General features: G+C 38.2%; 1 protein-coding gene across 2 annotated transcripts; it reads left to right on the forward strand.

The window, feature by feature from the left end:
- The first annotated feature begins 4,709 nt into the window (after window positions 1–4,709).
- On the forward strand, window positions 4,710–57,761 carry ST8SIA4 (ST8 alpha-N-acetyl-neuraminide alpha-2,8-sialyltransferase 4). Of its 2 annotated transcripts, XM_058043570.1 has the most exons (6): window positions 4,710–5,162; window positions 9,594–9,725; window positions 11,925–11,957; window positions 18,662–18,919; window positions 31,082–31,375; window positions 53,007–57,761. In XM_058043570.1, the coding sequence occupies exons 1-6, from the start codon at window positions 5,050–5,052 to the stop codon at window positions 53,287–53,289; spliced, it is 1,113 nt and encodes a 370-aa protein (XP_057899553.1). In that variant the 5' UTR covers window positions 4,710–5,049; the 3' UTR covers window positions 53,290–57,761. The 2 variants fall into 2 exon arrangements, with proteins under 2 accessions (XP_057899553.1, XP_057899554.1); XM_058043571.1 differs by lacking the exon at window positions 11,925–11,957.
- The last annotated feature ends 14,328 nt before the right edge of the window (window positions 57,762–72,089 follow it).

Consider the following 72,089-nt stretch of genomic DNA (forward strand, 5'->3'; position numbering starts at 1 on the left):
ATCCGATGTCACAAAAGTAAGGAGGAGATCATAACAACTGACAACATCTTCTTTCCAAGTGGTCCCTATCTGCATGATCATTCTGCTTGGAATATGGACATGGTTTGCATTTTCCTACTGTAAAAAAGCATGCACTGATCAGGGAAGTAGTCAATGCAATAAACACAATAGTGTATGTCCCTAAATTAAACATCCTTCTTCGCTGTTGCACTGCAGCTTTATCTGGGGATCTCTACACTGGCTAAATACACTACTGCAGAAAAGAATGTAAAATACAGAGTACAGCTTCATTGGGATTTAGTTCTAACACTTCCTAAGGAATTTCTTCTAGAGAAAAGTATACTCTCTTGCTATCACCCACACAAAAGAAATGACTGAAAATTTTGGATAAGTTTATTCTGTCTCCTCACTATTGATCCTGTGATTGTTCTGCAAAGCAATTACAAAGACTAAGTCACCACTGCATGCTGGTCACAAAAGCTGCAGGGAAAGTGAATGAGAATATGGATTCTGACCTGGTTTTTGTGCCTCTGAATATCATGACAAATTTAACATTCACCAACCCAAACCTTGAGTCCTATATGGTAGAATAACTATGCAAAAATGCAGCTTAGTGCATTATCTTTTATTCTGCTGCCTATGGAAAGCTGTTGCATATAATTATGAAGTATTTTATGTGATGCTACTTGTAATGCCAGTAATGCTAAAAATGTAATACTGGACTTCTGCTACAAGAGGAAGAGATAATATTTCAAGAGGTGTAAATTTTGATGAAAGTATGATATATGATGATAATCAGAAGCATAGAAAATATTTAAATTTAGGCTGTATGAGCAATTCTGTAAGTTTAAGTGTTCTGTGCACATTAGACATAAGCAACTAGTAGTATGTCTGGTGCCTTTACTTGAACCATCAATGAAAATATTGAAGGATATTGAAGTCAGCTATGACAAAAGATTAAAGTAGCAGTAGTACTTATAAATTGACAAAGCACCATTCATTGTTTTAGCTGGGTTTTTTACAAAAAAAAAATTTTTTAAATTGTTAATACTATTAAATACATTCCATAGGATTAAATCAGAGTCAATGTTGTTAAACAAATGCAAGAATGCCGCACAGCATTGCCTGCTCCTGAAATAAAAGCATACACACATGACCTTTACATAATGTTGTGTATTTTGTTGAAAGTTACTATGTAGGAATCAGAAATCTGTATTCACTGTAATTTGATAGATTGACATTAAAATTATATAGTAAAAAAATAGTTTAAGGGTCCCTGACAAACTTACCTCATTCATCCTTCCACCTTGAGTTAAAAATCCAGATTTGTGTAACTTGGTCCTAAAGACAACAAGTGATTGAAATGCTACAGCTTCCCCAGGAAATCTCTTCTAGTGTTTCTTTATCCTCAGTGATAAAACAGCCTGAACTAATTCAGAAGAGATTTCTGGCCACCCATATAAAACATGAAATACTCTTAATGAAAAAGGGACTTTATATGATAGTATGCATTAACAAACATAAATGTTTCATGTTTCTAGGCACCATCTTCAGCATGAAATGCAGTTCTTCAAGAACTCTTTGCCGTAGAAACTAATTAGCGCTCTGAAATTTGAAATGCTTAAATGCAAGATTATTTGTATTCACATTTTTGTCCTCCAGTAGTCTTCGTGAAAGAAATTCTACTATTATCACCAGATGCCACAAAATAGGATTTATTGAACATGTTTCTGGTTCACAGAGCTAAACCATGCCTCTAATTAATGTAAAATAAATCATACTATTTGATATAAATGCTATTCAAATATTTAAATAGATTGATGATTTAAATATCATTAGGATGTATGAAAAAGAGGAAATAATTTCAAGGCATAATTTAGATAGCTTTTTAGAAGTATGAACTGCTGTAGATGGCACAAAGATAAAGGAATTGGTGAAATACTAAATATGAATATTTAAACTCTGCACCGTAAACTCATTTTCTGTAAAAAATTAATTCTATCACTGCAAATGAAATGTAACATCTGGCTGAATTATATTACATATGTGCTATACATATATGTATTATTTGTGTCTGCTGTTACTTGAGAATAAAACTATAGTAGTTTTAAGTAGAGAATTCAGTAGAGAATAAAACTATACCAGGAGGGAAACCCAAGGAATGGGAGAAGAGCTGAGAGGGGTCCTCCTCATTGGAGTCAGAGCTGTAAGTCTTTTTCTGAATGAAAGCTCAGGAGTGATTTGGAAGAGGAGTGAACAAATTGGGAACTTGCTCTGGATCCACTTCTAAGGAGCTTCTGAAACTCTGGGTCCCTGTTACATAGATAACATCAGAGCTTTGAATGGCATGGACAGAAGGTGAAGACAGTGAATCACTGTAGGGGATGAGCTGGTTTATGTCTCATGATACCACAGTCCCTTTCTAACCCAGAAGTATGTTTTCATGTTAGTAGAATGACAGGCATGGGAACAGCTGAAATTTTCAGGAAAATGCCACAGGTTGTTACGTGCATTGTGCTTTTTTTTTTGAGAAGTGGTTTCCTCCATGTTTTACTTAAGTATGAACTGACAGTTTTTCATTGTAGTAACTGGAAAAATCCTTTTGAGTCTTGATGGTTAGGAGCTTGAACTTTATTGATCAGTTTCAGTCAGACTGGTTGCAACCAGACCAGGCAGGGAAAGAAAAGTGCACTGCTGGGCACGGCAGGAATATCACTGTCAATTCTCAAGCGTCTTAGACACAGGCAGGGATTTCTTGTGTTGAGTTAGAATTAGTTCTCATGAAGCAGCATGGGAGCTGGGTTTTAACCTTCAGGGAGGAAGAAGTGCAGCAGTAGATAGAGGAGAAGAAGGTGATGGAGGCAACACTGTTTTCTTTTGAACCTACATGTGGTCTGGCATGAAACCAAGGAGCTGCTGTGGCTAATTGTATCGTAAGCTGACTTTGGCAGTTGAGGATGGAATCAAGTAAAATCAACTCCTGAAGATGGCTGAATTCGGGATCCTCTACATACATTTTCAATGCCTATTTTTAATTAGTCCATCTAAATACAAAAATAATCTAATATACAAAAATTATATAAGGTATAAAAAATATCAATGATATTCAACAGAATTGACATCCTTACTTTTAGGCTAAACATGTGATGTAGATTTTACAAAGATATTAAGTAGAGTTTTGCATTGAATAAACTTTTTTTTTTTTAAAGACTGTCAGGTATCATACAATGGGAAATTTGAAATTCATTCTCACAGATAGAATGGGTTTTTCTCCCTTTGCTGCTGATGCCTTAGAGAGATCACTTTCTGAGACTAAGTTATTAGAGCGACAGCAGAGAAGAGCACAGAAAATGCAGCTTGATCTGGCTTGCGTGGAAGGAAACTGCAATTTCCATTCAATTGCACTGAGACTGAATTAAAACTTTTTTACTACACACAACTGATTTTTCCAATGTAAAAATCAGTTGGAAATTCATTGAAATTGAAAGGCTATTAGTAGCCTTAAGATTTTCAACGACTTCTCTAACATTTCCTCACTCCTCATGCCTGTGAGGGAGTACTCTCCTAGAAAGGAAGAATGTGTACTTCCAAATTTCTTTGCATCCACCTGTGAAATGTCTGTTACGGATCAGTTCTGGACACAAGATAGCAGGCCAAATAGACCCAGGGAAGGTTCTGTCATCCCATGAGCTCTTGCTTGTAATTTAAGCTAGAAAAGAGAAGTCACATTAAATTTACCATCAAAGCCTTCCTGGATCCCTGTGGGAGGTGTGTCATATTGGCCTTACTTGTTCCGTAAGAGCAAACTTAAGGGCTGTGGGCAGATCCCTGTCACACAGAATCAGCATAGTTCCAGTTCACTCACTTTGAAAAAGGCAAAACAATACTGAGAAAAGCTGATTTAGCCAATAATTTAATCTTCATGTGATGTGGGATTATCCATCTCAAAGGTTTGGGGTTTTTTGTTTCGTTTACGGGTTTCGTGAGTGGGTTTTTTTTTTTTTTTTTTTTTTTTTTTTTTTTTTTTTTTTTTTTTTTTTTGGTGTGTGTGTGGGTTTTATTTTTTTCGGAGGTTTTTTTTTGGGTTTTTTTTTTGTTGGTTTTTTTTTTTTTTCCTCCTGCATTTCAGAGAAACTGCCACAGCAGAAATTAGGAAAATAACGGCCGTGTTGAGACGGTGTGGATGAAACAAGACCCTGGAGAGCGCGGCATAGGCGGTGGATTTGGCCGGACTCCAGGGGGTCTATGCGGGGGGCCACGTCGCTTCCCTTCTGCATTCCCGCCTTCTCCTGCGGCTTTGGAACAGCAAGACCGGGAAAAACCCCCAGTGCCTTGTTCGAGCCACAATCAACCATATCGGGAGCGAGGGGGGAAAAAATAACCATTGACGAAAATCCCTCATCTTTCTCTGAAGTGTGTTCCTTTTCTGCGGCACAGCAATGGGCAGTCCTTCGCTCTCACTTTCAGACACCCAGCTGGCAACACGGACACAATGGACATGACCCAGGCCAGGAGCGCAAGCCTTCCTCAAACCCGGGGGAGCCGCCCGCGCACCACTCCCACTTCCTCTCGTCCCCCCTGGCCCTGCCCGCGTCCTCCGCTCTCCTCCCCGCGCCAAGGCCCCACCCGCTCTGTCCGCATTGGCCACGCTTCGCCCGCCCCCACTCCCGCCCCGGCGAGGGCGGCAGTGGCCGCGCCTTCGACCGAGAGGCGCTGCAGCGGATCTGGGTGGGCCGGTGAGCCGCGAAGTGGTCCTCGGTTCGGCCCTGTTCTTCCAACGCCCGGGGACGCCGCGGACTCGTCTCCCCGGCCGAGGCGAGCTTGCAAGCCCAGCTGCCTGGCAAGGCGAAAGAGACAAACTAAACGCCAAAGAACCTCCAGCCTCTGCTTCTGCCTGGTTTTATTTTATCTCCTGTAATTATTTCGGAAAAAAATAACCAAAAAATACATCGCCGTGTTTTTAACAATTCGTGCCGCGTGTGCAGCTGTTTCCAGCACACCCCTGATAAACAAAGGAAAAGGGGGAGGGGGCCACGTTTCGCAGAAGACATGCGTTCTGTCAGGAAGAGGTGGACTGTGTGCACCATAAGTCTCCTCCTCATCTTCTATAAGACGAAGGAAATAACACGGACCGAGGAGCGCCAGGAGGCAGCTCTCGCCGGGTAACTGCGGGGCGCCGTGACGGGAGGGCGATCCGAGACGGCGGCTGGGCCGTGTGGGTTGTCAGGTGCTCCGGAGCTACTCAGGCTGTGACCCGCAGCTTGCGATACCAGCGCAGCTCGGCGCTCTCGCTGACGGACGCTGCCGGAGGGCCCGGATGCCGCTACGGGACGAGTGGCGAGTGGGGCTTGCTGCCGAGCCTCGGCGGCCGTGGGTGGGTGCGAGTGCACGGGAAAGGACAGGAGCTGCCCTGCTTCGAAATTGCCTCCCAGCCGCCGTAACGGGGCGCTCCTGGGAAGTTTCACCGATCCGCGGCTGCCCCGGGACGGCCCGAGGTGGCGGCGGCGGTCGCTGGAGCTTGTTGTGCCTCGGTTTCTTGCCTTTCGCAGCCAGGCGTGGTGGGATGCGGGTCTGCTTCCGTTTTTGGTGTTTGCCTGGAAGCTTTGCTTAACGTGGCTTTTTCTTAAGGATTCTTGCTCTGAGAAAAGTGTAGCTCTCTTAGCTCTCGAGCTTCCTCCACTGGAAAGTCTGGTCCCTCGCTGAGACCAATTGTTACATACTCTTTCCCTTTGCTGCCTGTGGTTGACTCAAAACGAAGCGCAAAGAGTTCCTTGCCATTTTTTTCTTTGCACCTCAGCTTTCTCTTTATGTATGTGAATTCATCCTGTATTCCTCATTTTTCTCCCATCTTGCAGCTGTTCTCTGGAGATGCTAGGTTTTCAGCCAAGTTGGTTTTTCCATGGTGATGTATAAGATTTTGGTTTCTCTGGAGCAATGCATGAATTTATTGGTCGTTCAATGTAATCGATAAAAGCTAAGTAGGAACTCACACTTTCTGTTTGTTAGTGCATGTCGACTGTGGGTCGAATTCTTTCACAGTAGATTTTTGTCCTCTTGTGTAAGCCCTTGCCTTAATTTAAGGAGGAGGCATAAGGGGGTTGTAAGTACCCGTACAGGCCTGGGGGAAGCTGAGGCAATTACAACCTACTTGGCCCCCGGAGTTAAAGACGAAGGACATCCCTCTTTCTCAGGCAGTCTTGTGAGGGAGGGGGACGCAGGCAGCTGAGCACGGCTGGGCAGCTGTCGCCCCGGCACATGCTGAGGGCAGGGACTGTCCGCACCTGTGTGTGCAATATTTGCTTCCTTTTTTATTCAAGATTTTTACAGCTTTCTGGTATTTCTTCCTCGTGTTCAGCCTGAGTGTAACCCGGTTTCTACCACAAACCTATCTTTATTCTTAGAAGATGATCAGAAGTTTAAAATTTCGGGTTACAGCTATGTGAAAACAGATGTGAAAATGAACGTATGAGGTAGAATTGTCATTGATACCCGTGTTTCTTAGTATGTGCTCCTTCCTCTCAGACTAGAAGGAACTGATGAAATTGTTCAGAAATCACTTTATATAAGTTTGCAATGAAAAATCTGCTTTCCGCTCACTGCACATTGTTTGACACAACTTAAAACCTTACTAAAATGAACTGTTGTTTTAATATTAAATGGAAGGAAACAAGTGTGTTTAGTTATAAATACACATGTTCCTAACAAACACTTTAAAATACAGCTATAATATACTTCTGACTAGTCATTGTGATATCTCTATTTCTTTATCAGGGAGACTTCTTGTGCTGTATGGTACTACTCACTTTCACTATGGAAATATTTTTTCTCTTCATAGCCCGTTGTCCCATTCATTACTGTATGAAGCAAAAAAAATAGCCTAAAAATGTATTGCTCATCACTGCTGCCTCTATTGATGTTACACTTTCCTTTCTCCTGAATTAGGGGTTTGAGATGTTGGGTTATTTTTGACTGGTCATGTGAGCAAGCAAAGTCAGTTTTCGATGGGTTATTTTACTTTCAGAAGTTATGGATGAACGAGGTGGCCCATTTTATGGTTATTAGTGGCAGCAGACAACTCAAAATGGACTGGCTATATACAATTCCAAGTTACATGAGAACTTCTAAACCAGCTGAGCACTTTCATAGGGAAGTGTGCTAGGACAATTACTGTGAAGTGCACCCTACTTCAAATAGACAGTAATGTTCCTTTCAAGGTTAAGCAGGTAATGAAACATGCATGCTATGCGCAGAGTAGTGTTGCTTAGACAGTGTCATCTTCTACTGAAATGGAATACACTTGAAGTCAGTTATTTTATTTGATGAACTATCTTAATGAGAAGAGAGTCTTGTTATATAGGTCTGATTGGTCACCAACGCAAGGTAATCCAAAGTGAAGGCTGACACTGTCAGTTGTAAGTTGCTGCTGCAGTATGGCAGTTCTTTCAAATATATCAGAGAGGATTTGCAATGATTCTAGAAGATACAAAATAATCCACATTTCTTTCATTTATTTACACAATGAAGAATTACCTGGAGAAAGTTTGGATTTTTATGTATTAGTTTGTTTAATATTGCTTGAAGTGAAAATTAATCTAATAAAGGGGAGAGGAGCATCTAAATGAGCCCAATTGTATTCATAGTAATAACTTTAACACAAAGTGCTTAGGATCTTCTTTCATAAGAACATAATTTAACATTGTTTCAGTGTACAATCTGTATAATTCACTGCAGTTGTAAATTGTGACTATGGAAATCAGCCACGTATTGAGTGCTATGGTTTAAGTGTTGACAGTGCATTTTGTTACTAAGTTTTGTCACTTGTTTCACTGTTCAAGTGTGTACTAAATAATATTTAATCTAGAATAAACTAGAGACATCTCTGAAGTATCCTTAGACTGAGAGCTTTACCTGGATGTAATTTGGTCATTTGCCTTTAGATGCATGCACTCAATGCATGTAGAAAATATATGCAGGAATATATATGTAATTAATATTATTACAACGATTTTGGAAAAGTTTTAGAGAATAAAAAATGTTAATATAGCAAAAGCTATTAATTGGATACTGGCTATTGGATTTAGGGACTTCTGCAGCATCTTCCCATGCATTCAGGTTCGCAGGATTTGGGTAATTTGCATACAGGTCATGAACCTAAAGTTGTAGGTTTTTGGTAGATGGCAGCCTTACCTCTGCACCAGTGTGATGTCTGGGCTGCAGGGTGTTGGCATGAGGGTGAGGGAGAAGGGGAGCTGCAAGTAATGCAGGATGGTTTTGGTGAGGAGTATGGTAATGGTTTGTTAGTTAATGGGGCTTTTCCAATGACAGCACGTTTTAGAAATTACTGCATATTACCAGTTTTGTTAATTTAGCTTAATTAATGTCCTATTATCCTTAATTAATTTTCTATTGCTTGTGTTTAGTCTGTTGTGTATTTTACTATGTATTATTGCTTTGTATACAGCCAGTAATGTTGCTGTGTTTCTTACTAAGGGCTCTGATACCATTGTCATCAAAGCTTACAGCCGCAGAAAAACAAGTGTCAGCAATTCTGGAAAGCTTTCAGACTCCCATCTTTACCGTTTTGTTCATTGAAGGGACTGGGTCAGATATTCTGTTTCCAAGTTATTGTTATTGGCAGTATTTCAGAGCATGCTTATTTAACAGAAAAACAGATTTCTATATATCATTGTCCTGTGCACACCTGAGTTACAAAACATTTTTTTGTGGTGGACTTTTGATGTATTTGTGGTGAACGGCCATGTTTAAACTCAACTGAACATTGCTCTGGCATCTAAAAGACTGTGGATGATACACTATAGATGATAATGGAAAGATGTGGAGCTAAAAATGAGTTTTAGTTGTAACACCTTAAATTGTGCTTGTAGTGTTTGGCTTCTTTGCCTCATTTATGTTATCCTGTTGGCTAATATCACTGCAGCTTGTTCTAGCTCACCAGGTGTTCAGTGGTCATCACTCAAAGCTTACTATATTTATTTCTTTTAAGGTTACCTTGCCAAAAAATTACAATCATATGACTGATGGACAGGATAAGACAATTGGAATGTTTTGGATGTGTGCAAGCAAAAGTTTCATGAAATGTTAGGAAAATTTTGTATTTTGTATGTCCTTAAGCTCCAGAATTCCATACTTAAAAATCTTTAGCGTTTTTAAGCAGAAGGCCAAAAATATCTGTTAAACCAGTATTGCAGATTATGAGCTGCGCAAAGGCTTACACAGGAATGTAATACTTGATTCTTAGTTTAGTACTAGAAATTTGGAACCTAGAAGTGCAGAATCTGCCTTACAATCATAATGAAGTTTTGTCCAGATTCACAATTTGGAGTTTATTGTAGTCTTGTTATGGCTATTCCATTACAAGTATAAACAAATTTAAGCTCCTAATTTGCGTATTCAACTATTACAGAAACTGTGTCATAGTTTTTTTCTGTTACAGTTTATTTTCTTTAGAAAGCTAAGAGATAGTTGCTTATTTTTTTGTGAATAAAAGGATATATTACTGGGGCTTGGGATGTAAATTACTTAAACTGGAGTTATCCTTGATGTAATTGTGTGCTTTCTATATTGCATTGCAGAGATGGTGTACTGAGTGTGAGTAGATCAATCATCAATAGCTCCGATAAGATAATTCTAAAGGGTGGCTCCTCAATTTTCCAACATGCTGCAGAAGGTTGGAAAATCAATTCTTCTTTGGTAATGGAAATAAGGTGAGTTTCCTAAATAAAAAAGCAATTCATTTCACCTTGCCTATGATTATTTTAATTTATTTTGCTTTATGATTCCTTTGGTCTATAAAACAGTAATTTGATTTACATTTGCAAGTGGGTGTTTTTAAAGTGTATCTATTTAGGTTTCAGTAGTGTATCTATTTAGGTTTTAGTGTTAAATGCAACTGTATGACATTAGGCTTCGAAGTAAAGTCATCCTTCATAAGAATTAATAAAATGTTTTCACCTGGCTGTGACTGTAAGACCTGTGTAATCAATCTCTATTATTCATGTCCATATTTAAGCTGGTTGTCTAGAACTCTTCCACAGTCAGTGGTGAGAAACTGGTGCTTTTAGGACATGATTTTCTCTTATCCTAAAGGTTTGATATAGAACAGGTGAAAGTATCTTAAGCATACCAGCTTTTCTCCCTTGAATACAGAGGGAGCTTAGGCAAACAGCTGGGGTGCAGGAGTCAGTAGCTGGGCCATCAAGTGTTGTGAGTCCACTTGTGGCTGTGGCTGGTCCACATCACAGGGTCAGACACTGACAATAGCTGTGTCTTAAGCCATTTCCTTTATTGATATGAGGCCAAAAAGAGCCTTAGGCTTATGCTGAGGGGGCAGCCCAGTAGCAGAGTTGAACTGTTTGATAGTTCTGATGTGTCTTTACAGTGGATCTCTGGACCTTGGGGCCTCAGAGAGTAGCAAGATGCCTCTGAATGTGTCGTGTTGTATCTTCCCCATCTTCATCAGGAAGATGGCCCATGAGAGAAGCACATGGAGCATGGATTGGCATTGTGGAGTTCTAGGAGTGCCACATGCTATGAAAAATGAGGGAAAGTAACTATTTTTAACAACAATTGCATAGTAGATTAGACTTGATTTCTGAATATTAAGATTTTAAATAGTAATGTGTTCCAATTAAAATGTAGTTGCTATTTCCCTTTCTACTTTTATTTTTTTTTTTCAAATTTTTTTAAATTAAAGGACGGTTTAGAAACCCCTAAATCATGCATTGTTTTCATGTATAAAAGCATGGCTTCTCTGAATGAGAAATATAAGAATTTTTTTAATGACTGCTGTTTTATGTCCCTAATTCTAAAACATGCAGAAGATAAAGGTAGCTCAGAAATGTATGTATCATAAGTTATGGGTCCAAAAGTTGGGAAAAAACAGTTTTTTCTACTTGTGAAGTATGCTGATTTGGAAATGATTGACTATAAGTAGAGAATTATTCTCAGTCATTTTACTGAAAATTTGAGTATCATATTTCAGAACCATTTAAAACCGATACGCTTTACTGCTCAAGCCAATCAATAAGCAAGAAAAGGTATTACAATAACCTTTTGGTTAAAATCAAGAGAGAAAATTAAGCTTGGGTTTTGCCAATTTTCCACCTGTTCCAAATGCAAAATATGTTATTCAGACAATGAAGTAAAACAGTGAATGCTTTAGTATGTTTTCATCCTGTTAATACATGTATATCATTTGATGTGTAATAATTTCAATCTACTAGGTTAATGAGATTCAAAATCTAATTTTTTTCTTAATCAAATCAAAATCTCCTTAATCAAATCAAAATCTCCTTAATCAAATCAAAATCTCTAATTTTTTCTTAATTGTTTCCAGAGAGGGAAATCTCTCTTATTTAATAAATCACTATTGTGTACTTAAGAACCACTTTTATATGTGGGGTTTTAAAATACCGTGCAGGGAAGGGGTCTTTTTTGTCTCATTAGTATATAGTGAAGAAAGCAGTGTATCTTGTACACTGGCTTAAGTACTAGAAGTAGAGGTTCCACTGTAATTCTTCCATTGTAAGAGTGTACCATAGAGGGCATAAAGCTGAGATTATTTAGAAGTCCACATTGCCAGTCTTGTTTTCAGAGGAAATGGCTACCTTAATGAACTCTGGGGCAGACAGAGTAGGTAGGTGTGAACCAGAAAATTATTTTAGATTAATGTGACTTAGGGTCAAAAGTTGACATGAACTCTATGAAAGGAGTCAGTGCTACCCACCAGGCATAATCTTTCCAGCAATCCTCTTTGCTGACATGTATAGCAAATTCAGTTATGGCTCTCAGTAGTGAAAAAGGGATATCAGGCATGCTTTTCACTGAGGAAGTTGTATGCAACCCCTTGTGATGTATTTCAGTCTGATGTTGACTAAATTATGTACATTCTCTCACTTTTTCAGGTGGTTTGCTATGCACCTTTCTTCCATGTTGCAGTAAGAAGCATTTTAGTTGTAGTTTTACACTTACACACCTTTCAGGACTAACTTTAAAAGTGTCTGGCAAAGTCGTACAGTATTCTTGTGGTTTAACTAACTGCTTTAGCCCTCCATAATATGTTGCACGCACTGTGTAGACTATGAAGATGATTCATTGTCTATAATTGCAGCTGTTAACATGATGAGTGGTTGGTGGTCTTGTGGTGTGATCATAGGAAGTAACAGTAAGAGATAAATAAAAAGCAAGTTAGTGCCTGTTGAGTAATGTATAAAATGTTATTAGTTCTAAGTAGTGGAGAAATAATTTGTGAAGCCATTCGTGTCCATCATAAAGATATTTCATAAAACTTAGAGTCATCCACGAATGACAGATGTTTTTGTGTCTTACTTTAGCTTGCCACTCACATTATCAGTTTTCAAATGTAGAAAGTATTTTTTTGCTTTGTTCAAGGACAAGTGGTCAGTGATGTGTCAAATCATGTTGATTGGCATCTAGAATATTGTACTTTGCTATTGCTTTCTTGACTTTGTGGTCATCGTCTCTCACCGTTTATTTTTGCTCAAGTTAGTGATGTGTCTGTCAGCCTCAAAGGCCTTAGGAATTCTTGGCAAAGCCAAGCTCAGATAGGAGTCAGTGAGTGGTAAATCTTCTTCATCAGCACCCCATGGAAGGATGGAAAGCTTTCAGTGGGTTTCTGGTGCTCTAGAACTTTACAGCCAGAAAAGGCATTCTGTGGAGTGTAGCAGCCTTCTTGGGAAGGCAGAAGCCTTTTGGAGATACTAAGCAGGCTTAAGAAGAAAGTGCTAGACTTTCTGTGATTGAGGTGAAAATTATGGGTATTACTAATTAGTATTACTATTTACTTGGGGCTGTGTGAAATGTTCTGCCTTTCCAGTGATTGATTTAGTAGGAGACTGGTTTTTGCAACTGATGTTACTTTCTCATTGCTGGCAACTTCTTTGAAGAAGAATTGATCATTCCTGTGACAAAGGGATGAAAGGGAAGAAGACTGCTTTCTTAGCTCCCTTTTCTATCTGTGTTATTTCAGTCATGAAGAGGAGTCCAACATCTGCTAAGGTTTTATGTCTTATGTCCTTTCTACTCTCTGTAGCAATGTGAAAGTTTTCCTCATGCTTATAGAAATAAGGAGACTTCATTTGTAATGAAGGCTATAGTTTCAGAAAGTAGGTATGTGTCTGCAATGGTACAAACCTCTTTGAGAAGGCCTTCCACACAGGACTGATGACAGCACATCTATGACCTGTGTGAAATGAACTACAATTTCCTGTCTGTGACTTTTTTCTACTTACTTTTAAGTAAATATGGTAGTTTATGCTGAAAGGAGCAAAATAAGGTTATGAATTGCAGGAAGGCAAATTTTTAAATAACTACATTGGGAATGTATTTATCTCTACAATGTAACAGGGACTATTTCCTGTCAGAAAAGTGTGAGAATTTGTAAGATGTCAGCAGCATCTAAAAAAAAAAAGCATCTTCCTCCTTCAAAAGGTTCCAATTATTATCAATTTTTGTCTTACAAGTTAGTGTGAAACAGCTCTGATAAGTCCCTGAAGTGCTAGCAGTAAATACAGAGCCAGCAAAGGAGCACTACAATTGCTAAGTAGTAAATGCAACTCAGCAATGGAGCACTACAATTGCTCGGAAGCTTTTGGAGCAATGTTCTAAAGCCATTTGCACTGTTTCTTTCTGATTGTTTTTGTGTCAAAGACATAGAATCCAGGGTTCTCTGGTCTGGTTTAGTCATATTAATCCTCAGGAGATTTTTGCTTGCCAATCTATCTTACTCTACCTTGCTTATCTTCTTCAAAAGCTGGTATATGGACGACCTTCCTTTTGCATGCCCACTCTCTTGTATTAAAGTGTTTCTGTTTGTGTGACCTCCATCAGCTGGGAACTCCTTGAAGCCCTTCCAGGGTTATTTGCAGCTAGGTATGTTTTTAACAAATCCAAATTAGTGGTTGAACTAGATGATCTTTCAAGTCCTCTTCCAACACAAACTATCCTATGATTCTAAAGACTGCTTTTCTTGAAGAGCTTTTCTTGAAACCCTTTTAGACTCAAGTAAAACCTAGCACAGGTGCTGTGGTCCTCACTGCTTCCTCAAGAAACTAGCAGGACCTGGAACTCTAGTCATGTAAAAGAGCAAGCTGTGACCTTCTGTAACCATAGAGTTTGTTCTTTCATATTGTTTTTAATTAAAATAATTTAGCTGGCAAAAAAATCATGTTTTATCTAGGTTGCAATCCCTGGTGATTGTAAAGGCTGAGGGCTACCTTCTACTTTCCAGCTGCGGAGTGCAAAGCAGAGTTAGGACTTGATAGATTGAAAAGTGGGGTTGTTTATGAAGGCCTGTCAGAGACAGTCTGCAGGAAATCAAGAGGAGGGATTAGAAATCTACAGCATAAAAGTTTTAAAAAAAATGTTGAGTGTTTTTTTATTCCCAGGTAAATGAAGGATATTGCTAAGAATAAGGTATAGGCCTAAGCAAGACATAAGGAACAAGAGCAGCCTAAGCTTCTGTGGAAAAGATCTAAGGAATACTATGCTTCCAGTAAGGCCAGGGAAGCACTGACAGAGGTGCCTGGGGAGGTTGCCAAGTCCCCACCACATGGGACTATTAGGAACATATTAGATAAACATGGGCTTGGGGACGTGTAGGTAAAGGCATATCTTCAGTGGGCACAGAGAGGATCAAGTCCATCTCTGTTCCATAATGTGATTGCTGGTGAAACTTCCTGGGCACTTAGGATGCACTCTAGAGGCTTCTCCTCACACCTGGAGGGGTCTACTCAAGTCCAGCCGCAATGAATTATGGCACTGCCTTCCTCTACAAAAGTGACTTTCCCCAGAAAAAGCATTGACAGTCATATTTCAGTTTTTTTAAGAATGTCTAAAAATATACATGGTTTTGTAATCTTCAAATCGTCTAGTGGTCTATTTTCTTTTGTTCATTCACACAGTTCTGAGGCAGGTGAAGAACAGTTTGAGATTGTATAATAGTTTTGTGGTACAAAAGACCACAGTACAAAATGAAACTAGAAAAATGTGTGATGAGAAAAATGCCATCATGCTGCCCCAGAGCAGTACATAGTCTTAACATTTGGGAAGCAGTTCAGAGACATTACTGTTGCATGAACTCATCAGACAACCTGGAGTTTCTGTTCGTACTTAAATGTTATTGAGACCTGTTTCTGCTTATCAAAGAAGAACCGTAGGTCAGTCACAGATTATGACATTGTTTTTTTTTGAGTCGTGTAAACATGTTCCAAGCAGCTGCTTTGCTGTAATTAAGGGTGAGTCACATCAGTGTCACCTGACCACAAAATGGCTCAGGTCACACCCTGACACAGTTTTATTTGTCATAAAAAAACTTGAAAACCACCTTAAATGAAACTGTTTACACAGTTTAGCTTAAGGCTGCAGAACATTGTTTCTTCAAGGTTTGCTAAAAGCACTGCTCTTTTTTCCCTTACAGTTGAGCTTACTTTTGAATTTAATATGCAGCTTGAAGTAGATTAGTGCTTACTTGTGAAAATCGGAAGTACTGTTTTTGCCATGGTATCAGTGAGTCAGTAGCACAGAGGAACTTAAAACAATAGCATGGACTCTGCATTATTTATCATATTACTGTCAGTATCAGAAGATACCTGGATACAGTCAGATGAATCAAGAAAAAATATTTTAATGTTAACATGATTTAATGTTAACATAATGACAGCCTCAGATAAGAAAATATTTTTGAATATGTGAGAAGATACTAAGATTAGACATTTCTGACTATCTCAGCATTTTATTGAAAAATAAATTCTGTAGACATTTTGGAAATTTTGGCCGTGTTAAGTGAGTGGTTGATTATCTGATTCTAATTCAGGTCTACATGAAAATCTTTGGAGGACTTTTATAAGCATATAGATAAATGAGTTTTGAATGTAAGCAACCAAATGAATAATGGAAGCCAATGTGCTTTTACTTTTTTGACACTGTTTGCATAACTTCACTGCCTTCCTCTTTCAAAAATAATACAGAAGATACTGCGTTCATGTACAAATGTTGGTTTTTTTTGCTAGCATGGGCAGTTTAAGGCCAATTTTTTATAGATGACAGGAACTAAAGCAAATCTTCTGATCATGTGACTTATTGTAGTTGGAAATCTAGTTCTTGTGAATTGCAGTTAATTTTTTGAGGTTTTGACATTCATCAGTGGTTATCCCTTCTCACATCAAAGTTGACGTGAAATGAGTTTCTTGATAGCTTGGCCGATGATGTTTGTAGGTTTTGATGGATTCATATTATCTTTTACAGCTGCAGCTGTAGTAGACCTCTTCCTATGTGATGAATAATTGCAGTAATTTTTAATACTTCTAGATTAGGCAATTCTTTCTTTCCTTTTCTTTTTTGTTTTGTATCAGTTGATCTATCTGTTGCAGAGCGCCCACAAAGTTAAGCTATCAAACCCAAGGAGATTTAAAGTCCATTCAATTTAAAGGCCAAATTGGAGTCTTCATCTTCCTTTTTACAGAAATAACTTGCCTGGCCTTAGCAAAGGCTAAACTAAGGATTTTAAGATTGTTTATCCTGCTTTTATGAGTCCCTCATATGCCTCAGCATAAGTTGCCTTTACTGTGAGGCTGCTTGCTTCATGTGTGACAGCTGTAACAGATAGCCCAACATATTCCAGATATTCTTTCCTTTTTTTTTTTTTTTGGCCAAGTTTAGGAAATGAGAGGAATTACTTAAAAATCCTTTATATTATGTTTCACTTTTCCTATGGCTTTTAAGATCTGAATCCATGCAAGATTCAGACATACTCTTCTTTCTTGAGCCAGCAACACAAGAGCTGGCTAGTGAGTATGGGTGTTTCTGTTGTTCATCTCTTTTAATTTGTGGGGGATTGTTTCACATTTATGGCTGTGACTAAGTGTTACAACTGCTAGCATAACATTTCTAGTTATCTTTTCCTGATTGGTTGTGCTCTATGGAAGTTTTTCTTTAGAAGCTTAATATGTAAAAAACATTCTTTTAGTTAACAAAATATCCATTTTTTTTAAATTCCACCTTACCTACTGACAACAGTGAAAAATACTGTTTTTGTTTTTCTTATCTTCATAGATGCAGAGGTTTCTAGTAGATTTGTTATGTACTAAAAACCGTGGCCTGGCTCAGCACTCCCTGTCTGTTCCATAAGAGGGTTGTACTTGGTTCAGATGTGATTTTTCTTCACAAACATACCTGCTTCACAGGTGGACACAAGCTTGTAAAGCTTCGCTCATGTCTTAGTTTGAAAAGACAGGTGTCTGTTAAGGAAGGCAGGAGCTTCTCTTGAAACACAAAATGTAAACCCCCTCCCTCTGAATTATTATAATTTTGAAATTAAGGAGCTCTTAGGCAAAGATATGGGAATAGGAATAACAGTTCTTTATTAGGAAAAATAAAAATAAAGATGCAGTAATAAAAAATAGCACTGACAGAGTCAGAATACAACTTGACACCCTGGGGGTCAGGGTGGTGGTAGCAGTCTGATTAAATGGTGGCTGCAGTCCTCCCAAGTGACAGGTGTATTTCTGTTGAAACAATGACTCTGTAGAAAGTGTGTAGGTTTTCTCTGAAGGTACAGTGGTGTTGTAGATGGGTCTGGTCTTTTTCTGGGAATCTAGTAGGAAAAGGCTGATCTGGGATTCTAGTGGGAAAAAGCTGCCTGTGGTGTTCTAAATAGCAGATTATATCCAGATAGGAATGCTTGGCTCCTCCCCCTGGGTGGAACATCTCACAGTGGGATGATGTAATTTTATCAGTCATGCTGTGAGACTCAATGGCCCATTAACAGAAGATATCTCCCCAGAGGGAGGATTGGTTGTGGAAGAGATAAAGAAAACCATCCCACCTGGTTTTAACAGATAGCAATTGAAAACACATCTCTGGCCACATCTTGCATTTGCAACCTAAGGCAGCTGATTTATAATCCTGAGCCATCAGTGGCTCCTCCATCTCTGGCCTAGGGATTTTTTCAGCTTTTTATGTCAAGGGCGTACTGAAGACTGCTCTACTCTGCTAGTTAAACGTCAGTCATTGCGTACATTAGTCATAACACTGCAGTCATTATGTATCTATTTTGAATCTATGTATTGAACATGTGGCAATTTTTGGACCCTTGTTTCTACCGTTCTGTTGAGGGCAGAATGGAAGCTTTGGACAGAGATTATTAGATAATCCCTCCCACTGAGTTACGAGGTATAGAACTTGTTTTCTAAATCCCTTGCATGTTAAACCCCTTCTCAGAGAGGAGTCAAGGTGTGATTTTAAATTTGTTTTTATGAAAACAAACTGCCACAGTTCTTTTTAAAAATGTCTTAATTCCAAAATTTTGTGAAGATAGTCAAACACAGTATGCCTTCAAATTTTCAGTTATCTTTCCTTCGTCTCTCTGTGTCTTTGTGCATAGAAGTCATTAAGCACTCGTTCTGTGGTATTTGTGTGTTACATTGTAACCACAGTGTTAACTCCATCCTAAAAGCTTTGCTCTAACTCAATCCTAGAGCATGGGAAATTACCCTGGCAGGACTGACACTGTTTGCCCTCTGCTTTATGATGTATGGTTTGTGCAGTCTATACTGCTGCTAGATAAAATTCCATTTGAGCAGGGAGTGTTGGGTTTTGTCTCTACGTTTTTCTGTCAATGCAGGAAGAATATTCTCCAGTTCTTGGATGCCGAAAGAGATGTCTCAGTGGTCAAAAGCAGCTTCAAGCCTGGAGATGTAATTCATTATGTACTGGATAGACGTCGCACTCTAAATATTTCTCAGGATTTGCACAGCCTTCTCCCTGAAGTTTCCCCAATGAAAAATCGCCGATTTAAAACCTGTGCAGTTGTTGGGAATTCTGGCGTCCTTCTGAAGAGTGGTTGTGGGAAAGAGATTGACAGCCATGACTTTGTAATAAGGTAAGTTTTTATCTGCTGTTGAAGATGCAGAGTACTATGTTTCTTGCAGATAATCTGGGAGAAATGTTTTAATCTGACATACATATTACAGGCATTAGCTAAATTAATCTGAAACATTATCCACCAACATGTGATTCCCCAAATTTAAATTCATGCTTGTATTATTGATAAGAAGATTATTGTGAAAATAAAACAAGGGAGACAGGTTTGCATTACTTAATTTTGCTTTTTGCTGTGCTTATTCCAGACAAAATGATTCTTACAGAGATCTTGGTTGAAGAAATGCAAAATGGTTTCTTTTTAAGAATACTCTTTTTTAGCTTTTGGTCAGCATAGATGGCCTTCTGTAAATTACTACATTACTTTTGTGTAGCATGTCGTAAAATTTCAGTGTATTATATTGACGTTAAACGAGGATGCCCCTGAGGTAGTGGGAAGTCACCCTAATATATTCCTTCACATTGGTTTAAGAATCTATTCTTGCAGTTTGGGGGAAAATGATATGTTTCTCTTTATATTTGTTCTTCACACACATAGAGTAGAGGGCCTTTGGATTTCATGTATCATGTCAAAGCTGGCCTCATTTGACATCTTGGCATTATGTAGAAAATGCTGAGCAAGAGATGGGTACTTCTGCTTTTGAAGCAGAAGTTTCAATTGATTTGGTTTGAGAAGGATGAAAGGACAGAAAAAAAAAAGAGGAAGACTGTGACAGAAAGCAATATAGAAATATTAGTCATTACAAGTTATTTGCTTTTTCCTTTTTTCACCTTTAAGAGTGATGAGGACAATAAATGGTAAAAGGACATGGAAAAGAAAAATAATGGTTTTGCAGTACATAAATAAAAGAATATACATGAGTTTTATATTGCATTTGAAAGTTATTTTAACAAGTTGCAACTGAAGTTATAACACACTTTTCTTTCATTTTCCTTGTTAGTCATACTTGTACCACTAGTTATTGAAATTAGCATCCTTACTTACTGCAGAGGAAATCTAAAATTAATTGCCACAGTTTTAAACTGCATGTAGCCTATGGCATGCTTTTGTATTTTCTCTGAGATTAAATGTGATTCATTTAACAGGATGTCCTGGTTTTGGACAAATTTAGGAGGAAGTGCTCTGAAAGGAAATGTTCTGTATCCTTTATACTGAAGAGTAGGTTTTAGCAACTTTTTTTCACGAGTTCCTACAGGTTTGAAAGTATTTTTCTTGGAGAAAGTGAAAAATTGTTTATTTAACAAGCAAGTTGTTTACAGGTATGAAAAGAACGAATAATGTTAAATAATAAAACTTTTTGCTGCTTTGAAGAGATTCAGAATTTTTTCTGTAGTGTGGTTCAGTCTTTTACGGAGTCTGGAGCTGGTCTCTGGACCACCATGCAATGTGGGGGGGACCCTGGACAATGTTTTGGTTTTTGGATTGGAGAAAAGCTGCATAGTTCTAGAAGACAAAGCTACTGTTCAGGAAAATCTTCTGCTTCAATTAACAAATGAAAAGCTAACTTTAAAAGCAAAGAAACTACTCCATCTGTTTTTTCTAGAGAGAACAAGCCACGAGTTGGGAAAAACTAAGAGTCTTATCTCTGTGTTTTAAAACACAGGTGGCAAAAAAATGTTATCACTTCTCTTTCCTCTTTCTCTCTCTCTGGGTTTAGCTTAAAGCTATAGGACGCATTTTTGGGCACAAAGCAGGTGAACAAATCACGCCAGGACACAAGACTACAGAAAAAAATAGATGCTAAATTTTCTAGATTAAAATTTTCATAGGGAAGGCAAGGTACATACTTCATTTTAAATCATGTGCTGAATTTCTTTGCAGTCATCCCCATGCTCTTTTGCACATTTTAACTAGCCATGAAGCTGGGTGATGATATCTGATAGGAGGTTTTAAGTAGTTCAATTACATGGAGGAAAGATAATATTCTAGAGACTTGGTGGAGCTTAATAAAATCAGTAGGAAGTTACTGTTGCTAATCAGGAGTTTAGACTGGCGAGAGAGATGCGCATGTTCTGTAAAGATGATGAGGAAATGGAACAGGTTGCCCAGGGAAACTCTGCATGTCCCATTCCTGGGAGTGTTCAGGGCCATTTTATATGGGGCTCTGAGCAACCTGGTCTAGTGAAAGTTCTCCCTGACCATAGTGGAGGATTTAGAACTAGATAATCTTTAAGGCCCCCTTTCAACCTAAACCATTCTATGATTCCATGAAACATCTCTTATATGGCGTATGACAACTAAGTGGTCTGTATAACAACTAGTGAGTCTGACAATATTCTGATTAATAATCTCTAATGTTTTGAGAATAATGTGCTTGGCCCTCCTGCCTATAGGGAGTTTAATGCAGTGGTTTTTTTTTTCTAATTTACAAATGAAATTTAAAATATTTTAGAATTTACATATTATAATTTAAACTGTATGATATTTATTTATTTACATCTCAATGCATGTATAGTTATATAGCATCTGTTTAAATAGCAAGGAATTTCTTTGTAACTGAAGTTAAAGTAAAAAACAAATCAGTCATCAGAGTTAGTTTCCTACATTCCTCATCTTCCCTTTAGAAAAATTGTACATCACTTGATATGTAATCACATGGTGTAATTATGAAATTCTGGAGTGCTTCAGAAACCCTTACCAGTATTGCTGTTGGGATTCTGGTATTAAAATGTACCATGACAATCTGTTAATCTTTTTACTTTTATCTGATCTCTCTAGAAGTAAAATGTCCTCACTTATGTGTTGCCTGATGGTATACTTGAAAGGAGTTTCTGAATGGATCCAAATGTATAGTCTGGTGAAGGACAGTTTTGTAGAATCTTCTGATACTAAGCATTATGTCTATGTGCTGTGACAAGTGTGTCATACTGTTCTGGTTAAATGTATTCCATTGATTTTGATTGTATTTTATTGGGGGGGGAAGGGGAAGGAGGGTGAAATCTGAAGGAAAAATTTTGTCTCTGAGAGTTGTTTCTTAGAGGAGCAGTTCTTAGGTTAGAGTTAACACCAACATTACCATTAATTTAATGATCAAACTGAGAGTGAAAGTCTGTGACAATGAAGAGGACACAACAGATATCCAAAAATATTTGCACTATTGATTAACTCAAGATCCTATACATGGAGTGAAAGTGTTAATAATAATGGACAAACATGCAGAAATTTCACTAGTTTAGTGAAGTCATGCCTATTTTGACAGTCGAAAATATGGTCTGTCTAATTAAAATGGGAAGAGAGGACACTCTGTTTGTAAAAGAATCCCAAACTGTGATAACTGTGAACTGTTTTCTGATTCCCATATACCTTTCCTTTTTATCTCTCATGTTTTTATACTCCATAAGGAGCTATTGATCTGTGTGTCCCTGCTACTCTCTTTTGAGCTGAGCTGAGTGCTGAGCTTCAGTGTCTTGCATTTTGATCTATAACCAGACACAGTCTGAAGCACTCCAAAATATCTGATTACCTGAATAAGTACATCTTGTTCCCATATTTATGCACTTTCTCATGCTGAAATTACCAGCCCAGGGGTGAGTTAACTGTTGCATCTTACAGAGCAGATGAACTTCTTATAATAAGTGCTATATTTTGAAATGCAGTGGTTATGTAGGAGTTTCTGAGAAATGCAGCTGTATTTTGGGCCAGTGGAAAATAACAATGCCAAGCATTGCCAAGTAGTAACTTGGAATTATTTCTGGAAACCAGTATGTACCAAACAGTTCAGCTTTGGGTTCAGAATTTGAACAATATCAGAAATCAGAGTAAGTAGTTATATATAGATTTTTTTTTTATAATTTAATTGGACGTTAGTGATGAGACCTACACAAAAGCAGAGGCCAAGTTCAGTTTTGAAATAATTTGGTTAAAACCAACCAGTCAAACAAACCCTATTAAATATATTGTGTTTTTTTTTCTTTTGGTAACCCCACTTCTAGAAAAGTCCCTTTCATTTCAGTTGGACAGTATGGAGAAGAGGCCTGTTGAGTGAAACTTTTTCAGTAGGTTAGCGCTGCTTTGACAAGGAACAGCCATGAGAAGATATTAGTTCCTTCTTTCTTTGGATTGCCTGGTTTATATGTTACAACTCTGCTTTTCTCACCATGGTTTTTCCTGGTGGCTCTGCCAGCATTTAGGAACAAAGTGGATGTTTTTGCCATCACTAGTGATAAAATTTTGCTGGGCAAATGCAGCTCTATTTTTCCAGAATAATTTGAGTTTTGTTTTTTAACTTTACCATCCATGTGATTAGTGAAGTTGACATGAAAAAGCTTGTAGTCCATTTTTTTTTCCTTTTGAGAGGAAAGAATACATCCTTTAACAGATGTCTTGGTTTGCCCTGTACATAGGTGAGGATAATCTGATTAGACTTTTTCCCTAGTGTATTGATTTTTGTGGGCAATAGGTGAATATTTCTGTGATATGCAGAAGCAAGCATCGTATATGGTATAAGCAGAAGACAGCAGATATGGTCTGGCAGAAGAAAAGGACAGATCTAATCATAGTGAGGAGGTGTGGTATCTTATTTCAGGAGAACAATTTAAATTAATAATAAGAAATTAGTAGTAGCTTCATTAATGTGTGTTGTTCTTTCAAACCCTAGGAAAAAAGCATAAATTTGTCAGAATAAAGGTATTAAGAATATTAATTTGCCTATATCCTGGAACTTGGTTTTTGTAATTCATATCAGCTTTTATCTTCAATTTTTTTTTTTTACACCTTGCTTGGACCATGGCCATCATTCCAAGTAGAGCTTGGACCCAGCAGATCTGTTGAAAGCAAAGTTGCCAATTTAACACATATATTTTAAAGCATGAGTCTTCCTCTAAAAATAACATCTGAATACATCATGACTAGATCATTAGAACTTTTTCAGAACTCAAATGTGGCAGCTCTATTTTTGCCTTCTGTTTCTTCCTTAAACTTGTCACACTACATTGAAAAAATAAATTAAAGCAGAGGAAAGCCATCATCTTCCAATGTTGTCGCTCAGGGATTTGAGTGTTTTAGAAAAGGGGAGCTCTGTTGGAGTTGTTCCAGTCAGCCAGGTGTGAGTGGTCTCAGGAGAGCCTTGGAGAGGGCTTGACTCATGTAGCCACATTTTAGGATTATTGTGTTTTTTTTTTTTAAAGAAGTTAGTCCTTAAGTAGGTGATTTAGGAGGATATTTAAGGACAGAAGTCTAGAATGCTCAAGAAATACCAGTAGAAAGTGACTTCTCTACATCTATATACAAATGATCATGGGTTCTAAAGAGGCTGCTTGAATAATTACATATCCTATAAGCATCCAAATGTAGAGGCAGATAGGATTAGTCTGAATCTTCCTTGAATCTTCTTGTAACTATTCTGAGAAAAAAGGATGCTATTATTTTTAAATCACCTACTCCTATTGTTGATAATACATAGCCTTTAATTTATTGGTTTTCTAAACTGTTGGAAACTCAGGAGCACTGTGCTGGTTTCCCCCCCCCCCCCTACTGATTGTTTTTTAAGAGGTGAAAAGGTTCAGAAGAGTCTTAATCTAAATATCTGGCTTTTTAGCTGTTCTCCATTTTGGAAAGTTCAAACTGCTGCTACTTTCTATATTCTATTTTAACAGCCCCAAAGTGCTTATCGAAAACAATGAAAATCATAGTTTTTTTCTGAATTTATTGCAAGGGTAATAATTTTTAACCCTTTCTGTCCTGATAATGTTGTAATTTTTTTTTAATTTTTTGTATCAGAGTTATATCAATTATGTGGATCTTCATAATTGCCCTACAGAATATGCTCTTTGTAGATAGTAATGTGTAATGGCATTTTCACATAAAAAGGCTAAGGCACAGGTGTTCAGGATACTGCTAAGTTCCATTTCATAGTTTTTCATGCAGTAAAATATAATTTTTAATATTTCAGTGGTGTAGTTTTTGTAGTTTTTTTTTAAATCTTTTTTTATATATGCAAAAAACTTTTAGTGATAGAAATTTATTGCTTTACTTTCTTGTCAAAGGAATAGTATTGGGAAGAACAGCAAATCTAATCCATGTGTAATTTTGCAGCAGGACACACAATAAAGATGTAAATAATGTTTTGCAGCTCTTTCTAAAATGCCATTTAGACTTCTTCTGACACTCCACTTTCTGTGTCAGTTGATAACTTGGATTTCAGTCACTGATGTTCAGGGAGATGCTTGGAAGAATGAATTTGTTGATTAGCAGCTGAAGTTCTAATCTGGGCAGCAGGAATTAATGAAGTTTTTTTGCAGGTGATGTTACAAAAACCATCTTCATACTGAAGTCATAGATTAAGTATTTTTGTGAACTTGTGTTGTGAAAGGATGTATCAGGTTAATATTTTACATGGTACATACTATAAACCACTCATGATTGTTGTATGTGAGTAGAATCTGCACTTCTTTACCTTAGCCTCTAACCTTGCAGTTCTCATGAAACATCCTCTGTCATACCATGGATAAGAACAGAGATGAAATGGGTATGTTAGAGGATTCACTATTATTTCAGATTCCTGTGGTTAATTTGAAGCAATTTTAGTTTTTGTCAGTAGCCACAGAAGTATGCAGAACATGTGAGAATCCATACACTTACTAATAATTGTATTTGTTGGGGGAAATAGGAAGTTGGTGCGTGTTGTTTTTTGTAAATTCCACTTTTTTGGGGCTTGTGTGAAAGTTACTACAGCACTGCTGCACACCTTTTTTTAGAGAACCGTGTCAAAAGATGTGCTATATGCACCCAAATATTAGGGCAGTGTGCTTCTTACATGTAGATTGAGTGTAGTCCAGCTGTGAGGTTCTCTTCAGTCTTGAACTCTTTTTTTCCTCTTCTGCTTGCTCAACCCCTTAATTTTTCTTTCAGGTCCAATTATTTCCCAAAAATGGCATGAACCACTGAACTCAAGATTACTATTTTGATTCTTACAAGAATTTGGATATGAATCTTGCAGGCTACTCAGGAAGGAGTATATGTTATTGACACACGTCTTGTGTAATGCCTTATGTTTCTGAAAGACTTAATACATCTGCCAGCAACAATCTGATTTTCATTTTTTGTCTACTCAGAATGTATGTGTTTATTTCTGTGCAAGGGATATTTTTGGCTTAGGTCTACAAAGAGAAGATATTAATGAAACAAAGCATTGGTATAAAGCACTTCTTCCCCATTGCTTTATAGTGTTTTAAAGTACTTATTTCAAATTGTAATCCTCAAGTCCACCAATTGTTAGAGGATTAAGAAGTCTACAGATTCATGGCCATTTCTTGCATTATTCCACTGTAGGTAAAGTATTCTTGTGGTTCTCAATGTCAGATAAAATGGAAATGTTAGCCATTTTACTCAATGAAATTTTAGTGGCTTTTATTTGAAACTAACTTGAAATATGGCCTATGAATACTGTGTGCTGGACCTTTGTATTCATATAAATGATCTGTATACTTATTAATGACAAAGCAAGTTGAACTGAATCTCTGAAGAATAACTGACTTCTCATTTGAGCATATTTTTATGATTTTGATTGCATTATTTTCTTGAGCTCTGCTTTCTAAAAGACTGTGATGTTATGGATGTTTGGGCCATAAAGATGGCACAGTAAACCCAGGGACGATCACCCACTTTGGTAAAAGTGTGGTATAGGAGCACCTACTCCCTTCTTCCTTTTTTTTTCATGGCATACAAATTCAGCCATTAGCAGTTTTTTCTCCACGTTTTTTACTTAACTTATCCTACTGTAACTGATACATTCTGCAGGTGTTTGTGGAAGAAGCATACAATCACAGACTTTTGGTCTGTGTGTCTTAGTATCTCAGTTGTTTTATGCATGCTCAAATACTACATAATATTTCAAACATGATCTAATTTTTCTTTTTTATCCCAGAGCTCTTTTTAGTGATAGCATTGCAGTGCATTTTTCAGTTGAAAATCTTCTGTTACCACACTGAAAGCTCATGTGTGGGAACCCCTATATTTTCACAGGAAATACTTTATAGGTGTATTTGCCTTTTAGTGGTATGGTTGTACATAGTATTTTTGTGAGTTAGGTGCCTCTGTAAGCTTAGAAATTTCTTAAATAATATAATTGATGCTTAATACTACACTTAGAATAGCCACCTTGTTGAAATAGCTGTGCAGAGGTTTTGTCTATGGTCTGGTCTGATGTCATGGGAAGAACAGGCACTGCAGCATTAATTTGAGGTACCATGGATATTAGTGCCTATAATACTAGCAATCACATGAATTATGAATGTTTCCCATACATTTAGGTCTTTTTCTAACTCCCTCTCTAAAATGTATCAATCTTTGTCTCATTAGACCATTTTCTAAATACTTCTGCCATAGATAGTGCTTAGAAGATGTAAGGTGTCCTAGGGTGATGCTTGTATCCCCAGTCATGTGTTCTGTTTATGCTGGATATTATGTTCTGTGCCTTCAAGACTGGCTCTGAAGAGTGAAGGTTTGTTTTGTTTTTTTGTCAGCCTGCTCACTCCCCCAGCAGTAGGCGGGACATAGAGACAGGGGCGATACATAGGGCAGCTTTTGCTTATTGCTTTGCTTTCGCTTTGCTCTTGCTCCTGCTTTGCTCTTGCTTTTGCTTCTGCTCATTAGTTAGTTTAGCTAAGCAGTCCAAATTATTCTCTGGACTGTTTTTCTTTCCCTTTCTTGGAACCACTCAAGCTTGCTCCGGACTGGGACCTGGGAAACACCGAGAGTTTGCACTTTGTGGCTGCAGCAGCTACCCCAGTGCTGGAGGGACCGATAACAGAGCAGCCACTCTCAGGGGAGACTTTCTGAATTTGTCATCTTTTTCAGAGTGATGAGAGAGTGTTGTCATCTGGTGTTGTTCCTTTTGTGTGCTGGGTGGTGTTTTGCCTGTTAAATAAACAGGTTCTTTGCACTTGTCTCTGAGGAATCCTTCCGGAACTGTCTGGGAGGGGAGGGGCTATGTGGGTTTGTTTTCTGGATGGGCCCTCTTTGGAGATTTTCTTCCAAGTTTGCCCTAAACTGGGACATAAGGGAACAAATAATAACTAATTATTTGCTGGTTTTGTGCAAGGGAAAGAAGTAGTAGATAGAGCTTCTGATTAAATGCCTTTATACTGAAAAAAAATACCCATGAGATTCTTTGTTTCAAATACTATACTGTTTTTATGGGAAAAACTAGCAAAGGAACCCATGAAAACCATTATTTTAGACACTTATTTTTTCTGGCAGAATACTCATCCCACCTTTTTTGTCTGAAAATGGTCAGGAGATCTAGGAGATTTACAAACCTTTTTACAATGTGATATATTATCAATACTGAAATTTTTAGCTATTTGCTTAATTAAGTCAATCTTCAGTGCTGAATCTGACTCTTTGTTACTGTTCTTTTATTCTCAGTAAAAGTAACATAGCAAGTGTGTCTTGCTCAGCTTTCACCTGTTGCCTGCTTACTTGCATGCTAACATAAGGACAGCACAGACATTGTTTTGAGGATGAATGGAAAATGATGGTATGTGGCAAGGAGTTTGTGCATATGCATTCATATGTTACATGGTACTAATAATGTAGCATATGAGAAAGAGCAAATGCAGTAAATTACAATCTTTTATATATTCTTCCTTAAAAAACCTCAGTAAAAGTATGATTTCATATATGGTGAGTAAACCCCTAGGCATGTAATGCTTTTGGTGCAGAAATACTTTCACTACCTCATCTCTGTTGTGATTATATTTAGCATGGGTGCCTTATGACAAATTTGCTAGAATTAAAAAATACAACAAGGGAAGAATATTGCTTTGATTATTTAAAAGTTGTTCAGTTAATAGGTTTCTTCTTTTCACTTAAAAGATATTCATTTCACTTAAAAAACATTAATATATGTATGTTTGCCTCTGAATGTGAAGTTTTCTTGAAAGAATCATGAGAATTCGTGGGAGATCATTGACATCTTCTAATAAAATAAATTTAAAAATTCCAACAGCAGTATGAAACTATGGCATAGTGTAAAGATGTATTAGAGGTTAAGATAAAAGTTCCAAAACAGGTAAAAGCTATATACATACACTCAGGTCTATATACAAATACACAATAGCCAGTTTTATGAACCGTGAAGCATATAAGAAGTATAGGGATAAACTTTTTAGCCCAGCCTGTTGCACCAGGACAAGGTACAATAATTTTAAAGTGAAGGAACATAGATTCAGACTAGTTATAAGCAAGAAATTTTACTCTAAGCATGGTAAAGAATTGCAGTTCTATTGTTACTGAGTGTATTTGGATTGCTCAATATTTTCTGAAGTCATACTTGAAAAGTGAGAATGTGATAAGTTACAAATTTACACTGTATACCTTTCTAAAATACACATTTGAGTTACTGATGTAGCAGTAATTACATACAGTGTATGCATATGGCTTTTTAGACATGGTGATGTTGGTACCTACATGGTCTGTTTCCTAAAGTTGGACTCAGAGAGAACAGGATTTGCAATGTCAAGATCTGTCTTACATTTTTCATGTGTTATATGTGACTACTAAAACAAACCCACTATACAAATCCCTCATTTGTTGTGCAATCTGCCCTTAAAAGAGGTATTTTCAAGAGCAGCGGTAATTCAGTCAAATTGATCAGTTGGTTTTAAGTACTTGGTTTGATTATTTTATCACATTTATTTTTAGATTTTAAAAAACTTTTAATAGTAGCAGGTTGTAAGCTCATTTATTAAGGTTTTCAGAAGAAAGTTAGAAAGCCAATGTTAAATTCAGTGGGAGTTTTTCTTATGCCCTAACAATTTTCTAGAAAATACAACTCTTAGCAGTCTGAAATGCATGCAGATGGTTTATGGAATAGATGTATAAAGATAATGAAGAATGTAAATCTATTTCCTTAGCCTATATCTGCCCACATGTTATCAGAAACCTTGAATTCTTTATCTCCTAGGAATAGTCTTTATATAGTTGCTTTATACTCTTCAGAACATCTTTCTGAAGAATGTAGGACCACTTATTAACCTGATAATTACATAATGAAAATTTGTTTGCTGGGTAATTAATATTATCAAACAGCACTAGGTCATCAGTTGGTGTTAAGTAATGCTGACTTATTTTAGTGTCATTGGACATCTGGCATTAAAAGAAACTAATTTATAAAAAATTGCAAAATTAATGGAATACTGTTTATATTAGGAGTGTGATGATGTGCACATGTTTTGGAGGAGCCTGTTCCAACATTGCTTCTTACCATCCTTTGCCTCAAACAGAGTAGTCTGTTAAGTTATTAAAATATTGTTATGTTAGGGTATATTTTTGGGGCATGCCAGCTACAGGCGAATTCATTGAGGGTATTGTGGAAATGATTTGTTTCTGACACAGTATATTGGTTGCTGAAGTCGCAGCTAATTTCTGAATTTTGTCACCTGCATTCAACATGTATGTGGGATTACATATATATGTATTTATATAATGGAGGTAAAAATCTGCTGAACAAAGGCATAATGAGAACTTTTCAACCCTAGGAAAAAGGCACAATGCTAGTGAAAAATTGAAGAAGATTTGAAAATGAGATATGAATGAAAAACTGACAGTTCAATACTTCATTCCAAAAATTGCAGTTCTAAGTCAAATAAAAATACTAAATTTCTAAACATCTTCCCAACTGCAGTGATAATACCAAAACCAAAAGTACCAAAAATACATTTAAAGATGGGGTAAAGGTCGTTTGTAAATAATATATAAATAGTGTGTTGTAAATAAAGTAAAATAAAAATGCATGGACTAAATTGTTTTAAATATGCCTTATTTTGTTAGCATGGCTTTCTTTGTGTGAGAGCTGTTGGCAACAGGATGATAAACAAATAATGAAAGATAATAGGTTTAAGAAAGCATATTACTCACAAGTGCTGCTTTAGATGTTGATGCATTCTAGAGCATAATGATATGGTTTCCAAATGATTCCAAAGAGGAGTATTTTTTTGTCACAGCATTCTGTACACTTAATGTTTTTAAAAAATTGTCTGATCCTTGTCCAACTTGAATAAAATACTATGTACTACCACACCTTCTATATTGGTATTTGTTTCTCACATTGAAATGAATTGGGCTTTCATGTTCCTTTTTAGGTTTCCCTTCATGCACACATTTTTCTGAGTTAATATTTCATATTTGTTTTCATTTTTCCATTAATTTCTTCCTCTTCAGGTGCAATCTAGCTCCTGTGGTGGAGTATGCTGCCGATGTGGGAACTAAATCTGATTTTATTACCATGAACCCATCAGTTGTACAAAGAGCTTTTGGAAGCTTTCGGAATGAGAGTGACAGAGAAAAATTTGTGCATAGACTGTCCATGCTGAATGACAGTGTCCTTTGGATCCCAGCGTTCATGGTCAAAGGTGGAGAGAAGCATGTGGAATGGGTTAATGCATTAATCCTTAAGAATAAATTGAAAGTGCGAACTGCCTATCCATCACTGAGACTTATTCATGCTGTCAGAGGGTAAGTGTATGGAAAAGACTGGTCTGTCCTCAGCACAATGAAATCATAACTAGTTCTCCTAGCGGCAGAAAAAAAAGATGAATGTCAAAAGGAGTATGGTATTTCCCATATTGATGTAATGGATTGCATTTATGGCAGGTTTGGTTGGTAATAAATGCTGGCCACTCGTTTAGCCAGCTCTGCTGCAAACAACTGAAATGCATTTGGGCAATAACTTTTCCAATTGCACAAAGTATCATCATTTTGTGATAAGCTAATCTTAAAAATAGTCTGAATTCAGTGTATAATGAAAGTGCTACATGTCTTCTTTGGGAAACAATTGTGAAGATAAAAAATACGATCTAAACAGCATCAGGGTAAGGAAGCATCCCTGTAAATAATGAAGCTTGGCAGATTTGAAAGTACTGAGCTCCTTCATAAAGTATCTAGGATTTGGAGCAATCTTTCTCCTTTTGAATTTGGCAAGATGCTTTGGCAATTCAAAAACATTGATAAGAATCACTGAAGATGCTAATGAAAACACTTATTAGAAAAAAGATGTAGCCATGCTTTAAGCGGATATTTTTCTTTTTAACCCCATAATTAAAAAAAAAAAACTGTCAAATGAAGTCTCCAATGTCTTTGTAACTACTGTGTGTAGGTCTGTGCCTGAAAGTATATAGTTCTATGGCTGAAAATGATTCAAAAGATGATGATAATGCAATGTGTTTGTACATCAAAATATGACAGTATGGTAATATTCAACTTGAGTTCCTTGAAATGTGCTGTTTGTGGGGTGTACTAATTTGCCTTAAACTACTTGTAAGTACTTGTATACATAAAGTAAAGCCTATTGGCTTGTACACCAGTTACTAATTGTGTAGCTGTTCTTACTGTTACAGCAGCAGAGGTAAATTTAGAAGGATGTTTGAACTGTTATCCCAGTGTAGTATGAGTGTAAAGCTTAGGCATAAATTATTCTTCGGGATATTTTGCTATGTCTCATAGATTAACTGCTGCATTCCCTCTGTGATGCACTTCTGGCACTGGAAAAAAAATCTATTGCCTGTGAAATTAAGGAATCCTTCAGAAAACGGTTACATTATTACTGAGTTACTCCATTTCATTAGACATTTAGACTTTAGCTATTTATGGGCCGTGATTGTGTTGAATTTTCAAGTATTCAAAGTGTCTGTAGTACATAGTTATGGTCATTTGTATGTGTATATAAACCTGTCTGAGATTGCTTCCAGTTTATAAACAACATTTTTAATTTCCATCTGCTAAAATCTGGGTAAAATTATCCAATGTGAATGGTAATTCAGAATGTCCAGTCTTTAACTGGCCAAATTCAAGGTCCTTTAGGGGCCTTTATCTTAAAAAAAGTATTAGTACCTACATTGTCTCTCTGAATGAGGCAACAAAAGGTTTGCCATCTGAATTGCTGAAAATTTGGATTAAGTGTATTTTAGTTTATACCTAGCAGTGTCATCTGATATGACTACATAGATTTGTGCAATTGTTGAATCTACGGTTTACACTCCATAATAAATTTAAATTGATATCAAGAGCTTTTTGATTTAATGAACCTAAAATTATATTAAAATATGGAGATATGGTGAATTTTGGGCGGAATTGTTTCATATCTAATAATCAGTAAGATTCATTATTCCAACCTGACATGTTAAATAGAAATAGAGAACATCCTATGCTGAACAGTGCAGGCTCAAGGTTTGAAAAGTGTTGTCCGTATTCCTTTTAATATGCATCAAACTGTCAAATTTTTCCTTCATTAACCTTTAAAGCATATGGTGTTAGGCACTTTCTAAGGGCAGAAGATAAATTTTCTTTGACTTCTGATCTAATGAGGCCAAATTCTTTATTTCTAATGCAGTATAAAGTTATATTAGAGTTTTGTCTAGTAACAGGTCAGTTTGGCTAAAATCACAGCCCTACACTGAAATTTTTGCTCCTGTTCTTCCTTCTCTTTTAATCAAAGAAACTTTATGAGCTGTACATAGTGTTCTATAGTTACTATTGATTGGATAGTCTCTATTGATCAGTTGACTGCATTCTGAGATAATTTTTAAAACTTTTTTCTGTCTATTATGCACTTTTTGGATTAAAAAGAAGGTAGTGTAGTATTGGAAAAAGAAGCTACTGTTTTGCTGATTTAATGCTTTATAAAGCTGCTTTTAGTGATGGATGCTCCTCTAGAATCTGAGAAGGATTTTAGGTTTTAAAACCAGATTATATACATGCAAGGGTCAGCACGATAACTATTTTTGAAATAAGTAGTATCATAAATGGCCATTGTATTCAGATATTTTTTTTTTCAGTAGATTTAGTTCAAGTGGTTACCTGTGATCATTTCTCTCTATTTTGCTTTTTCACTTTTTGATCAGTAAGTCTCGAATAGGAGATTTTGAGAGTGATCTGGGAGCCATTGCATGATTTTTTTCCCAAACTGTTTCTAAAAGTTAGTTTATAGAACTTTTAATGTCACTGTACACATATTGACCAAATAAATGAGGCAGTCAATACATGATGGAGTTCAAGATGAAACTAAGATCTTTAAACTAACATCTTAACTGATTAAAAACATTTACTTGCTCTCTAATGTCACTGCCAGGAAGTTTAATTATAAAGTAATTATAATGAACAAACCACATAACTTCTTTTTATTGACTTCAATGACTAATTTTGGAAACTTTATTAAGAAGGCTGAGATTTAATGCTGAACGGTTTCATTAGGATTATTTGTAGTAATATTTTCCAAATTAAATTATACTCTGTGAGGTGTGGAAAGTGTCTGTATAGAGGCTTGTCTCAGTAGCAGAGCTGTAATTGAATGTGGATTAAATAGTAGGGAAACAGGAACTGAGGCTGCTGCGGTTAGAGTCCAGATCATACTTCTACTAGTGGCAGACAACCAAACTCAAAAGTAGGATCAGCAGGACATTTTGCTATGGATCCCACCTCATGGATGTGTGGAGGGATTAGAAGGATTCCTGCCACTGAACATGTAGTTGGTACGTTAAGCAGAGGTCAGTTAATTCCCAGAGCCTTGCACAGCTCTTTTTTTTTTTTTTTTTTTTTGGTGCTTCTTCTGGTGAATATTTGAAGATGTCTGTTGAAGAGGCTGAACACCACCACCCCCTTGCCCTGACAAGCAATACAGATTCAAAATACACTAGTTTTCTGTGAAGTTTTTTTTTTGTATTTCCTCTCCTAAATCCACAAAACAAAAGTTCTCACGCTCATCTTGATGTGTAAGAATGTTTTCTTGGCTGCTCTTCCAAGTGGAGCCAGTAGGGAACTGGATATTTTGAACTATTAGTCATTCACCAGTAATATCTGAAACTGAAACTGCTTCACATTAGATTCCTTCTCATCATTTGGGTATGGAACAATTGTGTGGACATCCTGTGGGATTTGCCTGTGCTCTATTTATTTTCTCCTTGATTTTGCCTGTGAAAGAGCAGTATTATCCTGCATTAAACATGGCAGAACTCCCACTGAAATCTCTTGAGTTTTGTCTATATGAGGAGTATGCTGTACCGATTTATGGTCACTTCACAGTGCAGGATCTCCTTTTCTTATTAGTCAAAACAAACAGCTGTTCTTTGCATGTAGTCACCTTTTGCATATCATTACCACATCTTCAGAGTTCTTTACTCTGGGAGTTACAGAAAAAATACTTTCAGAAACTGAAACGTGCAGAAATCAAGTAGTTTTCCAGCAGCTCTGTACTGAGAAACAACTACTGTAAGTAATCTATAAATACTTCTGTTTATTTTCTTCTTCCTAACAGACTTCCCTTTTCAGTTAACTGCTAAAATGTATTTATTAAGAAAAGATGTTTTGAAATACATGGATGAATAAATCACCTGAGGAAAAGAAATGGCCTTTACACTAAAAACAGAATTCTAAATATAAAATGACTGTGTCTTTTTCATCATGTATATAAATATTCAAAATACTGGGAAAAAAATTCACACTAGCTAATCTTCAGTGGAATATGATCCTATTTTTTATATATGTGGTTGTTAAAAAGAAGGGTTTTACACTCTAAGTGCCCTTGTGTCCTAGCCTAACGTATCCTTGCAGATGGCTTTGTTTAAGTTATACAAACAAATAGGAAGCCAGTTAGTTTGGATTTTAAGAACCTAATCTATTGTATAATATTGGTAATCCCAATATGCCGTCCTATGCAGAGAGCAGGAAGTGATGTTCCTCTTCTTGAAGTGGCGACATTCCAGGGTTGACTTTTCAGTCTAGCGCCTGCTTTCCAGAGCAGCAACACCCTGCATCTCTTAAAGATATGCCCTAATCTTGTTTTAAAGTGTCACAGGATGCCTTTTATTTCCTTTGCACAAGTTCTTCTATTTTATCACATTTCTGAAAGATTTAGCAAGGTCTGTAAATATCTTACTTTTTGAGAGTTTTCATTGGAGGCAAGCACAGTTGAAGTAGAGAACATGAAAGCAGAACTGACGGTACACTAAACTATTTTTCTGTATTTTTCACTTCCTGGTCCATTCTGCCAGATAAACTAAGATAAGTTTATCATGGTAATAGGGGTATTTCTATCCAATTTTTTTCATTCTTATTTACCTTTTGACAATACACTCCTGTAAGTTTTTGTTTTGGGAGTGCAGTTTCATCTCTTACTGAGGCAACTGTTTTGTTCCTTATCAGCAATGTTTATATGCCTAACACTTATAAAACTTACTCCTCCCAGATTGAATTTCAGGTTTCAACTAGTGGAGAGCAACAGAATTAGTCATAGGAAGGAATAGGAATGAAATTTTCTGTTTCCAAGTTTTGTTGTTTAGGTTATCTACCATGAGCAACAGTACTCTAACTAATGCTAATGACTCACAGGAGCTAAGCAGGGAGTAACAAATTGTTATTCACACAGTGTATCTGCAAATTTATATTTATTTGAAAACTATTTTGGTACTTACTATATTATTTTTTGGTGTTAGGTTGTTTTTATTTATTTTCCCTTACATAAAACTTGTGTCTCTGAAAACACTAAAAATGTGTTATAACTCCCATTTGATCATGTCATACTCCTGTAAAAAACATATAGCTGTGCAATGGAGAATCAAACTAGAAACATTTTTTGTAGTCTGTTTTTGATGAACCAGTAACAGGACGAGAATCCACAGAGAGTGATGTTGGCCATATAGTATTAATAGAATTGAAAATAGCTTCTCTTGGGATTTTTTTTGACACATGAAATGAATTTTCTGTAAATTCTGGCTAGAACATGTATCCATAAGAAAATTACTAGGTTTCCTTCCTTCTTTTCTTTAAATGGTGTTTCCAAGATAAGACAATTATAAAAATTCTGCTTTATTTTGATTGTAATGTCTTCCAAGTGTTTTTAAAGATGTGTGCACTTAGTTTTATCCTTACTGATCTTCTGTGATGAGGAGAGGTTGTATTAAGCATCCAGCCAGTAACAGATTTCTTCAAATGTTTAGTTAACTACTGAGGTGATGTGGAAATAAGCAAACAAAGCTATAGCTATATGCACTATATAATTTGGCCTTTTGCTTCTGTCACTTCAAGTAATTGGGCTGTTAACATGAGAGGTGCTTCAATGAAATAATACACAAATTATGGCACAAATGTAAACAGTGGTGTCAGCATAGGAATGAGCAGTTTGGCTTAGTGTCTCCTGTAGCCTTGCTTTCTAATGCATATAAGTTCCTTCAAGAATGTTTAAATGGATTTGTTTGAATTCTCTAAATTCTTAATGGTATACAGGGAGAGTTTTAAGTGTTTCAGATCAGAAGCACTGAGAAGTATGTGAGGATGTTTTGTCTGGAATTACCGTGTGTGAAGACTAATGGCTACTACCTTCTTCCCAAACATTTGTACCAAAATGTAGGTGATGTGTGTTCTATTTGTGGGTAAAAAGTTGTTAATAACACACCAATGTTTTGGCTGCACCTGAATGGCGCTTGCACAGCCTCAAAACTTCCCTGTTACCAAAGGAAATGCCATGCAGTCCAGCATCATGCTCAGCAAGCAATCCAACTGTGGTAGCAGAATAAGAAGAGGAGAAGTGGTTCTTTCGTTCACCTAGTAAGTTGTCTTTATCTTGATTCCTGAGTTTACTTGGTTTTGCTCTTCCTGTTGTTTTCCCACCCCACTGAGGAGTGGGGAGGGGAGTGAGAGCATCTGGGCAGTGTCAGGCCCCCATATGAGGGAAGGAATTTTTTTATTTGATACACAAGTCATGTACAGGCTTTTCAGAGGCTAAGGGAAGCCTGTCAGCCTGTTTCAGTTTACATCAAAGAATTAGAACGTGAGAAGAAGGGTGAGCATTGCTTCTATTTCAGACCCTTGTGAGGGTTAGGTCAGTGCTGACATGCATGTTTTAAGAACAGAACACGTTTTCAAGAAAATAACTGATTCTTTAGGTGATAAGTCTGGATTGTGCTCCTTTGCTGTTGGAAGGCTCATGGTAGTTGAGGTAGATGCTAGTAATGCATGTGTTTTGGATGGAATGAGATTTGAAGTTTCTCACCAGTACTCATTTCCTTCCCATTCTAGACAAAAGTCTCTGTCCCTCTTTATTGTGTCTTGTGTGTCTCTTTCAGCAGAAGTTGCTCCTGTGAATTCTGTTCTTAGGTATTATGCTTATCTTATCCTCATTTGTAGCCATGAGTGCCTATCTATACATGCGTGGGAGGTTAGTGCTATTTGGATTCACATTAGGATCCAATACGATAACACTGCTCTATTGAAGTCCTTTTCTGAGCTCTGTCCTTCTGTCTTCAACAGGTGAATTAATAGGCTATAAGAAAAATTAGGAAAATAATAGTTACTTCTGTAATGTGTAAAAGAGAATTACTTTTATTTCTAACTTTTTAAAGCAATATTTTTAATAGAAATATTAAATTTCTATACTTCATGAGCACTGCAGAAACAGCTTATTGATGTTTTCTGGTCTATATTTAGTGGAAGCAAGTGTCATAATTTGCATTTTTGTATCATATCTTTAGTGAAGTAGTCAAAGAAAATGGACTTAGCAAAAGTCCTTGCTAGAACTTGCTTTTTCATTTCACATTTATTTGTACTTTATTGTCTACCTCTGGGATACAGGGGACTTTCCAAAAAAATGAGTAATCATTTTCTTTTGCAAGAAAAGAAGACCCATAAAAGAATCTGAGATAGGGCTGTACCGAAAACAAGTACAGCCCCTGGTTTCAGAACATTTTGGAGGCTTACAAGGTTGTTTCCTTTTTTTTTTTCATTTTAGTATAAATGTGGGCACACTCACTTGCAGAATTGGCAGAGGGGAAGTAAATGGGTGTTTCACAGTCATACTGAAACCAACAGGTGTCACAGCTTATGCTTGTATCAAATTATTTAGTCTCAGATGAAATGTTATATACAGATGGGCTAACGAGGCCATAGAAAGATTCGTGTGTGGCACGAACTTTACAGGTGAGGCCTTGCCTTTTTCACATTTTAGTCTATAATGGACAGCGCATTGAAACACAATAGGAAAAAGGTGGTTTACATGAGCTCTCAATGACAAGAAAATTTCAGAAAATAATCTCAGTGATATCTTCCTTTGGAAAGCTAGCGGTCATTTAAAAATCACTGCAGAGAAATCCTGAGGTCTGAAAAAGACGATGTCGAAGAGAGAAGCCCTCCCTCCATGCTGCAGTATGTTCTCCTCTCTAAAAGGCATCCAATGGAAGCTGTGTTGGGTGTGTGAAACCCTGGGGGCACAACTGTGCTGTTGAAAAATGAGTAACAAGCAGATAGGACAGCTCTGCCTGCTGCAGGAGTATTGCTGCATGCTGGTACTGGAAAAAAAATACAGGCTTGACCCATAGATCACTGGTGGCAATTGGGGTTTCTGCTGCTTACAAGGGGTTTGTCGAGAGTTTCCAGAGAAGAGTTTATTTGCTGTAGTTGGTGGGTTTCCCCCAGGGGTGTTTCACAGTGGAAGCAGATCCAGAGGGATGATGCTTGCTGGACCTGGAGTCTATTAGAAAATGAACTGAATAAATTCAGGAGAGAGAGAACAGGTTTTAGAACATATGGATAGAGGAAGATTTGATTCATGCATGTGTTAATGTCAGCTCTCTGAAGATGTTAGTAGCAAGCATCTTTTCCAAATGAATCTGTTAAAAAAACAGTAGGCTTCTCACAAGCAAGGATAATACTTAAAGACTGGTGAGGAGCACAAAATTATGCCTCAGATCTCCTTGTTTTAACTCATGAGATTGCTAAGCCATCATTGCTATTTTGGTATGATGATCATTCTCTGAAGCAAAGGTGAAAGAGAACAGGAAATCTGTTTTTCTGGTTTTGTTTTCAAATTCTATAAATTTGTTCATAATATGCAAAGCAAGTTCCGGGCACAGAATATCTGGGGAATGTGCCAATGTGTAAACACATTTTATTTCTATAGCATTAATGACTTAAAGTTGAGTAGCTTGAATTCACTAGCTTGAAGTTGAGTAGCTTGAATTCAGTAGATCTCGCTTCAAATGATTGTTGGTTACATGGTTGATGGTAACTTAGTAAAGCCACTAACAATATACAAAGATAGCATTGTAAGTAGTAGTAAGACAGCTAAGATTTTGTTTAAAGGCTTTAATCCATAATGATACCTTTTTCCTTTTAAAATCATTCTAAATACATTTGCACAACTTTTTTTTTTCCTTTTTCTGAATTTGTTTTTTTTAAATCTTTCAGTCTAGTGAAGTGAGTATATGGTTCAGGATTCCTTTTCTTCTTTATTTGATACATAACAGCAGTAATAAAGTGCAAAATATTAGGTACCTACCTACAGCGTGCCTCTATTGATGCAGTGCAGATTTGAAGTGCATAAAACCTACATAAAGAAAATAAAGCAAGTTGTACCATACAGAGGACATGTTTCTATTTTTTTTTAGTACTAGCCAATAATGCAAAGTCTTTTGTCATTTTTCTCTTTACTCCTCTTGTATATAGTTGGAAGAGAAAATTATGCAGAAGGCTGTCAGATCAGAAAGCAAGCTAAAGACAGAAAATCTTTGGGGAGTAAAAACATCCATTAATCTTCTTACTTTTGAAATTTCTCCTTGGAAGTTACTGCTTGTAAAATCAGTAATGGGATACACATAGGTGTCATATTTGTTTCTGATGGATTGTAGAAGTGACTAAAAACAATTTTTTTCCTTTGTATATTGCATGTTCTTGTGAAACCAGTTGATGGGTTTGACAGAACTCCCGTCACATCCCATTGCTATTTAGCAGGCATTTTGGTTGGTATTGTTTGCAATCAGCTAGAATTTAAAAGGATGTGAACAGTGAGCATTCATTCATTCTTTAAAGACAGAGGTCCTTTGGTGTGTGGACTCCTGTATTGTTCAGGTGTGCTTTTCGTATTTAATGGATTTTGTAAGGCAGTCTGCCACTTTGAGTTCCACATAAGTTGTGATGCAGCAAATTTTTTCTGTTCAAACACATTCTTCAACACATGCTTGTGGATGGTTCAGTGAATGTTTTTGACTGGTCAAAGGTTTTGTCTAACCTTTGGAGGTAAAGGAGTAACTTCTGCCTCCTTCATTTACTGAAGTAGTATACTTCTATTTATACAAAGCCTGCCTCAATCAGTTGGTTAATTCAATGAGAACCATGGGGCTTATGATGATGTCTCAGTTCTGAGACAAATTTAAGAGAGGACACACTGTAATGAGTTGTCTCCTCTAAAGAGTTTCAACAATGCCCCTGCACCAGTATAAAATTAATACTAGAGGAAAGTGAAAAAGAAAACAAACAGTGGTGTATTAACAACAAAATGCCTCCAATGCAAGGAAGAAAAACAACACTGAACCATCAGAACTCGTGTTCCGCCCCACACTCACAGAGGAATAAAAACCCAAAAATGCCTGAAAAATGGGGAAAATATTGGAGAAATACCTCTTCCCTACACATGGTTCAAGGTAGCACCAGCTTTCATTCTGAGGGAAGTGGAGCTTCCATGAGGAGTTTCAGCAGGAGGCAAAAACCTGGTGGCTCTCTGGTATTCACCTCTACACAGCAGTCACAGCAGGCAAAAAAAACTGGTCTAGAGCCTCTTGGTGTGCTTTCTCTCCCTTGACTCACTGAGGCATGCGGCTGGAACAGGGCAGCCCTGCTCCTGTCAGTCCCACTCTGTTCTCAGACCTGCAGCTGTTGAGTTCACCTCAAGGCAGATGAAAGATTTCTACTGCAGCTTCTTCAAGCCAGGAAAGGGAAAATCTTTCGACTGCACCAACAAAACCTAGCTAGCCAGCAAAAACAAACCTCACAGAGCTATGGAACATGTGTGCAATGAGTCCTAGAAATTGCCCACCAAAACCCCCATAAGCTCCCCCCTCCCCAGCCCTGCAGATACCCAGTCCCAGGCCTTAAAGATACAGCAATCAATTTTGGGCATAAAGCAGAGGATCATGGAATAGACTAGCATCATAAATCGCTCCAATACAGAAAGTAAAATCAGTAGCTTTTATATCTGATTATTTTTTTCTGGTTCATTTCACTGATCAAATTTAAGGTCCTGTAATGCATATTTTCTGTAATAATCTCTAAATAGGAGACTTCCATTAAATTAAAGTAATATTATAATTATTAAATTATTTTTATTTAATCAAAACAAACCATATTTTATTCTATATAACTGAAGTTATATAGAGCTTCAATATATTTGATATATATTTATATATAGAGAGAACTTCAGGAACTTCAAAATGTCTAACAAGTAGCGTAGCAATGAACATGTGGTTTTACTGTATCCAGACCTGGTGTTAGACATTATTGACTTCATCTCTAAAAGGCAGTTTGGCACAAGCTGAAAGCAGTTTAAAACTGTTTCTAGTCCTGTGAGCAAGGAGCATCCTGAACATATTCTCAAATTTATAGGCTGCATTTATCAACATTACTTTCAGTATCAGTGCCATTAATGAAATGCTTTCAGATGAGGGCAGAGTACTTATCCTGGGATCATCTTTCTTTTGTAACCCTACTTAAAGTGGAGTTGTTTTCTTTTGCCTACATTTACAACTGTTTTGTTAGGATGGGGCCCAGAATGGAAATTCAACACAACTTTTCCTACCTTCTTTTTCCTACCTTCTTTTCTTTTTCCTACAAGCTTTTTCTTGTTTTAGGGTAGATTTAACAGGTGATGTAAGTGATGATTTTTTTTAGAAAATGGGCTTTCAAGAATACAGACCTGTGGAATGGATGTTCTAGGCAACAGACAAATTATTCTGAAGCGATCAAAGGCAGAATTTAACAAATTGAGTGAGTGCTTCCCTTATTATCTTCCTAATTCCCTACTATGCACTATGTGGATACTGCATTTTATTCCTGTTCTTCATATATTAGATTTTTCTTCTGAACGTGACTAGTCATGCATGTCTTGTCTGAACAGTCTTTTCAGAACTATTTGCATTGTTTTGAAAAGAGAGAAAATTAGTTAGATAGGATTTTTTCTGTTACAGAAATATATTAATTGTCCATTACCATAAGAACAGATATTCACTCACTAAGAAAGACTGGATCTAATGGTGAAAGGTAGAATTAAGGCATGTTACTAATTTTAATTACAGTCCTCAGTCATATTCTGTTAATATTTTCATAGGAAAAATGCTAATCAATTTTAAGTTGTTCTAATGTCTTCATAAAGTATGTAGGATTAATGCTTTATATTATTCATTTTATGTCATAAAATGTTAAAAATTAATGTAAGTTTTTGAAGTCCGTATTTTATGAATTTAGTCCGAAGTTACCTTGTGTTTCAAAGCATCTAGCAATGTCCCCAGTCACTCTGGTACAGATTGCTGTTATAACTTTGCACTAAGATTGCATAGTTCTTTTTTAGTCTACCATCCTTAAACTGAATTTGTTGTTTTGAATAGCTTTGCTCCGACTGAAGGTTTTTCTATGTTCTTAATTTGATATGGCTTACCCAGACAAGCTTTCACGAATACAGTTGAAGAATTTTAACCGTGCAAGAAACAGACGCATTCTTTTTACAAACCAAATTCCTCTTTCATTCCATTTACCTATCTTTGCCATGGGGGATAGATTTTTAGTGGTAATTTTTAATGGAATATAACGTAATTTTTGTTATGCCCTCACCAACTCCCAGAAAAAGTCAGAACAGCAGGACACATTTTGACAAAGCAGAGAAGTTCAAGATTAGTATGAACATTTGGTTTTACATACCCAGCAACACTGGTTCTGCATAACCAAGTCAAAGTGCAAAACATGAGTCAAATTCACTTCTTGGTACCTTTGCTGACCTAAGCCATTATCAAGGTTTCCTTCCTGTCAAGGGACTGCTTCAATAGTCTTTTTGAGGCTTGAATAGCTACTCTGAGTATAATAAGGGTGCTTTCAGGAAGGGAATTAGGCCAATAAAAAATAGGCTGTTTGTTTATCATACTGCCTGATCTCTGCCTATTAGAATTGCCCCTGTGGGTCAGATGGGTTATACACTTGGGTTCAGATTTCTCAATTTAGCTCCAGAAGAGGTCACAGAGTGGGCTTGTGTTACTGTTATTCAGCTTGAGGATGGCTGCTGATAACAACCTTCCTGATGCCACAGAAAAAATCCCTGCCACATCTATCACAGCTGCTCTGGATCAACCTCTTGGTCCATAAAATTTGCCATTAGTAGGGAACAGCAACCATGTGCCGCACTTAGGTGAAAAAGGAGCCCTAGAAAATGAGTGGAGTGCAAAGTAATTCTTTCTAGCAGTTGTTACCACTCACAGCCAAACTTTTTCTTCAGTGGAAGAGTCCACTTCTAAAACAGACCCAGCGCAAACACAAGTGAAAATAAAAGCTTAGACTATAAATTTCCTAAAACCTGAAAATATCTCTTTCCTGTGACTGCCTTCTCATGTTGCTGTTAGGAAATGCTGGAGCTTTTCTGTACAGTACACATTTGGGGGATTTTGCCTGACACTTTTTCCTACTTTCAAGCTTATCCCTCCCACCTTTTCATAAGTTTTTGTTTGTGGAATGGTGGTAGGTAATCCTTTTTTACTGAGTAGAAAATTAGGTTTTTAAGGTAAAAAAGATACTGTTGTGCCGTCTTCAGTCTCAATATGAATCATCCCTTAGCTTCATTGTTTCTGTTTAATCCAAACTAATACCAGTACCCTTTCTAGAGAAGAAAAGAAATATTTCAACCTATACAAGAGAGAAAAAAGCCACTGACACCCTCTGAAACCATTTGTAGCCCTATTTATTTAAAACACAGTTCTATTAATTTCTTAGAATTTTCTTAGGTTTCTATTCTAAGAATTGGGCCCGGTGTGCTCTCTAGAATGGCAATCCCACACAACTTTTCCATACAAGGTTTTTTCTTTTGTAGCTGAGCTTTATATTTACAGACATGGGTAAATAGTTTATCTTCTGATGTTTCATGCAGAAGGAATGAAACAAAGGAGAAAGGAGGACTATAAAATTATGGCAAATATCTGCTTAGATTCGCTATTCAACCTAATGGTTCTGTTTTTTGCTAGTTTATCAGATACTCTTTTGTGTTTTATCATTGCTAGTGTATGTTCCATACAGATATTGTATGTCACTTAGATTTGACTGTTTATCTTAGATTTGACTGTACCATCTAAAAACATCTCCTGACATTTCAAGTCCTCATAAAGTCATGCATGCTTCTTGATCACCATTTTTACATCTACCAGTCACACTGTTCAAATATTCTCTAACATTTTTAAGGTTTTAAAACATTAAAAACCTTTTAAACCTTAGTCCTTAATATTTCCATAATTTTAAATGGTTCCATGGAACAAGATAAAAATATACAAAATAATAAATAGTTGTTAAAACTATTAGAACTGTAAAGGGAATTTTAAAAAGCCCAGAAGTGCTAGCAGTTTTTAACAAATGTGGAACAAAAAGTAGTTTCTTTGATGCCGGTTCAGTCTGTATTAATCAAAACCAGGTTGATTTTAAATTACACACTGGCACATTGACTTTCATTTTATAATTATGAAGGTAATTCATTAATTTATAATGTCTGTGTGGGGAGTAAAAGAAAAAATTGTTGCAACACTGCAAGTTTATGACTGTTGGATTCTATTTTATGGCTACAAATTGATTTTAGAAAATGTTTTTTGAGTGATTAGGATTTCGTAACCTGAAGGAAACATTAACATTTCTTCATATGTATATGAGCTGGGAATAAACACTCACAGCCCAGAAAGCCAATTGTATCCTTGGCTGCTTCAAAAGGAGCATGGCCGGCAAGTCGAGGGAGTTCATTCTGTCCAATTTTGCTCTGCTGAAACCCCACCTGGAGTCTTGCATTTAGCTCTGGAGTGTTCAGCAGAAAGAAGACAGGGACCTGCTGCAGCAGGTACAAAGCAGGGACACAGAAATGATCATAGGGCTGGAGCATCCCTCCACTGAGGAAGGGCAGAGAGGGATGGGCTTGCTGAGCCTGAAGAAGAGAACACTCCAGGGACACCTTACTTTGGCCCTCCAGTACTTGAAGGGAGCCTACAAGAAAGCTGGAAAGGGAGAGACTTTTTACCGATCTCTCCAAGACAGCATAAAGAACAGTGGTTTTGAGCTAAAAGAAGGTAGGTTTGGATTAGACAGGAGGCAGAAATGTTATATCATGAGGGTGTTAAGACATGTTGTTCAGGGAGGTTGTGGCTGTTCCATCACTGTAATTGCTGAAGGCCAGGTTGGATGGAGCTTTGAGCAACCTGGTGTAGTGAAGTATGTCCATGCCCAGAACAGGGGAAGAGGACTAATTGATCTTTAAAGGTCTCGCCCAACTGAATCAATTCTGTGATTCTCTAATTCATAGAATTCTGTATTTTGCTCCATTATCTGCACAGTAGGCACATGTTATTGTCCAAGTATGTCACAGAAATAAGATAGCCATGGAACACCTCACTGGAAGATCTGTCTCTTTCCATCATATTCCACTGAGGAGCTTATTGGTCAGAAAGGAAAATCTTTTCTCCAGAAGTTTCTCTCTTAGAGTATATGCTAAAATATGCTCTAGGTCTGTTTTCCTGCACCTTTGCTATATGTCTGTGTGCACATCTAGTGCAACTGTAATCTCAAATTAGTTATAGATGAGTTCTTCTAAAGCTATGTTTCACACTTGAAAATGGTTTTGTGTGTGAGTTGAGTGAGCAACACTTCTTAGCAGAGGCATGTACTGTGCTAGAGTGTCAGTTGATGACTTTCATGACTCTGAAGCAAGGGTAGACATTTCAGTCTCTATGCAGTAGAAAACTAACCATATTTACTGGCAAAGGTTCAGGTCTCTTTTTATCTAAATGGATTCCTGAGGGCTTAAATAATTTTTAATACATATTGATGGATATTCTTGGCAAGTTTCATAGAAATATAAGTAAGTAGCCTTTACTTTCCCTTGTTGTCCTGTAGTGTGATATATTCAGCTCAAAACAGTTTCTAACATTTCTATCTACTAAAGAGGCAGATTGGAACAGAATCTTGACATTTTGGTAGAGCTTTGGTGGGGTTTCAGGTCTTCATAAAGTGCATTATTGCTTTTAATGAAAGAGTTTTTCTATGTATGCTCTTTGAAAATATTGTACACTGATCAAGTAGATCTTGTGCACTCAGCAATGCTTTTGTGCTGGCTGTCATATTTTCTGTATCGTTGTTCACACTTTAATTCTTTCACACTTTAGATTTCTTGTGTGCAGCATTCTGCACAAAACATATCTCAGTAAGAAAAAGAAAAATAGTGCATTTTTAATGAAAATGTTCACATAAATTGAGAGGGTAAATTGAAGAGTTGTTCCTGTCATTGGTGTGATTAATCCCACTGAAGACAAGAAAGCACAAGAAAAGGATTTGTTCTTTGAATTTGAGGAAGATACGTGCCCTGACACTTTCTTTAGAAAACAGATGTTGGGTCCAAGAACATAAAAGTGGGTTTTTTAGAGATCCTTTCTAGTCTGTAGTCCTACCAGTGCCAAGTGTCAACATAGAAACATAGAAGAAACGTTAGAAACAGAGGAAAAATTACCCTGTGATATATGCATCACCAGCAGCTGAACAAACCTTTGAGGCGTTTCATCTGTACCACTGGGTTTATGAAATTGACAAGTTATGGGGTTTTTAGTCAGTTGGTCAATGGCATCCAAACATCCTATTGCCTTGAATTCCCAGTTCAGTGTTGTATTGTGCAAAAAGTACTTTCATCTGTTTATTTCACGCTTTATTTCAGACCTAATAAATGTCTTTACTGAGTCAGTTACTTTTTATGTTACACTGCTTGTGTTAAAGTAGTAATTAAATTCCTATTTGCCACCTTCACCACTTCATAATTTTGGAGTGTTTTGCATCTTCCCATCTGATTGTCTCTTTTTCCAGCTATTCTCTCCTCATACAGAAGTTACTTTATTCTTCTAATAGCATATGTTGCTTTACTCTGTGTCTTGTCCTGTTCTGAAGTATTTTTTGAAGTATAATCAAGACAATATACATCTTCTAGCTTCTCACACAGACACTCTTGAATAACACTGAAATGTTTTGTCATCTTTCAAAATCTTTTTTCCCCTAGCTTCCTATTGATGTTAATATTTTAAACTTCACAAATACCATATATGATTTCTCAGAAAGCTCTTTTTAAAAATATTCTCTCTGTCTGTAAAAGGAACAGAATTTCAGTGACAGCCAGGTATGCTTGGAGATCAGCTTATATCTCAAGAAACAGAGCTCAGTATATAGTTTTTTGAACTCTTCAGAGTTTAAGCATATATATTTCCTCATATTCACCCCTGTCCAGAACAAGGAATTCAAAATCCATTGAAATATAAACCAGATTCTGAATGACGGTTGGGCTGGTGTCATGATACACTAGTACAGACAGGGGTCGTGATGGTTTGTTAATTGATCTCAGAGTGGAGAAACAACACGGAGGGGATTTCAATATTAATCAAGACAAATACATCTTTTATTGAATGACCACAGCAAATGTGATAGAGGGATTTAGAAAGGAAGAAAGGAGATGAGAGAGGGAGAGAAGGGGGGGGAACAGGTATAGCTACCAATGCAGGGACGAAAGCCTCAATGGTTTGGACGCAGGGAGAATTGTTACATCAGTGAGAAACTCAAAGTCCAGGTTAATTTAGGGATCTATTATAGTCTTGCTGGGGGAGGAAACAGATATTGAAATCACGAAGGGATAACAGATACAATAAAGAATAAGTCTGTTGAAATTGCTGAGGGGGAACAGGTATTGGGAACGGATACAGACAGTCCATGTTCTCAGCAGTGAGCAAGACCCACTGTTTTCTTGGTCCAGAGAATACACCTGGGCTCACTTCGCTCAGGCCAGTACCACCCCCTCACCATGTTAGAATTACAGGGGTCTCAGTCCATGGGAGGGGGCCTCAATCTCCATCCATCACAGTGGTAGTGAAGCAGATGAAGGGTTTTCTCTGAGGGACCACCAGAGTTACCCCTGAAAGTCATTTGGCCAAGAAGTGGGGAAATTCCTGGGCGATTGTCATGAAACAGGTGCAAGCTCCTTGGCAGGCCCTGCTAGAAGCAGTAAACCATGGTGGCACTGTAAACACAGCTGCGAACAATCACTTGGCCGGGCATCCACCTCAACTAGGCCAGAACTCTGAATTAGGGTCTTCGGTGGTCCCAGTCTCTGTTCTTGTGACAGTCATGAGGCAAAAATGAGGGAAAGTTCAGACTATCTCTTTCAGCTGGAGCACAGGTCCAGCCAGCAGTGGCTGAGGAGCCCTCCTTGGAGAAAGACGTTGGACTGAGATCTGTCAGAGGTCTGCTGACATTCCTTCCAATACAAATAATGTCATGATACTTCTAAAAGTCATTATTACTGAGAAGTTTAGGTTTTGAACCAATGCCTCAATTGAAAAAAATCTATTCTTTAGATAATTTTTATGTCTTTTTGTAGTATCTTAGTGGAGACAAATAAGGATCTTTGACAAATAATACATTTTTACATACAGAATTGTAAAACGTGTATTTTATTTATGGTGTGGAATTGCGTATAGGTACTATGTTTCATTAAGGTAGTAATAAAAAGGAAGGTAAAAACATGCATGTTTAAAGCATCAAAAAGTATTTTTTTCATCTGAAATATAATGCTGGCAGAAATCCATTATTGACAGTATTTCTTTCTGGTACTAACAGAAATACTAAAAATGTCTTTGATTATTTTCATTTTTTAATGTAAAATGCAGTGAAACATGTAAGAGATCATTGTTCAGATTTTAAAAACATGTGAAATCTATTTGAAATGTGTATGCTTTGTAAAAAGAATGGATTGTAGAAGACAGATCCATATTGGACTATGTGAAAGTGTCCTTGGATGTGTGGCCATGACTCACTATCTAATATGCCTGAAGTGTGTAAGAATCATTGAAGGCAAAGATGCATAGATTTGGGATGAGGAGCTGAGGTGAAAATAGAGAGAATGATAGTAGGAGCAAAAGGACTTTTTACAGGAACCAGTACCTGCTCAAATACCCTTTCTTTTCATGGAAGAGGCATTTTTAGTAGTCCCCTGCTGTCAGCAGGGTAACCCTTACTGTTACAGTGTATTATGGGGCTTTTTAGTTACCTGTTGCAAACATGGTATTTATTAACAGCAATTTTATAAAATGCAAGTACATGGACCTAAGTACAGATCTGACCTTCCTTTCATTGCAGATGGTTCAACATACTCTCTATTTGTGCTGTTTTTCACTTACCCTAGAGATTCTTTTAACTTTTGAGCATAAATTGAAATTCATGGTATCTTGCCAGTGTCTTTACTATATTACTATCAGCCATATATTTTAAAGTAATTTGGAGTGAGATCTCTTTAAATTCAAGCTACTCAACTTCAAGTCACAGGAATTATAGGATTAAAGAGTGTTTATGCATTGTCACATTCACTAATCTTCAATAAATTCAGGCTTCAGGCCCCACAAAAGAGTTGCTTTAGCATGAGGCATCAAGAAAATGAGTAGTGGTGCACTGTGTGGCCAGTTACAGACTTCATAGTGATGACTGCTTTTTCACATGGTGAGGTCCATCCAGTCCTGTCAGTTAAGTGATGATGTATCCACCTGAAAAATCAGGAATTGGTCATGGTTGAAAATCTAGAGATATGAGAAACAATTCAATTCCATAGTTAGTTGCTTCCTTCATGATGTAATCTTAGTTAAACAGAAAATGAGTGCCTCCGAGAAAAGTATATGGGGAGAATATCTCTATGCTTTAAACTAAAGCTATAATAAAACTCCAGAAACTAAAAACAGGTATGAAGATGCTTATCGCTTAAAGCATCTGCAACATCGATCACCCCTAATCAGCCTTAACTCAGAGGTTAGAATAGGTACCTGAGCAACTGAAAAGTTGGCACATATCTTTCAGATCAAAAAGACTGCTGGAGATTTGTGTCACCACTTGATAATTCTATGCATTCAAGGGTTCTATGCATTGTAAGAGGGTCTTCATTGCATCTTATTCCTTCATTACATACTTATTCTGCATAGAAATGATTAAGATATAATGTCCTTTCCTGTTTACTAATTTAATTTTCTGCCATGAGCATTCTATTCCTGGAAGGTTGAAATTCAGCTGGAAAGATAGTGGTACTGTGTAGTACCAGATGCATCAGTTTTGACTGCTCTTTGGCTAAAAACACTAATGTTAGATGGATGACTGCATGAGACTAAAGTACCGACTTCTCAGGAGACAGCTACTTTCAGCACTATGAAGTGCTAAAAATGTTCCGATTTCTTTCTCCAGCAACTTTTCCATAAATAAACATTTATTTTCTAGAATGGAGTCTCTCCTTTCATTTCTCTTGTCTTATAGTCGCAGTTTATTAGAGTGAAAACTGCTTAGCATGTTATGTCTAAAAAATGGCGTTTATGAAGACAATAAAAAATTATATATGCATGTGTCATTTGTAGATGTACGCATTCCCAATTGCATTCACCCCTTAAATATGCTTTTTACCATCCTGTTTTTACAGTGAAGTGAAATTCTCCCAATAGTGGCTTTGGAGAAGCAGTTACTCAGCTCAGAACTGTTTTCTGCTTGCAGGGTCCTTCAGCTTTCAAAAAATGAACTTCAGTATAATGCAAACAAACAAACAAACCAACCAAATTTTTAAAAAGCCAACAGCAACAGAACAAAGAAAACCAAAGAACCCACCAAAAATACTAAACTAGCTTTCACATGCATTCCTATCTATGATTCAAAGCTATGGTTTTGGCAAAGAATGAAACTGAAAAGGCCAGTTTCAATGGGATGATTAATTTAAATGTTGCATATTAACTGTTGCTTTTAACATACTTTAAGCTTTGATTAAAGACATAGTTTTGCTGTCCTGTCTCATACTGGTGGGGTGGGACATTCCTTCTACTACATCATTAATGCCTTTATAGCACTCTGGATGTATAATTTAAAGTTTCAGGCTTATTGAAATCCCATTGAAAACAAGGCTAACTCTGGTCTGGTGAGGCTTTTCTCACTTGACCTTTTTCCTAGACTGTGGTAGAAGCAATTCACAGCCTATAACTAAGAGTACAGTGCCACACTGCAATGGTTTTACATTTGTGTGGTAATGCTAAGTCATACTTAATTCCCTTACTTGCAGTCACACAATTCCACAGTCCAGTCAGTACAGCTGTGTGCATTGCTGTTTGTCCGAGTTAAAAGAATGACCAGGTTTAAGAATCTAAGTGACCTTTTCATTTTCATTAAGTACTAGTGTACTTTCTGTTGAATCAGACCTGGGAGAAGTATTTTGCCAGCACTAGCTGGCACTATTTTAATAACGTTCTAATTTTAAAGGTTAGAGGTGTAGAACAGTGTTGGTGACAGACTTTGAGGGTACTAACATGAGCTATATGCTGGAATCCAGCTAAGTTTCCATTTGTGTCTCTGAAAACACTCTGCTCCTTTTAAAGCCATAAGCAGACTTCTTGGTACTGGCTCAGGAAGACTGTCCTGTAGCCTCAGTCAGACCACTGAATGTTTGAGTACAAAACAAAACCTTTTAAAAATCAGTAGTGTTAAGGTTTTGCTTATCTGGAGACTGCCTTTAACAACAGGTAGTTTTATGTGTTTAATCACAAGGAAGTAAATTGAGCTTCTGTTTTACTGACGGCTGAAAGTTGCATTCTTAACTTAAGAAAGTTGCATTCTTAACTTCCATTTGCTTTCTGTTTAGACAGAAAAAGCAATCTATGAAGTGACCACCAGACCAATCAAATATTCAGCATAGGGCTCACTTGATCACATGAACTGGATACCACAACAGGTCAGATTTTATATAGCAAGAGACTGTTCCCTGATCCGGCTGAGGAGGGTAACTATAGTCTTCTAGCTTCTGCAGACATGATGTTGTGTTGGAATTAAAGCCTGAACTAAGTTGCTTTTTTCCAGCACTGTGCTAAGGTTTCCCTTTACCTCTTCTAGGAGGAATAAAGGTGCACCAGAACAGTGTCATTGTCATCTCAGTTTAGAGAAAAGGAGACTTTCATCTTTTCATAGTGTAAAATGAATGCATAGTAGATAAAATAAGTTCACAGAATTTATTCACATGAAGTTGTATGAGTTTGTTAATGCACTTTTTCTTTCTTTGTAGGTATTGGTTGACAAACAAGGTGCACATTAAACGACCCAGCACTGGTCTTCTCATGTATACGCTTGCCACCAGATTTTGTGATGAAATTCACCTGTACGGATTTTGGCCATTCCCAAAAGATTTACTTGGAAAACCAGTCAAGTATCACTATTATGATGATCTGAAGTATAGGTACTTTTCTAATGCCAGTCCTCATAGGATGCCATTAGAGTTTAAAACATTGTATGTGTTACATAATAGAGGAGCACTTAAATTAACAACAGGGAAATGCATACAGCAATAAAGCACCAGTATTGTACAATAAATACAGAATACGCACCTCATCATAAAGATCATAAAGATGATGTGAAATGGCAATGGGACCACAGTGGGGATTTGTTTCAATACCCACTAGGTCATTGGAAGAATGTGTTATATCAGAAGTACATAACCAGCTATTATACCTGTAAAGTGCTATATAACTAAGCTATCCTGACTGCAAGGGTTCAAGTGCCACTTTCACTAAAAAGAAAGCTTGAATGTATGCTCAGTAGTGTTTACAGGATGCAGTGATACATTCTTAAATTAAAGAAGAAAAAGAGCCTACCAATTTGCAGCTGTGGTCAGACAGCCCACACAAGAATACCCAGTGGATGGAATATTTACTTGAGTAAATAAATTAGGCTTTGGGAGAAAATATCATGATGGATTTGAGTAGAGAAAGTGAAGTCTGTAAGATCAAAAAAATCAGTAAATGCCTTCAATCAGAGAACTGCTTCTGATACTGTATTATAACCTCAGCTTTTGTTGCTGTTTTTATTGCCGTTGGTTGGGTTTTGTTTTTAAGTCTTGGAGCCCTTACAAGATTTCAAGGATGTTATGAGTAATTACATTTTTTATCTTATGGAATTGTCTTAAGGAAAAAAGATTAGTAAGCATAGGAGGGCGGACTGGAACATCAAATATTTTACCAAGTGTTATTGTGTTGCATCCTGCTGTGATACAGTCCTCAGCATCCCAATTGTTCTTCTAGATACTGTTGTCAGTACCCATTACATGAAACCACACAGATACCATTTGATCTGACTTATAAGTTTTTCTCTCCTGTACAGATTTGAAGACATTCAAGAGGGTGCCCTTGTTTTCAGTGCCAAAGATTACTTTTATACACTTTTTTCCCTTATCGTGGAGAAATGGTGTGGATTTATGTTTCTTTGCTGCTTAAAGGAGCATATTCTTTGTTATTTATATTTTTTAAGCATCTCCAATCAAAGCTTTTTTATAGACTTCACATATAGAATTCTTCAGAAAAATCTGCAGGAGTAAAGAAATTACTTAATGTATTCAAATACCTATGTGTGTGTGTGTGTGTGTATATATATGTACATGTATGTATGTATATAGTTTTATTCTTGGTGGAAAGAAAAAGTCTAAAGAAACTCAGGTGACAGTGGAACTAAAGGGAAAAAAACACCTAGCCAATTAATGGGAAAATATGTAGATCATACAGTTCTTTTAAACTTCTAATGCTGTTAAATGATCTCTTTATTTAAGATAATTTAGATGTTCTGTTGTGTAACTGACTGAAATAACACATTATCTCACAGTTGGTTTTTTGATCATCAGTCTTGTTTATCCAAAAAATCAAGAGTTCTTTCACTTCCTTTTTCCAAAAAAAGAAAACAAGAAATTGCAGGAGTATAGGAGAGGGTGGAGTGTCAGTACAGCATACATTAAGAAACACAACTTGTTATCCTATCATGTATTTTAGTGCTAAAGGAGCACATAAATAGGTAACATCATGGTTTCATATCTTTCCTTTTATGCTTGGCTAAGGAGTAGGCCTGCAGGTATAATGTATGGATATTTTCTTGTTATATTTTCAGAGCTACATTAGGTCCTGATCTCCAGATATGATATTCAGCATGTCTACTGAATTTTTAATTAGTTTGAGCAATTTCATATGTTTTACCATTCTCACAGATATTTATTAGCTGTAAATGCTCTTTATTACCCATTTTCTTAAGTTCATGTATCGTATGTAAATGCATGATTGGAGATCTGGGATTATTGGTAGCTAAATCAGTGCCTTGCAGTCAAATATTACAGAAAGTTGAAAGTTAGTTTTGTTATATGTAAGATACCGTAATATCTTTCCCTATTCACCAGACTCTTGTACTTAGGACAGTTTACTCTGGCTACATGCTAACGTGCAGTAAGTGGTCCTGCCATGAAACTCACTGAAACCAAGGCATCATGAGGAAGTAAACAGCCATGCAGACTGCAATGTGCTTAATTTGATGTTTATAAACCAGAGGGTGCTATTTGTTCACTATTGTACACCTTCATTTTAATACAAGGTTATTTCTTCAGTTAAGGGTGAGCATATTCTTGTTTTTGCTGTTAGGGTTTTGCTACTGTTGATCTTCTAAAGCATATTTCATATACATTGACAAAAAAAATTATTTCATTGCTATTGAAATAAAGAATTCACAGACTGCCAGTCTCTCAGAAGCTTAGAGAAACATCTGCTCAACTTTATCTTACGGGAGTGTATTTTCTTCTCTCTAGTGTCAGGCCATTGACAGACCTCATACCCAAGTAGTCTAAAATGCTAACTGACAGGTGATTTTGTTCACCTGTGGAATGTTTGAGTGTGCCAATTGATTATGTGTACCCGTTATGACAGCAAAATGGGTACTCTCACATTCCTTGGCAGTAAAAAAAAATATTTGTGCAAATGAATACATGAAAAGAGTATCATGTAAATAGAAAGACAGGTGAGAAAATTTGCATTTAAAAGTCAGCAGAGAAATTAAATCTTGGCCTAAGCCTTGGTTTTGCATGCTTCACATTTGATTTTCTGCAAGCGAAGTTAACTTTAGTACAAAAGCCATGGAGGCCAGATTTTTATCCTATCACTAAATTTCTCTGACTTGGTTTGGCACAAGATATGACAGTAGTACCTGCTTCAAAGACAACAGAGTTTTCCCATACCTCCTCAAAACTGCGCCTTAACCTCATGTTCTGCAGGCTTTCTACCTTGAGTACTGCACTCTTGGACACTGTGAGCCATAGGATTAGGGCACTCAGTTGTCATCTACACTCATACTTCTCACAGCACTCTCCCCTTAAACCAGCACCTAGGTGTGTCTCCTTTCCAAAACCGTGGTACTCCACACCAGTACACCTCTTCTCTCACCTGCCTCACTTTATCCTGAGCTGAGGTGTGATGTACTGAGGGGTGGGTATCAAACTATTCTCTGAGGTAGTTGTCATCTGACTGTGTTGGTTTTTACAAAAACTAGGCGTCATTTTACGCTTGTTCTTGTATAAGACCTGTGTCCATGTGGAGCCCAAAGATTCTGGGTGGCTTTTTGTGTGTTTTTCAAAAACAAATTGTTTTGAGATGGTTTGTGACCACCAGCTACTGTTTGGTCTAAGGTGACCTGAGGTGAGACATGCCCCGGACTTTCCTTGTTCTTTGCATTCTACAGCTGGGAAGCTGTAGCAATGGATTCATTACAGACACCCTTCTTATCTTTCCCTTATACTTCTTGGGCTCTTGGAGCATTTCTGTTAAGGCACCCCAGAACCTAAATGGAAAAACAGATTACTTCCCAAAAGGTGACCCAGGACATTGCAGCAAAATCTTAACTGCTCTTCAGAGACTTGAGGTGGAATAGATTTCACTTTGCAGTCCTTTATTGGTTACCAGTGAACAGCTTAAGCCTTCATAGCTGCCTTGGGTGATTTATGTTGTTTTATCTATATTCATATCTCTGCTGCCAGCAGCACAGAGCAGATAATCAATTTATATTATAATTACCACTTTTATAATCCAATACTATCAACAACTAAAACAAAGTAGTAGGATAAAAAGAAAGATCCCTCATGTATCTGCCCTGGTGAGGAACAATTGAAATGCCAATCAGTTGTGTTCAGAGTGTTCCTCAAATTTATCCTCTCATCAGCTATGTAAGTTTCCTGCTGTAGTTCCTAAATGTACATTAAAAACAAGAACTGGAAATTAAATCAAGAAGCAGACTGCATCTGTTTTTCCAAAGGTTATGGCAGCTTTGCATTAAACAACTTGATTTCATTCGGATAAATTGATTGTAAATTGTTTGTTCGATACATGTTAATGTTTCTGTGACAGTCCTTCATATTTCATACAAATAATAAGTAAGTTCTTGATTGTTAACTTTCCAGCTTTGGAACAGTTCTCTTCCACAGCTCTGAGACACTCTCCAGATATAAGATCTACTGAACCTTTCAAATCTGAGTCTGATGTAGTAACGACTGTATCATTCTTTTGTTAGACAATATAAGCAACATGTTTGAGGTCAGTACTTTTTCTCTAATTGCAATTTGAAGAAAAACAGGTGCAGGTTCAGTACCTTTTTAAGTGATTGATCTAGCAAAGTGCTAAGCACTCTTTGCAGTGACTTTTCCTGGGAGAAACATGTCCAGGATTTACATGGGGATCTAGATTAGCATATTTCGGGATAGAACTCTGAAATTGCACATTATTTATTTTTAAGAGCACTGTTACTTTGTGCAAGGAAAAGCACAATTGTTATAAATGTAGATAAAGGAGAGTACTATTGCTACTGAGTGTATGTCATACGATTTCTGTGGTTAAAAGTATTGATACATATTCTTTCAGAATTGCCATGTTTGACACTGTTAGTTCTTATTTCAAGTACAGCTATGGGGATTGTTTCTTATTTGTATAACTGAAAAATAAAAAATTTCCTTTCATGTTTTCTGCTATATTCTGTTTCATATTTCTTTGTAACACAGTTATGGTAATTTAATCAATCTTGTGCTAATTGTAAGAATCTGTGGAAGAAGAATGTCTGCTCCTTAAGGTATCTGATCAGGGACTTTCTCAACACAAAAGGGGATAGTAAGAAAACTAGGAAGCCATAAACAGGAACAGAGAGACACAAACCTGTCTGACCAATAACAAGGAGGCAGAGATGAGAACTAAAACTGTTGAGCCACACAAAATAGTAAGGGTCAAGTGTAGGATTTTTTATTCCAGTATGATTTTCTGATCAAGGACTTTGTCAAATGGGATTCTAAGGAGAAGGGGGAACCAAAGTATAAGGAGACCCAAACCTGCCAGGCAAATCATAATGGAGACAACAAGAAGAAGCCAACCTCATCAGTCACACTGAACAGCTGTCAATAAACTTGGCAAATGGTACTTTGCAACTGATAAGAGTGCAGTCCTGGGGGTTCAGAATGTTGTAGGGGAGTTACTTGGTCTTTTTAAATTGAGCAGTGTTCAAGGGAGGAAAAAAAGAAAGAGGAACAGACAGAAAAGGGGACAGTCACTTGTAAACCATGGCAGGTCAGTATGCTTGTCTGGCAGACTCCTAAGGCCGATTGCCCCAGTCTATCTGAAGTCCATTAAATCTTCTCTTACCTCCTTCTCTGTGTCATCTCACTGTCCTATGCATGTGCATGCTGGAAGGACTCAGTCCCAGATAGTGGGGCACTGTTGTGAGAGAACTGGGTGCCAGCTGCTGGAGTGCTGATGAGAGATGTAGATGCCCCTGGTGTGTGGTGTTAGCTGCTGGAGTGAGTGGTGAGAGGCTCAGTCACTCTCTAAAACTACTGGATTGAAGGGCTTTATTCCAGGGGGGTTTGCATTGGATGTTAGGGAAAATTTCTTCACTGAAAAGGTAGCTAGGCATTTAAACAACCTGCCCAGGGATATGGTGGAGTCAGACCTCAGGGACGTGCTGTAGTGGTGGATTTGGCAGTGCTGGGTTAACAGTTTTCTTCAATGATTTTAGAGATCTTTTCCAACCTTAATGATTCTGTGACTCACTGTCAGCACTGTAGCAAGTAGTGTTGACTAAACTCCTTTAGGGGGAAGGGAATGTTGGGTGTTAACAAAACCAGCTGCTGGGCAGGCTCTCCTAAGTGAGGCAAATGATCAGTGCTGGTTGCTGCAATAGAACCACAGGTCACATTCTATCTGTGTGGTGCCAGCTGCTGAGATGAAGTATCTGTGTTCTCCCTAAACCTGGTGTTGATGGGGTGCATGTGGCCATCACCAGCCAAATTCCATCTGGACCAGCCAGCAGGTTGTGGATACATGGGTGTGATGAGGGGGTCTGGGATTGGGGCAGGGGCACCAGGCAAGCAGAGGTGGCCCCATGAACATGCGCATGCTCATGAGCCTGGAGAGTGTTCCCAGAGTGTTGCACTTGGGACCTTCTGCCTGCCAGCCCAGGAGGAAGAGCAGGAAGCTGTGGGGTAATGTGCAGTGCCAGCTATGTTAGTGTCCTCTGTGTGTCAGGAGAATATGTGCTCAGCTTGTCGTGGGTTGACAGCCTTTATCCCAATATCGTGTGTTGTGTCTGGCAGCTGTGCCTTTTCTCTCTTCCCCCCACCCCAGGCCGTCTTGCTGCGGTGGGGCGGGGAAGAGAGGGGGGGAGTGTTTGACCAGGTCTTTTTGCTTTTGGCTTTTTGCTGCTTGGCTTGGCTAGCTGCTTTGCTTGCTTGCTTTCTGCTTTTTACGCTGTTCTTTTTTCCTTTTCTTTTGTTCCCTCTTTCTGACCCTCCCCTGAAGATACTGGACCGGCTCCGGACCTGACCTGAGACATCCAGGACACCTGGAGCTTGCAAGAGAAGCCTGGTGCCCTCACAACACAGTCTGTTTTTTTCTCTTTTCTTGTGTTGGGGAGTGTTCTTTTGTTACTTGTAAATAAATAGGTTTTGTTTTCCACTTTGCTCCTCCGAGAAATTCCTTCCCGAACCCGGTGTTGGGGGAGGGGTGGTTGGAGGTTTGTTTTGTTTGGGGGGCTCCCTTTTGGAGATTTCCCCTAATTTGTCCTAAACCAGGACACAGCTTCACTTCTGTGTGTGCTTGAAAATGGAAAAAACACCGCCCTTAGTCTGGGCACAGACTCTGCGCCCCCAGGCACTGGATATCAGTGAGGCAGGAGAGGTCCTGGCCCAAATGCCCCACTAATAGACTCTATTAAAAAATGTTGGAAGCAATTCACAGGAGAGCAAAACTGGATCAGTGAGATCTAGATTTAAACTCTGTATGCACTTTAGATTTTTAGATAAAGTGGAAAAAAATGGAAAAAAATTTGCTCAGTGATTGTATGAAGGAACATAGAAATCATAGATAATGCTGCAAGTACAATACAGTATATTTAAAGCCTATTAAATCCATCCCTACAAATAACAGATTTCTAAACCTTTACCAGACATGTTGCAAAAGGAAATACACACCTCCATTCTGGTTAGAGATACTAGAAAATATCCCCAATTTTTTCTGTAATGAGTTGGATATTTCTATGCTGTAATTGCAGTTTCTGTTTTCATATACTGTTGGAGCTTATGTGTCTTTGAAAATCCTATGACTATGTTCTTTTTCATTACGTGGGCATAAAAGAGGCCAAATTTTGCTGAATTATGCTTAAGGTTCTGTAATATTAATTAGATTATTTTAAATTTCTATCCATTCTTACTGGTCTTTTGGGTGCTTACTACAGCAAAAATACAAGCATATAATTGTCATGGTGGGTGGTTGCCCAGAGTGCCACAACATTCCCGAAGAAGCATCTTGAAAAAGCCACCTTGGGAGCACAGGCAGGTCTGTGCTCACATCAAGTGATTTCAGCTCTTCTGTGATCTGGGCGTCATAGAAGGAGAGACAGGGTCTGTGTGTGGGGTTCCAAGGAGAGCCTTTATTCAGCTCCTTCCTCGAAGAGTCCAGTGACATAAGAGATACTCAGAGCCAGGAAAGCAGGGGTTTATATAGGGATCTCAGGGGGCGGGACAAAATACCAGGGCCAGTGGGATGAGGGCACAGGGGTGGAGTGAGGTGGAAGTGCCAGTGGGGTAGAGGAAATCAACATACAGTTGCAAAGGGCTCTGAGGGCAATTTTCTTGCTCTCCCTCACCAAAGGGTTGTAGCTTAGGTGTTGGCCCTCCAGGGGACTGCAGCAGGCTTTCCCTTTGCCAGTTCTCCGGCCCTCACATATAATTGATAGTAAGTAATTGCATTCATGAAAAATTACTGCACACTGGCACTGTTCAGTCCTACTTTCTTCTGCCACTTTGCAAGTGGCTTTGTGAACCTCTCCTTTCTGTATTCATTTTATGCCTTATCTCCTGCTTGTTCCTTATATCCCCAAATAAAGGCATAAATCAATGAGATGTTTTCACCCTTTTTTTTACTGCAAAACTTTAAAGATTTTCTATGAGATTCAAGTGCTGCCTTAAGGAACCTGACTGATAAGATGAAAAACTGCTTTTCAGAGGAGTCCTCCCAGAAGGAGTAATGAAAAAGCAGGTAATTTCCACTTCTGGTTAAGTTGTCCCATTATGGTGCTCAGGTGGTAACAGATCTAGCCAAATGGACATGTAGCTGGTTGCCAGAGTAGCACTGAACAACTGGTTGGAAGGAGACCTCTGAAGATCCCTTAGTCCAACCCCACTGCCAGAACAGGTTCACCCAATGATCAGGTGACTTTGGAATATCTCCAGAGATGGATCCTCTGCAGCCTCTCTATGCAGTTCATTCCAATGCTTTATCAACCTCAAAGTTAAAGCTTTTCCTCATACTGAGATGGAACTTCTGTGTTTAAGTTTATTCTGTTTCCCCTTGCAGAGGCTTTGGTCCCAAACAAAAAGAATACTTCTTTCCTGGAAACTAAAATATATTCCAAGGGAAGTGCAATGAGAAACATAAAATGACAAAAAGGAACAAAAAGGAGATGTTGTTTGAGTCTCAGTGCTCTTATATTGTTTTTGAGCAAACAGCTGCAAGATCAGAAGCCAACATGGATATTTCCATGGTTCTTCTTTTGTTGCTTCTGACTTGATTTTCCTCTGTATGTTTCATCTATGTTGTCAGCAAAAGAGTGAGCCTTGCCATCCAAACTCTCTTTTCTGCCTATTTACATCAAATCTGCTTTTGCTAATAAGTTTGATGGTGATTCTTTAGGCAACGTAATCCACTCATTGACAACATACTGTGACAATTATGGTAATCTGTAAATAACATACAGTGAATAATCATGAGTATACTGAAGTAAAAATTCAACTCCTGACTTTAGGCACAGTCTCCATCTAAGGGACAATAAAAGACATTCCTGGAATGCCCCTGCCAAAAAAAAAAGACCCTGTTGACTCACAAGGATACTATTAAGGAATGAGGACCCAGACATATGTAAAGCAGGAGAAGTTATTAGTTCCAGTGGCAGAATGGGCATGGACAGTCAGCCAAGGCTGCCTGAGAATATGTTCTGTACATGAAACAAACCCTTCCAAATAGTCACCATCCTTATGTGAGATGTATCTCCAAAATACTTTTAAGAGATGTAGGATTTTTGTAGTAGGTCTTCTTGCCTCAAATTAGTAAGCAATCAGTCAACTTCTGAAGTTATGATAAAGTGGATTCATGCTCACAAAATGTTTTGCTAATACAGAAGTGATGAAATGGGCTACTTCCCTGGATGGCAGGAGATGGTCAAATGCAAGCATCTTTTCTCAAAAAGTACATCCTAAAAAAAAACTTTTGGATGAATTAGCTGTGCTGTTCAGATAGTATTCCTAGAACTTTTGCTTCTTTATTAGCTCATGAATATTATTCTCAGTAGCTTATTTTCCTTTTAGAGATTGACATCTGCTATTAAAGAAAGTAATTAGGCAACTTACCTGCCTCCAGTGAGTATCACATTTCTCAGGCTTACTTTCATGACTCAATAGCTGTTCTGGGTCATTCAGATCCTTTTTCCAGTGCTTCCACATTGCACTGGAAGAAACACAAGAAAATACTTCAGGTCTTACATGTTCAAGAACAGTGTCTGAGCAGCACATTCACATGTTTTTCCATATAATTCTCTGACTGCAGAAGAGCAAAGTGAAAGTTAGCAACATTATAAGAGTATGAAAACAGCAAGAAAAAGAAAAAAAAGTAGCAAAATAAAAACAGATGCTTTCAAATATCTCTCCTGAATCTCCAGCTGCATGGGTTTCACCCTTTCCTCTCCAGGGCTGCCCACTTCTTCTCAAAGCTCTCTGATCTTCCTTCTGCTGAAACATTAGCAAATGCAAGCTGAGTCCTAATCTGTGTGTGGAGGGAGTCTTCGAAGCCTGAGGCAGTGTTATGTAGGAATGCACCAACCTGGAGGAAGAATAGATATTGTGGTAAGGTGCTCCACATGGATGAATTGCTTCTTTAAGAAGAATGAAGGAGTTGTCTGGGAAATGGATTATGGTAATGCTTTTTGCTCTGCTTCTACAGCACACAGAAAAGGTTGTGTGATGCAAGCAACATTCAATGGCTCTAACTGTTTATCAAGCAAGTCAATGTGTAAAGCCTGATTTTACAGTTATGTTCTGAAGAAACCTCAGCTCCTCTCATACCAGCTGTATCACTGCTTTTCCACCTTCCATCTTTACACTTCCAGTGTCTTCTAGAGCTCTCTCACTGAGCTGCTTTCTCTTCCAATGATCCCATATCCCTGCTGCATCCACTGTTGTAGAAAGGGAAAGAAAGACCTGTTCCACAAAGATAGGAGAAGCTCATAAGCCAGGCAGCCATGCAAGCACTAATATGCCCATGCTAATAAATCTAAATCCCATTTAGGGGACTGTTGCTGCTGAGGGAGTGCAGAATGCTAATTGTCTGTTCTGCAGAAGTAGAAATTGAGTTCTCTCTTTCTCTCCTCCTTGTAACTTACTTATTTCCAAAATCTCCTAAGAATTTAAAATGTCTAAGTCAGCTACTCTTCTAACAAATAAGGCTGAATTTGATCAATGGATATGGAATCAGAGAATAATTTAACTTGGAAGGGGTCTTTTGACATCATCAAGTCAATCTCCTGCTGCTTGAGCTGATTCAGATAGAGAGGTTTGCCCAGGACCATTTATGTTTTGAAAGCCTCCAATGATGAAGTTGCCACAACCTCCCTGGACAGCCTGGTCCTTTATTCACCACTCTCACAGTAAAAAAAAACCAAAAAACAAACCAAACAAAAAAAACCCAAAACAAAACAACCCCCCCCCCCCCCAAAACATTATCTTCTGTTTATATGGTATTTCCAGTTTTTAATCTGCACCTTTTCCCTCTTGCATTGTCAAAGTGCACTACTGAGAAGAATGTGGCTCCCTGAGAAGCCTTCTGCAGAATGAACAGTTCCAGTTCTTTCACACAAAAAATGTATTAAATTTTCCTCATGCAAAAAAATGCTTTGGACCCTTAAATTTCTTCATGGACCTGTGCAGAACTCATTTGCTAAGTTATTAGGATGGACTGACAGTTTAATTTAAAGTTTATTGCTTTAGAAAACAAAGATGAAGTTAGCTGTACCTAAAGACAAAAGTATGTGACTGTAAATAGAAAGAAAGATGCCTGGACAGAATTGTTTATGTTGTCAATAAGATAAACCCTATTTCCTTGTCTTGCTAGTATTTGAACACCCTCACTGGTGTATTGGTTGAGATATAAAGGCAGATGAGTAGTAATCCAGACCATATTCTCCCCCTTTAATTTTCAGTAGCTTCTTGCTGGAGCATGTAATGAACATTTGGAAAGATAATGTGTAATTCTGATAGGGAAAGTAACTTGCTTCACAGGAACAATATGAAAGTTACCATGGAACCAGGAATTTTTTTTTTCTTAAATTCTTGTGACTGACTCAGATCAGATTATATTTTATAGCTTTAACATGGCTTCTGTCTTGAGCAGATCTCTAGGTAACTATGATGAAGTAAGTGATTCCAGATACACTTGCATATTGTTTATTTTCATACTTTGGACAAGATTTCAATTAATGGAAAATATATTTAAAATATACATCCATATGTCTTTGAGCTTAATTTTTAGAGCTAAATAGACTAATATGTCTGGAAGCTGGCTTGAAGGCAATTGCTTATACTGAAAAAATATAATGATCTTAATTTTATTTAATGTGCTGTTGAAACCAGTTATATGGAGAAGATAAATTTTTGGTTTGGACACCAGTGGTTCTCTAAATATTGGGAAGAAAAAATCTACACTTTCTTTATCTGAGTAGCATGTAGAACTTGCATATGCATCTGAAATTATTTTGCATAGAAATAGGTATGAGGTATATTTATTTTTAGTTGCTTGACTTTTTCTTAACTCCTGTTCTTGGTTTGAAAGAGGTGTCTTCCAAGGAAGGCAGGAAACCTCTCTTGGAATGGAGAATATGACCCCCTTTCCTCCAAATTTTTATAACTTTAAAATTAAGGGACTTTCAGGCAAAGATATGAAAAAAGGAAATAACCATTCTTTACTAGAATATATATGTGTGTATACAAGGCAAACAAACAACAACAGCAGCAGCAACAACAAACAGAAAAATCAGAGACCCAACAACACCCTTCTGTCGACTGTCAGGCAATTTCCCCCTTGGTGCAGTTCCGCTCACAGCCGGCAGGGGCGCTGGCGGCTCCCCAGCTAGGCCGGACGGGTGCGGTGATTCCCCCACGGCTGCAGGTGGCGCTGTACTGCGAGTTTCAAACGTCTCTCACATGGTAATGGCCGACACAGCTGGCAGAAGGGATGGAGAAGGAGCTTCCTTTATGAACCCCAAGGGGCAGCTGACCGTGGTACCCGTCTGGATAGCAAAAGGAGGGAAACAGGGAAGCAGGAAGCTGTAATGGCAGGGAGGAGCAAAGTCCCGAAGCGGTAGATGAGACGTATCAGAAACTCTGCAGCTGTAGCTGGAGCCGTGATAGGCAGGCAGGGAGTGAAGGGCTACAGTGAAACGAAAAAGTCCCGGTGCAGTGGCAGAAGTACGGGGCAGACTTGCAGCAGCAGCCTGGCTCCTACACACGACAGGGAGACGCTCCCTGGAAGGGGGAAAGGGCTGGGGGAGCCTGGGGTTTCCCCTGAGGCACCTGAGCAGAATGTGAAGGGTCCTTTGGTGAGGTAGGGTGTTAATAAGGTCCCAGTGCAAAGGCCACTCTTGAAATAAATAGGGCAGGACATCTGTCGTGGTTTGACACTGGCACAATGCCAGTGCCACCATGAAATTCACTCTCCCTGATTTCTGCTGTGAGATATGACCAAGAATAAGCAAAGCAGGCTCCCACTTAGAAATAAAGAAAAGAAAACTTTATTACCTACACTACAAGTAAAAAGAAACACATAGGGAAAATTAAAACCTTACAAATACATTTTCCTCCTCCCCCCACCAAATTTCCAATATGTCTGTCCTCCAAATCAACGACTCTCGGTCCATCACCACTGTGTAGATAATCAATTCTCAATTCGTCAAGAGGAGAGGAGTCCTTGTCCCATAGTGACCTCTTCATTTCATGTCCAGTGCTCTCACCACTGAACATGGACCAGAGCTGCTTCTAGGGTCATCTTTTAAGGATGCTTTGTCTTTTCCAAAAAGACCACAGTTTCAACTTTGGGACACCTGTCCCCCCCAGATTTCACCCCCTGGGACTAAGGGGTACCAGCACTGAGCCCTCTTGGTTCTGAGCCATCACCTCCACCTGGATGCAGTCTCTGTATCACAGGAAACATGGTTCTGTTATAGGTTAGTTGCAGTGGGGAATCAATCACCGACTAGTGAGTCCAATTTAAAATGAATTTATTAATTGTTAGAGCAAGCGATAATAGGCAAAGTCAGCACTGGGTGAAACCAACAAAAGGCTTGCACCCACCTGGGAGCGCTGGGTGTGGCCGCAGAGTCACCGCTCCACCAATGGCCCACACTCTTCTGATATTTCATGGAGTTTTTATACAGTCCTCCTTCTGGGTTGGAGTGTCTTTTCAGGGTAATACTCTGCGTATTCTTCTCCTGCTGCTAGGTGGTCATAGTCCGCCTCCCGGAGGTCTGAAGATGAAGACCGGTTTTTTCTTATTTGATAGGTTTATCGGATTCCTGGAATTTTAGGCTCAATCTGCTGAGTTCCTGGAATCTTAGGTTTACTGAGCGGATAAGCTAATACTGTGCTATCAATCATGGCAAGCCCATCACCCATGTTAACAGTTTACTAAGCAGATAAACAAATGTTTGTGAAAGTCATTGTCTTTGGTTTAGCCTTCCTTATCCTTTTATGTCTGGAAATTTATTAGGCAAACAAATGGAGGTGGTGCAACAGTCTTATTGGAATAGCTTTGTCAGCTTTGATGAACAAACTTAAAGTTTTAACCCATTACAGTTCTGTCCATGGCTATATAAGAAGAGTCCAGCAAGCCACTCCATCATCTCTTCCCACCTAAAATTCTTCTCTATTCTTCCAATATCTCTCACTGGCCAAGACCTTCATCACACTTGCCCATTTCCTTCTTCATCTTCCACTCTATCTCTCTTCTAGGAAAGGTTAATGTTCTGCAAAGTTTTCATTGTTCAAAAAGGGGTTAAAAGCTCCTACAAGCGGCTGGACACCTTCTCCCTGCAAAACCTCCCCCCCTTCTCCACAGGCTGGGCTGTGCTGCCAACACATGATATCAAATTTCAAGGTCACCATCTCTCTCTGTCTCTCTCTCTGTCTCTCTGTCTCTGTCTCTCTCCCTCTCTCCGGGGGGGGGGGGGGGGGGGGCGGGGAGGGGTGCCCGATGGCTCCTGATGTCTCTCTCTCTTCCACCCTTGGGCCAGGCCTACGTCCCATCTTTGTCCAAGGCCCAGCCTACCTCATGACCACATGGCTTTCCCCTCCCCCAGCCCAGCTGGCAGATAGATCGGGGCAGGGGGAGAGATCCGAACTCTTTTCCCACCTGAAACTCAAGAGAGCTTCCCAGGGGAGTGCTCTTCTTTTTAACCTCTGTGTTGTCAGAGGGGTATCCAATGCCCCCAGTGGCCGCACCAGGTGCCAATATCCAAATCTGAACCCCATTAGTGTGACCACAGCATATCCCAGAAAACATACTTCCTCTCAAACCACATCAACATCTTTCTCCTTTTTAATGCCTTTATTAAAAATCAGCTTGGGTGAGAAGAACCAATGGGTCGCGTTCACACTGCCGCTGCTTCCAGGAGTGGCACGGAGGAGAAGTGCAGCTTTGTCTGCTGGTCTGCAGGCAGAGCTGGGGCTTCCGTCCTCATGAGAGCACCAGGAGATTCCCCCTTTTATGGTTTGACATTCGAGGTCTTCTTTCCAGCTGATGTCTTTTGTGAAAGGTAAAAAGGGTCTCAGCGGACACTGGATTCTGTTCCTCATGTCTAGACATTACTTCGATCTCTTAATTCTGTATTGGCTCATTGTTTTCAGGGGTTTTTGCTAGGTTTGGTGAGGGGTTTCTTCATTTGCATACCAACCCCGATGTCCCCTCCTCTTCACCATCCGGGGTGTCATCCTCCAGGAAGCAGCAGGGTGTTACGCGACAAAAAGGGGAATTCCTAACTATCAACAACAGGTAGTTAACAAAAAACTATTAACAACAGGTGATTACAACAACAGTTAGAACTCCAACCTGGCACAACTGGCTCAACCTGTGAACTCTGCAACCTTTTAAAAAATGGGCAACTTTTCTACTCATAACAACTCTTATGAACAGAGCTTCACTCATTGTAGAAGAAAGGCAGCAGGAGACAGAATCCCACCGTGGTGAAGGATTCTTCCCACAGCAACTGCTGCCCCTTTCCCCCTCCGAATGCCGAGAGTGCAAGAGAACAAAGAGCTGCACCCAGCCCTTTTCCCCAGCCCAGTTTTCACAATATCTCTGCCCACTATCTCTGCCCCTCCACAAGAAACTGCCCTGTGGGAGGGGACCACAGGGGGGAAGGGGCAGAGATGCCCCGGGAGGAGACTTCAGTCTGACTGTCAATCAAGCAAGGCCCACTCCCCGATTCTAGAAGGTTCTCCCCTCTTCCTTTCCCGGTTTGGTTTCCTCATAGGACCACCCTTGACACCCTCTCTCATTGCTGTACCCCTTGTCACCCCACCTCAACTCCTCCCCTTACTCCCCTTACCATTGGATACATGTATCCTGGCCCCGCCTACCTTCCTCCAGTTATAAACCCTGGCCCCGCCCTTGTTCTGGGCTCTGCCACAGGTCTCCCTTCAGTGGTGGTTGTGCTCCTGCCCCTCTCCTTGCCCTCGCCTTACCTGAACCCTCCCACCTTCCTGCAATAAACCCTGTTGGACCTATAGCCGTGTTCAGAGCCCTCCTCCATCGTCTGGTCGTGTGTATGTCTTGTCTTCCGGCCCTGAGGGCAAGGTGAACTGAGGGAGCTGGTCACCCAGGCCATGAGGAGACAGCTCTCGACCACACCTACCCAGGAACAATGTATGATCCCACACGGCCCTAGCTAAGAGAATAGCCAGCTGCACCCTGCCTGTGGCAACATCTTTTGTCTTTCTTAAGTATCCAGTTGTTACTGTCTCTTAGCAACAAAATGGGAAAAAAATTCCCTAAGAGAAACAAAAAAAAGGAAAAAGTCCTAAACCCCAACACTAGAATACCTCATAGTTTTGGTAGATTTCAATTTTGGTAATTTCAGTTTCAGTTCACGTACTGCTGAAATGAAAGTCTACTGGAAGTCATCAAAGAGTTAATGCAAACATCCTTCTGTTTTTATATAGTGCACATCCAAAGGTGATCACTAAGCAGAGGATCGAATCTGCTATAACAACAGTAATAGTTAATTTAAATTTATAATGCAAATTTTTAAGATGGTACTCGTGTGTGGAGAGCTTTGTTCAAAAATGGCTCATAGAAAGAGGCCATGAAAATATACAGCTGATGGAAAAGTAAAAAGGCAGCTGAAAGCAGCAATTCTCAAGCCTGTTTCTGTAAACAATAAAGTTCTCAGGCACATTTCTGTAAACAGCAGAGTTCTCAGGCTGTTTTTTCATAACAGGTAAACATTCTGTCCTTGGCTGGTATGGGAAAGCAAAAGTTGACAAACATGGAGGCCTTGAGAACCGTTCATAACAAGGTGAGAAAATAAATCTTGGTTTCAATAACAAACCACAGGTATTGAAAACAAAAGAAGGGGTTAATGTGTAATCTGTAACCTATGATGAGCTCGGGTTTTGCAATATGTATGAACTTAATTAACACTGTTTTAAAATGTGCCTGGTGGATCAATAAATCGGAGTTCGATGCTCATCAATCGGATGGTCGTCTCCCCTCACTTCATCAATGGTGCTCTTATTTCATCATGTAGGTTGTTTTGTTGTTTGGTTCTTTTTTAAGAAAATACAGTACTGTTTTAATGAAGGTGTTCTCTTTGTTTGCTAACTGTTAAAAATAGGTTAGAAACTTGTAAAATAGCTGATAATTGTTAATCATGTACTGTTAGTTTGGTTATGGTAAAAGGGGTTTAAAAGGGTAGTTGTAAGAAATATGTTACTCAACGTACCATATTACATCTAAGCAAAGTGCACCACCCCCAAGCAAAACGATCCAGCCTGGACAGAACTGTAATGGGCCAATCAAGTGCCTTAAACCTTCATGCAAATGAAGGATCCAAAAAGAAACCAATCCAAACAGACAAAAAAATAGGATAAAAAGGGGACTTCTGACTCACTGAACCTGTGCTGTTCTATTTGGGACATCGGGGACATCGCTACATCACAGCCCTAGAGACCCAGCACCGGCATTGCAGCATCCTCGACTGGAATGCTCCTGCTCAGCCCGCGGGCCCCCATGCTTTAGGCCTTCCTTCTTCTCATAATAAATGCTGAAATCACTTTAGTACTGGGAGTATGCTCTCGTTTTTAACACTATATTCTTTGGTAATTGTTATAGAACAAGATTTATATCCAATGCGTACCTACCAACAATTGCCAGAAAATTTCTAAGCTGGGAAAACACCTGTGCTCAGCGAACTTTCTGTCACAAGGCAATCACTCCATCCTCACTAGGTCACTTATCCACCTCACTAGGCAGGAAAACATAGAAACAAAAACTGTGTAACCTGGGGGCAGGAAGTCAGTAACTGTACGAAATGCATGATCAGTTATAGTATGTATACAGTTTCCTTTTTGCAGGCCAAAATCCTGAAAAGAACGGTCAAACAGGCAGGCAATGTGGAAGAACTAATAGAAGATCTACAAAAAATGATTCAGCTATATTTGTCACAGTCTTTGGACTTCACAGGAGGTTCTATTACTCTCTGGCTGAACACAGTACAGCAGGAATATCTGAAAACAGTCTCTGACTTGCAGTGGCATTGTTCTGCTTGGCTGTTGAAGAGAAGAATACAGGTTCTAATTGAAGCCAATTCTTCTCGAGCTGCCCTGACAAAGTAGTAAATCTTTTACAGAACAGAGCAAATAAATCATAATATAGGTATTTACTTAATTTATTAAGTATAGTTAAATTTCTGACCACCCAAAGTAGCTTAAAGCACTTCATGCAATGAAGTTGATCATTAAGGTTTTCAAGCAAGCTTCTAATTTGACAATGGCAAAAACTCTTATTTTTGAATGTTGAATAACTTATAAATTAGGAATGATCCATAATACATGTGACTTCAGACCAAGCTCATTAATAATTTGGGTAAATATCAGAACAAAGGATTTTTCCCTTGCCTATGGTTGATGTCACTGCTGTGGCTGATGATGCAACTGACAAAAAACTCTTCTGAATGCCTTTTCTTCTCCTTCTCTTATGATGGAGACACAATTTAAAGCAAAAAGGACTCCAGATAGAAAATAGGTGAGTATTATACAGACAACAGAGCAAGAACCTCATTGGGTAAATGTATTTAGTTTTGTCTATGCATGAGACCAGCTTACTTTCTCAGAATGGTGACCAAGCAGTGATATTTGACATGGGACATTAGTAGCTATACATATTTACAACACTTTTAGTAGAAGAATAAAGCCTCTGTTTCCTTAGAAAAGGAATTCTGAAATAATTACTGAAACCACTGGTAGAAATAAGTATATGAAGGGAAACTTAGTCCAGGAGAGTGATGAGTGGTAATGTTGTGATGGACAAATTACATGGACCATAAACACAGCAAGAAGGAAAAGAAAAAGTTTAGAGAGCTGATGTTAAGGGTGTGATGCTGCTGCTCTTGCCATCTAAGTAAAGCACACTCAGTTGTGCCCATGTTCCCTTTCAGCACCTGGGACAGGTGCTATTGCTATTGCTTGAGTCTCCTTTCATTGATAAGACAAGGA

Source organism: Melospiza georgiana, chromosome Z (genome assembly GCF_028018845.1).
Source record: "Melospiza georgiana isolate bMelGeo1 chromosome Z, bMelGeo1.pri, whole genome shotgun sequence".
Classification (NCBI taxonomy): Eukaryota; Metazoa; Chordata; class Aves; order Passeriformes; family Passerellidae; genus Melospiza; species Melospiza georgiana.

Bases quoted from the DNA above. Each gene is read 5' to 3' on its own strand.
- ST8SIA4 (XM_058043570.1), top strand. From the start codon at position 5,050: ATGCGTTCTGTCAGGAAGAGGTGGACTGTGTGCACCATAAGTCTCCTC. The intron at 5,163-9,593 runs GTAACTGCGGGG...ATTGCATTGCAG, and splicing joins CAGGAGGCAGCTCTCGCCGG to AGATGGTGTACTGAGTGTGA. The intron at 31,376-53,006 runs GTAAGTGTATGG...CTTTCTTTGTAG, and splicing joins CTTATTCATGCTGTCAGAGG to GTATTGGTTGACAAACAAGG.